The sequence below is a fragment of the Rhipicephalus sanguineus genome, chromosome 2 (assembly GCF_013339695.2).
Source record: "Rhipicephalus sanguineus isolate Rsan-2018 chromosome 2, BIME_Rsan_1.4, whole genome shotgun sequence".
Lineage (NCBI taxonomy): Eukaryota > Metazoa > Arthropoda > Arachnida > Ixodida > Ixodidae > Rhipicephalus > Rhipicephalus sanguineus.
Window position 1 is genome coordinate 146,166,227 of NC_051177.1, and position 71,901 is coordinate 146,238,127.

A 71,901-nucleotide genomic window follows, 5' to 3' on the forward strand; every position below is an offset into this window, starting at 1 on the left:
ACACGCAGCACAATCACAGCGAAAGCTGGAAGAGCGGCCTTTTTAGATTGGTTGGTTGGTTGGGTCACAGGGGAATGGCTCAACACTCTAGAGCCCGTTGTAGACTCTCTTGGGGTAACTAATACGAGTACACATGCAAGGTACCCACTACGCCATAGATCATCGTAATTGTTAGGAAGTAGGGGAACACCCACTATGCCATTATACGTCATTCTGCGGAGAAGCGTGGTACCCGCTACTCATCTGTAAGGCATTATGTGTCATTTTGTTTGTGCTGCGGCTGATGACGATGAAGTATGGCTGAGCTCTTTGTAATGGGTTGGAAGCATTCAACGACCCACTCGTTGTTCAAGTGGCACGGTGTGACGCCTGGTTGTTATTTTACTCTTCTACCACGCTACATTACACATGTTAACACGACTCCTTACCCGACATGACGCCCGTATATGGTGTTTTTGCAGAGGAGTTTCAAGCAACGGCGTGGCTCTGTGATAGAATGTTCGACTGCCACGCAAAGGGCGCGGTTTCAGACCCTATCCAATCCTAGAATTTTTTTTTTCATTTTTTTTTTCTCATTTCGCGCGATAGCGCTTACGGACACCAGCGGCGGTGGTGGACAACTACGACGCCAAAAACGGCTGGTGTTGTGATCTCATAACATCTTTCGCTGTAAAATTCTCGTGGCGTTAAATACAAACGCAATGATGCCAAATCAGTAGGAGTGAATACAGTGAACATTAACAATGAATTCAATGAACTTGAAGTTAATCAACGTACTTAAAAGGGAATCAAGTGAATTAAGTGTAAATCAAAAATGAATAAAGTCATTTAGGTATGAGTCAAGGGTGAATCAAGTGATTTATGCGTGAATCAAGTGTGAATCGTGTCACTGAGGTGTGAATAAACGCACACTAAAGTGAATCATCGTACTTTATAGTGAATCAAGTGATTTAAGCGTGAATATAGAATGAATCAAGAACGAATCGAAAGACGTAAGTGTGAATCGACGTAATATACCGTGGATCAAGAGAAATCAACGTACTTTGCAGTGAATCAACGTACATTGAAGTGAATCCAGGATGATTCAAGGGAAGCAAAATTGCAGCAGAATTGACACTAGGGCAAGTTAGAATTGGTTATGCATCTTTGAAATGGGCCGCGCTGTGCGGTGTGTTGTACTTTTCCTCGGGTCCTTGTTTTTGCGCTGCGCATTTCAAAGATGCATGAACTGAGATTGCCTCACGGAGCATACCGGCTCCATGCCGAGTTGCCGGGTCTCCTTAGATAAGCCTGATGAGTTCACAGGCGAAAGTCCGTGAAATCCTCGTGGTTGTCTGAAGGGACGCGGTGACATTTTTTGGCGCGTGTACCTACAAATGCCAAGTTCCAACGTATTTCAACAACTTCTGCCTGAACTGTGCCAACACTCATAGTAACCATGTAGGCGTCGATCTTCAGTGACTCTCGTGAGCTTTTGTCACATACGAAGCTGCAATGTTTACCCAGTTGCCACTGTCATATCGTCGAACTTAAACACCCCCTATCAGGTACACGTCGCCACAGAAAGGTCTTTACGTCCTTGGCGGGACAGAATAGCTTGAGCTACAGCTGCTCTATGCACGTTCCCGTTTCGTCGATACGATAAGAGAACGTTAATCTTAACGGGACCACTGAGCTGTGGCTTTGGTGCTCTAAGCTTTGTCTGAGGTGATGTCGTTTCGTTTTGCGTTTGAACGTCCTTATCGTTGCCGAGATACGTTGCCGGTGTTATCGCAATAGAAGCGGCCGCAAGTCGCTGAGAGGCAAACGTATCCTCTTCAGAAGTCGTCGCGAAATAAGCGAAGCTCATAACAATGCGGCCACGCAGTCCTGCTACGGCGCCTCTGGTGCTGCTGTTTCTGCTGCTTCGGTGTTGTGGTGAGTATACGTTTGTATCTCAAGTTGTGGGTTGACCGCGCGCTGTTTACGCTCTTAACAAACGCGTTTACTAACTTGATAAAGGCGCTATGCTTATTGGTCGTAGGCGATGTCAATGAAAGGAAAAGTGTTCGAACGACCCTCTCCTCCAATCAGTTTTTGCTGTTTGCAAGCATGCACAAGCATAAAAACACATGCCCGCGTACATATCGGTGGAAATAAAGACTTGACTGTGCGCATTTTATTGTTACATCACTTTTCAACAAGGATGTCTAGTTGAATTCAGAAACATTTTCTTTCAATACTGATTTTTGTCATTGCATGGCCGCCTTCTCTAACTTTGTATCCGCCAGAAGAATTGGATAATGTGTTTTTTTTTACAATCAATTACAGAATAACACTTTTTGATGAGAACGGTCCTTGAAACGTTGACGGTTTCGAGCTCTCCAACCACGTTCGTAGTCGAGCTCTCAAACAACTTTCGAGTGATCCTCCCGGGCCTCAGCATCCAACACACTTTGTTGGGCAAGCTGGGCAGCAGCGAGGAGTCTGCTGGGTATAGTATAAAGCATCCGTGGACCATGCTAGGAAGCAATGGGCAATATAGTTAGCAGACAGTGTGGATGATTATGGCTGAGGTTGTACTATTCTGGGAAGAAAGAACCAGGAAGTGGGTTGGAAAGATGGAGTGGCGCACGTAGCTGTGACGATGGGTTACACCGGGAAACAGCGGGCAACGTAGCGGGTATTAAGTATCGTGGCATATATCTGGAGAGCAGAGAGTCATTTTGGTGCACGAAGTTTTACAGTTCAAAATGGTTTTTTGAACGAAAAACGGTTTATGCAGGAAGCCCCAATAACGTTTGTCATGAGCCAAAGACTTGAAGCTTAACTTGGTTGTTGAGCGATCAGTAACCAATTGCAATTACTGCATGTTAATATATATTTACGCAGTCTATAGCCGTTTAACATTTTTACAGCGAAAGCTGATATGAGATCACAACAAGGGCCGTTTTTGGCGCCGTAGTTGTCCGCCGCCGCCGCCGCCGGTGTCCGTAACCACTATCGCTCGAAATAAGAAAAACAACGAAATAAGAAAGAAATTCCAGAATGGGGACGAGGTTCGAACCTGGGCCTTCTGCGTGGGAGCCCAGTATCCTACCTCAGAGCCATGCCGGTGCTTGAAACTGCTATGCAAAAAAGACTTTATACAGTTTTAATGTCGGGAAGGAACCACATTAACATATTGTTGCGAACACATTTATAACTTATTTACAGTGTAGGATGGTCCAGCAGTCAAGATGGCGGTTGTTACTTCCAGCACACCGACACGTCGTCTGCCTCTTCTTTGCACACCTCACCATAGTCATAGCTGCAACCCCGCTACATCGACCTCCGGCGGCGAAAGCGCCGACTCGGCGCCTGTTAGCAGGTGGTGGGCGAAAGGTACGGCTTCAGGCGAGCGACGTGGACGACGTTTGAAGACGTAGAGGGCGCCGTAGGGTCCAGAGGGGCGATGTCATAGGTAACCTCAGTCACCTGGCGTAGCACACGGTAGGGGCCGGAGTACTTGGTCAGAAGTGTTTCGGCCAGGCCAACATGCCGAGACGGAGACCACAGGAGAACGAGCTCACCCGGATTGAAGCGAACGTCCCGGTGGCAACTGTCGTATCTATGTTTCTGGCTGACTTGCGAGTCCGAAAGGCGTCTATGGGCGATCTGACGGGCCTTTTCGGCTGTGCTGATACTGATAGCGTGGCGAGCGTATTCGGTGGAGATTTGGTCAGGGATGGGTACGAGCGTGTCGAACGGCAAGGTCGGTTCTCTTCCATACAAAAGGTAAAAGGGAGAATATCCAGCAGTGTCGTGGTGCGAGCTGTTGTAAGCGAAAGTGACAAAGGGTAGAGCAATGTCCCAGTCGCGATGATCAGTCGAGACATACATGGCGAGCATGTCAGTGATCGCGCGATTCAAACGTTCTGTGAGTCCGTACGTTTGGGGATGATAGGCCGTTGTAAGCTTGTGCTTGGTTGCACAAGAGCGAAGTAGGTCTTCGATTACCTTGGATAAAAAGTAGCGACCTCGGTCTGTGATGAGTTGACGAGGAGCGCCGTGATGTAAGATGACGTCTTGTATCAAAAAGTCGGCGACGTCTGGAGCGCAGCTGCTCGGGAGAGGTCTCGTAATGGCAAAACGGGTAGAATAATCCATAGCGACGGCGACCCATCTGTTACCGTTGTGAGAAAGTGGGAAAGGTCCCAGAAGGTCGAGGTCGACACGAAAAAAAGGCTCAGCAGGTATGTCTATGGGTTGAAGGAGCCCGGCGGGGTGTGCAGCTGGCCTTTTCCGGCGTTGGCACGACTCGCAAGAAGCGACATAACGATATACGGAACGGTAGAGGCCGGGCCAGAAAAGGCGTCGGCGGACACGGTCGTACGTTCTGGCAACACCAAGGTGGCCGGCCGTTGGTACATCATGTAGTTGCTGAAGTACGGTCGAGCGGAGATGAGTGGGTACTACAACTAGTAGTTCCTGTCCCACTGGGCGCATGTTCCGGCGGTATAAGATGCCGTCTATGATGACGAACATGCGAAGCGAACTGTCCGTCGAGTCAGTATTCAGGCGGGTGATTAGATCTCGCAGGGACGCGTCACGCTGTTGCTCGTCACCGATGTTGCCGAAAGCAGAGAGCGAGGAGATACAGATGGACGTGTCATCCGTTACGTGGTCTGGATCGTCAACGGGGTACCGAGAAAGGCAGTCGGCGTCTTGATGTAGACGGCCGGACTTGTAGACCACTGTGTATGTGAATTCCTGGAGGCGCAGAGCCGAACGAGCTAAGCGCCCTGTTGGATCTTTGAGTGCTGAAAGCCAGCATAGAGCATGGTGGTCTGTGGTAATGGTGAAAGGTCGACCATATAAATAGGTGCGGAATTTACCAACTGCCCATACAAGCGCCAGGCACTCGCGCTCAGTAATAGAGTAATTGCGTTCGGCAGGGGTGAGGAGCCGGCTGGCATACGCAAGAGCTTAAGCAACCGCGCCGAGCGAGCGTCTACAAACTATCATGACCGGATTGACGCTGGGCTAACACAGCGCCAATGCCGTAACGACTAGCGTCTATGCGGACCTCGGTTTGAGCAGACGGGTCGAAGTGGGCGAGGATCGGCGGTGTGGTGAGCAGCGTAATGAGGCGGGAAAAAGCATTGGCTTGGTCAGGACCCCACCAAAATGGCATATCTTTCTTGAGAAGATCAGTGAGGGGGCGGGCAATATCTGCGAAGTTTCTGACGAATCGTCGGAAATATGAGCATAGGCCCACAAAACTTCGAACGTCTTTGGCACAAGTTGGTACGGGAAAATCGAGGACAGCGCGAACTTTGTCGGGATCGGGTCGGATGCCAGATGAGTCAACGAGATGCCCGAGAATAGCAACTTGGCGATGGCCAAAGTGGCATTTCGATGAATTAAGTTGTAGCCCAGCCGCACGAAACACTGAAAGAATGGACGAAAGTCGGTCGAGGTGAGACTCAAAGGTGGGGGCAAATACAATGACGTCGTCCAGGTAACACAGGCAGATAGACCATTTAAAGCTGCGCAAAAGCGTGTCCATCATCCGCTCGAACGTGGCCGGCGCATTGCACAAGCCGAACGGCATGACTCTGAATTGGTAGAGACCGTCAGGCGTTACAAAGGCAGTCTTCTCACGGTCGAGGTGTAATGTAGCGTGGTAGAAGAGTAAAATAACAACCAAATGTCACACAATGCGAATTCTGTAACCAGGCGTCACACAATGCGAATCAAGCAACGAGTCGGTTGTTGAATGCTTCCAACCCATTACAAAGGGCTCTGCCATAATTCTTCATCGTCATTAGCCACAGCATCAACAAATTGCACATAATGCCTTACAGGTGTTTAGCAGGTACCGCGGTTCTGCGCAGAATGACGAAAAACTGCGTAGTGGCTGCTTCCTTCCTTCACAAAAATTATGATTTACAGTGTAGTGGGTTCCTCGCAAGTGCACTTCTAGTGGTTGCCAAAGAAGCCCATAAGGCTCCCATGATCCATTTCCTCAGGGTCTCAATAAAGTTAATTCCCTGCCTCTATCTCTTTGTCACGTTAGCGTATGTTATAAAGCGTGGTGGGAGAATAAAATAACGAGCGGGCGTCACACAATGCAAATTACGTAACTAGTGGGTCATTTAAAGCTTCCAACCCATTACAAAAGACTCAGTCATAATTCTTCATCATCATCAGCCGTCGCATCAAGAAACTGCACATAATGATTTACAGATGCTACCTCGGTTCTCCGCAGAATGACGAGTAATGTCGTGGTGGGTGCTTCCAACTTCACAAAAATTATCGTTTGGCGTAGTGGGTACGTTGCTAGTGTAGTTATATTAGAAGCCACAAGAGAGTCTATAACGGGCTCTAGAAATGCCGCTCTTCGAGCTTTCGCTGTGACTGTGCTACGCTTTCCGCGCAGGCCTGGTAAGTTTTTTCTACGTCATAGCATGAGCGTGCAAATATTTGCGCCCATGAGGCTGTTATCAGACGTATTCACATTCCCACTATAGACGTGCAAACGTGAGTTCACGCATGTCCGCAAGCCATCCTGTGCTCAGGGTTTCTTACACATGGCAGCGCGAGATAATGGGTCTGACAGCGGCTGAGCTGTAGTCTCGTCTACCATTAGATTACACGTGATACCACGGGTTTCATGAAAGCGCATTTCTAAAGGCTTTTATTTTAGCTACCAGTCGACTGGTAGCTCAACGAACGGCTCAATTCACGGACCCCGAGCATGAGCGACGTTCAAGAGCACTGCACGGTAGAGAAAGACCCAGTAGATAGAGCTAGAGTGGAGGCCCCACTATAGGGTTACCCTTCGCTGCAATTACCTCCTATCTCGCATAAACGATCAAACTGACAGCCTACAAGGAGCTGAATTCTTTTTATATCTGTACTTGCGCTCAGGGTATTGGCAGTTGCTCATGGCAGAAATCGATCGGTCGAAAACAACATTCATCACGCCCGACGGCTTGAACAAATTTAACGTCATGCCTTTTGGTCTTTGTATTGGGTCCGCGACATTTGTGCGCGTGATGGGCACAGTTCTGCGGTGCTTGAAGTGGCGTACGTGTATCTTGACGACGTCGTTGTTTTCGCTCCCGACTTCGCCACGCACCTCGAACGACTCGACTCCGGCGTGTTTTGAAGTACTTATCAAACGCCGGCCTCCAACTAAATTGAAGGAAGTGCCCATTTTATGAAAGGTAAATCACGATAATTGGCTACCTCGTATCGAAGGATGGAATTCTCCCCGACGCTGCCAAACCTCGGGCCGTTGCGGAATTCCCTAATCCAACGTCTATCAAAGAGTTACTCAGTTTCATTGGACTGTTTGTGCTTCAGACGCTTCATTCGTCATTTCACCACCATACTTTCACCCCTGACGAGGCTCACCAACAGGCCCCTCACCTCATGGTCACCAGAGTGCTACGAGGCGTTAACGAATCGCCGTCGGTTGCTGACGTATCCCCCTATTTTGCGCCATTACGACCCGAGGGCCTCCACAGAGGTGCTCACAGATGCCAGCGGTGTTGGGCTCAGCGCTCTCCTTGCGCAGCGCAAAGCAGGGTTCGCTGTATATATCGTGGCTTATGCAAGTCGAACGCTTACCAAAGCAGAGAGCAATTACATCGTGACGGAAAGAGAATGTCTTGCGATCATCTGGGCTCTTACTAAATTTCAGCCGTATTTATATGGCCGACCATGTCGTAACGGACGAACACGCACTTTGTTGGCTGTCGTCGTTATTGGATCTCTCTGGCAGCCTTGCGCGTTGAGCACTTCGCCTGCAGGACTACAACGTCTGCGTGTTGTACCGCAGTGGACGACAACGTTCCGACGCCGACGCCCTCTCCCTTGGCTGACGACAATACCTGCAGCTCAGTATCTCAGCTTACTGTTTCTTGCACCGACCTTGACACCATCGTCTCCGGGCAGTGTAATGACCCTGTACTGCCTTGATAATAGGCGATGCGCAAAGCGCCGACGACGCCATCTGCCGCCATGGCTCGGAAGCGCTCGCGGGGCCCGGCGAGCAGTGTTCCCGCGAGCGTCTATACGCGAGTGCACGGATGGATGTGTTTTTCATCGTGATTTAACGATTCTGGCGGGCCTCAGCGATGTCGAAAAATACCTGCTGCGTTGTCGGCTGCTCAAACACACACAAAAAATCGCCAGGAACGCACATCTACAGGTTTCCGGTGCTATTTCATGAGCGAAAGCGACGGCGGCGGTGGATTGCGGCTGTACGACGTAGAAGCTAAGCAATCGCGCTTTGTTTACGGCAGTGTTAGAACGATTACCGTGTTTTTATTTCTTCTTTTTTGTCGCTACGTTTTCAGCGAACGCTACTACGTTTACACTTGGTCGCCTAGCCTGCATTGTAGACACTACAATTCACATGAGGTTGTTATTACTGATAAGACGCGATACCTTGGCTCACTTGATAAACGAATGGCGCGAAGCGCAATGCGAGAGAATGTAGGGCAGGTGACGGCTCCTTTAAAAAAGCGCACGTGGAATCACACGTGTGCTGTACGAAATCGGCTGCATTCTACCTATTGATGGCACTGGAATGCGATCATCGGTGGAGAATGTTCGCTGTGCGCTTCTGCACCGATGATGACAAGCTTATCGTTTATTTTTTCACAAGTTTATCGTGCTGGTTTCAAAGTTTTACCAACGCTGACCCTTCACGTGGCCGACCCTGTGAAATCTATACGCCGGTGCGACAATGTACCAACTGGCCCGCGAACAATCATTGTAGCGCTCCCTCAAAATCTACTATATCAGCACATGGCACGTAAACGAAGCTACTGTGTCGAGAAAAAACATTGGTTCACGCGTCAACGCATGCAGGCGTTAGTGATCGGGACGTTATAAAGAAAGCGGTGTACTTACGATGAGCTCCACTTCGTAGGAGAAGCTTGTTGTCGATTGTCTGTGACAAACACTTGTCGCGTATGGGGACATTGTCGTCCCACACAGCTGTGACATCGGACACATGTCCACTAGTGCGGCTTCTTTGCGCACACTGTTGCCGCAAAAGTAATTATCTGGGACGCGCACAACCGGCGAATCGCACGCGCGCAAATGAGGCGTCTACTACGCGACCCGCGAGCGGTTTCAACGGCCGCCGCTACGCGGCTTTCAGTGGCGCCCCTATAGGCGCTGCGCATCGCGGATACGCTTGCTCTCTTATCCATCTACACTACCAACCACTCGCGCGAAGCGCTGTCAAGCTCGACATTTCACCCTTCGCGACGACCTCCTCCACTGACACATTTACAGCTCCGACGGCCGCCAGTGGGGGTTGTAGCAGTGTTGCGGAGTGCCGCTCCGGAATTGGAATGACTCCGGAATAATTCCACACTTTCGCGACCCCGGAATGGAATGGGAATGGAATTAAGCGCCTTTTGCACACAATGGAATGGCAATAGAATTTAGTCTTTTTCCGAAAATGGAGCACGAGACAGCCAAGCGACATCGGCTGTCAAGCGCATCTTTGCGCAACACATAGTTAGGTACACAGCAAATGCTTTATATCACTTTTTTTTTCTTTTTTTAGAACCAACCGTTGAAGCAGCCGTCATTCACATTTCGGGTTTTAAAAACTAAACGGCGAAGCGCCCAGGTAGCTCATTACAGTTAGTTGCAACATTTCGATGAATAAAACCAAAATAAAGCTTCCTTTTCCACCTTGCACTGCTTGCGACCTTTATTGCAGTATTTAAAAATCACGAGGACACCTAAGCACTTTCTATGACGTTGTGATTGCCAAAGAACTAGTGACCATGGTCTACAAACAACAACAACAACACGTCTGTTTCTACAAACAACAGCAACACGTCCGGCAAGTGCATTTGCCGGACGTGTTGTTCTTGTTTGTAGAAACATTTGCTTGGGACGACAAAAATAAAATAAAGGCGGGTGACCTCGTCTAAGTTCAGAAAGTGCGAGCGACCGCTGTTGCTCTAGCCCGGGAGATAGGCGTTCCTGAGTCTCGAGCTGCGAGCTGGTCAGCCCGCACTCCCACTGCTTATAGGTGGGATGAATTATCCCTGCGCGTTGGTTCCCATTAATACCCCGGGCCCACACGAATGTGGAGAATACTCTATGCACAGCCTGATCTTTATCTCACGAGCAGTTTAGTACCTGACACACGTAAATAAGGAAGATCTAATAAGAACTTGTTGTTGGGCGAGTTGGTGAGTACTTAACATCGTGGTTTAGCGCTAAAGAAAGACAGACACATGTGAGAGACAGGACAGGCGCTACTAACTAACAACTGGTTTATTGCAAGGGTTGCAATGGAATAAATACCACACTGGTGCGCAGACGTGACGAACGCGTAACAAGACGTCACCACTTATCAGGCTACAGGCATGTGACATCAAAAAGCCTAATCTCATTTCTATACTAGCAGATAGATGTGTCGCTAACACAGTTAGTACTTTTTTCTTTATATGATACGCCTCCCAGAGTTCTAGGAAGAAGCTGGAACAAATCAGCCCGCGAACTCTGGGAGGCGTATCATATAAAGAAAAAAGGTACTAACTGTGTTAGCGACACATCTGCTTGTATAGAAATGAGATTAGGCTTTTTGATGTCACATGCCTGTAGCCTGATAAGTGGTGACGTCTTGTTACGCGTTCGTCACGTCTGCGCACCAGTGTGGTATTTATTCCATTGCAACCCTTGCAATAAACCAGTTGTTAGTTAGTAGCGCCTGTCCTGTCTCTCACATGTGTCTGTCTTCCTTTAGCGCTAAACCACGATGTTAAGGAAGATCTAGCTGCGCACAGGCGAACACAGAAAGTTCTCCTCACCCCATCCATGCTTGCGAGGCGCGCTTGACAAGCGTGAGCCCTGACGTGCAGTGTGTGCGGCCCAGTGTTCCGTATTCGATGTAAAGGCACAAGGTGACCGAGCGGTGCTCTGTTCTAACTAATATACCAGCAGATTAGAAGGTTTTGTTCTCCATTGACCAAATCTTAGTTTTGACCATATCACGACCGCCAGACGCCTGGCAAAACTGCTTAGTTTTCTTGAACACTGCTTTTGTCAGCGCAAAAATACGCTATGTCGTCATTTTAGCATTAACACATTTAACCTTAAACAATATTAAAAAATCACTATTCGTTCAAACATGCTGACCATGCAAATACTACAGGTAGCGGGACAACTGCCCCTATGGGAATTAGTAAGGTGGTTGTAATGCACGAGTAATGTCACCAAGCTACTATCCCTCGACCTTGGTAACGTGTTTTGCGTGCTTTTGCAGGTCTTAATGCATCTGATGACATCAGCTTTATGGGGCGTTCATTCTTAACTCGTTAAAGCTATCAAGATGCCTTCCCTACGCTGAGGAATTACGGGAATGGAATTGAGCTGCCCGGCCATTCCCGGAGTGGGAATGGGCTAAGTTTTTTTCATTCCGAGGATTTGAAAGCAATGGATTTGTGGCAAGTTTTAATTCCCCGGTATGAAAATGGAATGGAATGGAAGCGCCCATTCCGCAACACTGGTTAGTAGTACCTCGCGGCCTGACCTCGCGGCCAGCTCTTTCCACGCCGAAACACCGTGTGCCCACCCTAGAATTTTCAAGACTTACCAGAGCCTTCAATAGTGGAGGGGGAGGCACCGCTGCGTCGAGAAGTTCGCACTCTTTTGCCCCATTTGCCAGAGCCGCAAATCTTCAGCCCCACCCCCCTCTCGCCAGCTGGTCTGCACCCTTTACCTTGCCCTAACAGGTCTTTTGGGCTCGTAGCCATTTATTTTTAGGGGCCCCTTCCGATGACAACTGCTGGAAACCGCTGGGTCATCGTGGCAGTTGACCACCTTACACGATACGCCGAGACTGCTGCGCTTCCGGCAGCTACAGCGCGCGGCGTTGCCTCTTTCCTGCTTCATCGATTTATCGTACTTCACGGGCAACCCCAAGAGCTGCTCAGTCAGCGCGGCCGTGTCTTCCTCTCCGAAGTAGTCGAAGCTATTCGTTTAAAGTACCACGTTGTTCATCGCACGACTACGGCGTACCGCCTGCAAACCAATGGCCTTCCAGAGCGCCTCTGACTACGTCGCCTCTGACCACACAAATTGGGACGCCATTCTGCCCTTCGTCACCCACTCATACAAAGCCGCTACTCAGAGTACCACTGGCTTTTCACCATAATTCCTACTGCACGGTCGGCAAGGTCGCACTCCATCGACACAATTCTCCCGCACCGGTCGAATGTGTCTGTATATGCGCCCATATCTGACACGATGAGATATGCCGAAGAGTGCCGCGACCTCGCACGGGCCTTTATCTCGAAGAACCAAGAGCGCCAGGAAAGCACTTGCGGCAACACTGCGTCTACGCAACACTGCCGCAAGTATAGAGTATTGTCCCGAACAGAAGACGAAGAGGAGCGGTAGCGACAAGAGAAGACGAAGAAGATCGAATGTCGAGATTAAACAGTTAACAACAGCAACAGTTGATCAGTCTCGGATCCCTATTTTATATTTGGCGCAGCCCGACAGGATGTGGATAAAAGTAAGAGTTGGTACTACTGCTGCGGGACAACCGTACGTCACGTCCTACAAAGCTGAAGACGAGCAACAAGTCGAACTCCAGGAGTCAGCGACGTCACCAAGCCTGCTACAGTTCATCGCAAGCAAGGCGAATGTCAGCGAGGCGGACCTCATCAGCCGAGGTACGTGGAAAATCAATATCAAGATGTCCGACTATGAAAAGCACTTCAGGCAGCTAACTCGTGACGAGCCGTTTTCAACTGGCACAAACCATCACATCGCGGTGCTTATGGAGCAGATGTTGCAAGTGCAGGCATTACAAACTGAGCAACATGGACAATTACTGGCTGTGCTAACGGAGACACTACGAGCTAACACCGGTCCCAAAACTGATTTAGTCAAGACGGACATGTTCGATGGGCGTCCTCGTCAGCAACTACATGGCTAAAATTCTTCGGGTACGCTTGTGAGAAGAATAGGTGGACGACGTCACAAGACAAAGTGCAGAATATGAGGTTGTTCCTCATTCACAATGCCAAGAAGTGGTACGAGCTCCGAATATTAGACCATAAAGACGATTCCTGGGATCAGTGGACAGCAAGTTTCATCTCGGCTTTTTACCAAAACCCTGTCGACCGGCGGGACAGGGCTATATTTTTCAAGCAACGTTCAGGATCACTAATTAATTACTTCTATGAGAAGAGACGGCTATTGCAGTTAGCAGACCCTGGGCTGCCTGAATCATCTATTGTACCTTTAGTCATTCATGGTATGACGAAGGAATGTCAAAAGCAAGTGCAAATAAGGTCGCCCAAGACTGTTAAGAAGTATTGGGATGTCTTAAGGACGTTTGCCATGAGACGTCTGGGCATGCTGCACAGCATAACTGGACCAATTCAGTTAGAGTTCCCGCAGATAATGCAGCGCCAGCAGTGACAACAACAGCCCCAAGAAGTACCGCTTCATACTATCGGCCTAGCAACGGAGACCCCCAGGAGACAAAAAGCTAATAAACGTGGGTGTAAAAAACAGCCCCACCCGTGTAACGAAAATGAGGCTGTCTACTTGATTCAGTCAAATGTTTTACAAACTGCTCTGATTATAAATGGAAGAAAAGTAAATGCATTAGTTGACACAGGAGCTTCAGTAAGCCTGATCAATGAAATCATGGTGAAGCCAGAGGAGATGCGGCAAGGTAAAACAATTACAGTTAAGAGCTATGATGGATCATCTCGTAAACTGCATACCTGGACTAGAGCTAATGCACATTTGGCTGGGGAAGAGTTCACGATAGAAGCACTGGTCATGCGTGATGTCGCATTTTCGTTTATACTGTCAAGACCCGACATGAAGAAGCTAAGGATGAACATTTCTTGGAAAGATGAAGTCACTCTACATTCCATGGTTTCATCTATCCAGACACCGACGCAGATGAGAGCTGTCAAGTGCGCTCGTGATGTATGGACAGTTTTTCCGGAGCTTGTATGCTTGGACGCATATCCACCTGCAGCTTTCGTACTCGAAGTACCTTTAGAACTTCGTGACACGACTATTGTGCGAAAAAGAGCCTATAGGATATCCCATGAAAAGAAGACATGGCTGAAGCAAGAACTGTAACAAATACTAAACGCTGGAATCATAAGGCCATCGACGTCACCGTTTGCGTCGCCTATAACTATTGTCCCTAAAGAAGATGGTTCACTGCGACTCTGTACCGATTACCGGTAAATCAACGCCCAAACAGAGCTATATCCATACCCTATGCCCTTTGTTGACGACATCATTAACGACACCGGAGGCTGCAAATGGTTCTTCCGAATCGACTTGTGCAAAGGTTACTGGCAGGTACCTCACCAGGAAGAATCGAAGAAGTACACGGCATTTATAACGCCATTTGATGTATACGAATACAACCGCCTGCCATTCGGTTGGAAGAATTCAGGCGCTTGGTTTCAGCGCATGATGAACACTGTACTAGAGTTCATAGGAGACTTCTGCAATGTTTATGTCGATGATGTCATCATTTATTCTCGTACGGAGGAAGAGCATTGTTCCCACTTGTCTCAGGTAATAAAGGCACTGAGCAATTCACACCTGAAAATAAATAAGAAGAAAAGTGAATTCTTCCAGAGAAAAGTGGTGTTTCTCGGCTGAGTCCTCGACGGCTTCACAAAGACCACAAAGGAACAGTCCGTCCAACGCATCAAGGAGATGCAGAAACCCTGCGATCTCCACTCACTGCGCGTCTTCCTAGGGCTAGCCGGACATTTTAGGGCATTCATCAAAGATTTTGCGGCAATATCCAGGTGCCTTACAAGACTAACTCAAAAGGAAGTCCCTTTCGTATGGAGCGATGAGTGCGAACGTGCATATCAAGAACTGGTGCGTGCCATATCTTCAGACTCAATCTTCATATTACCCGATTTCACCAAACCATTCGAGCTCTGCACCGATGCGTCCAATTACGGAGCAGGAGCAGTGCTATACCAAAGATACATAACCCAAGACCGAAGCCACTAGTTGAAGCTCATCGGTTATTATTCCTACACCTTTTCACGAGCTGAAGTAAACTACACGACCACGGAAAAGGAGGCCTTAGCAGTGTTGCTGGCGTTGCGGTACTTCAGAAGTTATTTGGAAGGCCCTCAGTTTAAACTTTTCACAGACAATCAAGCATTGACGTACCTTCTGAGCCTTACACAACCGAAGGGCAGAGTAGCAAGGTGGACCAGTGAGATTCAGCAGTTCACGTTTGATGTCAGCCACAGACCCGGTGACAAACTACCTGACGCGGACGCCTTATCAAGATTGCACATAGCGGAAACGAGTGACTATCAAGAGGCGCACGTTGCAAGTGTATGGGAAGGCACCGAAGGTTTAGAACTGATGAACGGAAAGTTTGTTGTGCCTCAAAGCTGCATATCAAAAATATCGAGGCTCTATCACGACAGTGCACATTCAGGTGGTCATGACGGCTTTTGGCGGACGTACTAGAAAATTCGGAAACGTTTTGCTTGGAAGAACATGAAGGCCGATGCAGAAAATTACGTAAGAACCTGTCACCAATGCCAGACGATGAAAGCGAAGTTCCGCCCCAAAGGAAACCAGATGGTGATTCCTTCATATTCAGATGTGCCATTCGAAGTTTTCCACCTAGATTTTGCTGAGCTAAAAAAAGAGAGGGGAGGGTGTACGCCGAACTCAGTCCTTTCTATTGGCTGTTGACCAATGCACACGTATGGCTGCGACAAAACCCGGAAGAGAAGATGCGAACAGTGTCATATTTCATTATTGGAACGACAGGCATTTAGGCACACCAAGGTAATTGTATCTGATAATGGACCTGCATTCCGCAGTGAGAGGCTCCGACGGTGGGCAGAGGAAAAATTACAGCATCTCCCGCTAAAGGGGACCATGAGGCCATGCGAAGCCGGAGCACTTGCACGATCGCGTTCCGTTGGCGTTCATTGGGCATGCTACCGACCTCGCGTCGTGGAACGCGAAGAGGGACGCTACACGCGTCGTATCTTCCATCTAGCCTGGCCGTTAATTCTCACAGGGCGAGCGGGGAACGCGGTCGACAGGCGGGCGAGAGGGGTGCAGCGTAGGAGAGGAGGCAGGAGGGGAGGGGACGCGCATGCGCTCGAGCTCATCGCGGCGTTGCGCAGGAGATAATTTCGGCATGTCTAGCCCGCGTTTCAGAGTAAGAGTGGAAAGGGGGAGGGGAGAGGGGTATGGGAGAGGGGGAGGGTATGTGGAGAGGGGAAGGGGAGATGGTGAGTGGAGAGGAGGTGTGTGGAGAGGGTATGCGCATGCGCAGTAAGGGCGGTCACGCCGCACACCACCACCACCGGATTGAGCTCCGCCTTAAGATACTTCGCATCTAAAAGGTATCACCTTAAGATTCGCTGCACCGTACCACCCCGAAGGAAATGCTCTCGCGGAACACCTCATCCGTGACTTGAAGACTTTTATTTCCATATACGATGACTTCCGTGGAGGATGGAAGTGTGCCCTTGAGGCAGCGGTGAGGCATCACAATCAATCTCACACGGCTGGACTTGACTGTAGCTCTCAGTTTGCTGCCTTTCAGAAGACAACGTGGCTACCAGCAGATTACAAACTTGGCATAGTAGGGAAGATTCATATTCCTGAACCCAAGAAGACGATCGAGGAAACCAACAAATATAAAAGTTCAATGAAGAAGTACTACGACTTGCGCCATGACACTCGCATGCCCAATATACAACCCGGAGACATGGTACTCGTGCGGAAAGGTCTTGATCATTCGAAGATTGCTTTTACAGGTCCTTATATCGTCTTCAAAACGGTGAAACAACAAGGTATACTGAAGTCTGTGCACTTCGAAGGACCATCCGGCAAGACAGAAGCGACAACTGTGAGTAACCTAGTGCCATACCATCCGCGGAGGGATGGCGATAAGAGACCCGGAGGATGTATTGTCCCGAACAGAAGACGAAGAGGAGCGGTAGCGACAAGAGAAGACGAAGAAGATCGAATGTCGAGATTAAACAGTTAACAACAGCAACAGTTGATCAGTCTCGGATCTCTATTTTATATAGAGGTCCCTATCGAGCCGTGGAACACGCATCGCCCGTGAAGTATTTGACTGAACCCGTTGAACCATCTCCGGACATGCGCCGTTGTGGACGCGACGTTGTCATCATCGAGCGTCTGAAGTCGTACCAGAGTCCTTCAATACTTTTACTGGTCATGAAGCTTCCGCGAAAGTTTGATATAGGGACAGGAGCAGCCGCTAGGGGCGCCCTCGCCCGTGTGGGGGCATCGGTGCGGAGCCGGCGCCGCAGTTCTACGGCACGCATCGGAACTGAGAAACGTGATTAAATGTACCCGTGAACCTTATTTATATCTACAGAGAAATATCACCTTCAGGTACATTCGGGGAAGCTCTAATACGGTGCAATTTAGCGTCTAATGAGGCCTTGGAGCACGAAATTCGTTGGCGACAAACGCATGCTGCCTCCGCCATGCGATATACTACCGCTAAAAAAGCATGTTTCTTCCGGTTTCTTAAAGCATCTAGTGGAAATCTGCGGATGATCCATAGTCCTTCAAGGGCTCGGGCAGATCTTAATGCGTCACGGAAGTACAGTGGCTGCAACTCTTGAACGCGCATGTCAAATGTTTCAGTCTATACACCCGGTGTTTGTATACGAAGCTATCTTAAAGTCGCCTTGTATTTATCGAAGCAACAGTCAGTTTGAATGAATCAGTGCTTTGAATTTAGCAATTGAGGAGCACCAAGGAATACTTTATACGGCTTTTCCCTAGTTTCGTATTTTTTGCGTTGGTTCATCACTACGGCGCCGTGCCGCGTTTAAAGTTCGGTCGCTCATGCAATACCGTGTAGTTTTCGCAGCGCTTCTTTACTGTTGTTAAGGCGGAAGCCTTAGATGCCTCATCAGACGCGAAAATTGACCGGCGGTTCCCCGCGTCGGCGGCGTCAACACGAGTAATGCAAATAATCATCATAACGTGATGACGTCACCATATGACATCACAGATCGCCAAAATTTGTGATGTCATCATGACGTGAGGTAACATGGCGTCACGCGATGAAGTCATCACATGATATCGTTGCTTTGCATTACCTCCATGATCGTTGGACCGATCACGGAGGCAGTGCAAAAAACAGGCAAGGTGCAGAAACTTTGTAATGCCTCCTATCCTGGAGGCAGTGCGAAATCACCTTAGGTGCAGACAGCTTTCGGAGGGGGGCGGGGGAGGATCAATACATCGACTGAAGAAAAAGAAGATGGCCTTAACCATTCGAATAGTCTAAGGCGTATGCTTAAGCGACTCTGTGAGTTTATTCCGCTCTTCAGTTGCGACTTCCACTAAATTAGTTTTCTTTGTTTCCGGCATTCGTAAGCGTCGCGGTCTTCATCAGGTGTTGATTACATCTACTGTTAGCGTGTCAGAACCATGCTTGTTTTGCACGACAGTTAGGAATATTTTATTGCTTCACCAAATTCAAACCTTATGCTACCGGGATTCGGAACCAAATATTTTTATTTAGCTCAGATGTTTCCTCTGATACACATGCACAGCAGATACCTTGTGTGTATCTTTTACGTTTTTGTCGTGTAGGCGGGCGAGCTCTGGACGTTTTCGCGCTAGACAAATACGCTGGGCCGTCGAAAATCCTCGGCAAAGCGTCCGCAAAAGTTTCGGAACAACGCGCTGCGACGTCACAATACCACCTCCGACTAGCCATTGGTGTACGCGAACAATGTCACTCTCATCGAAGTGCTTTTTTACAGACACGCACATGCGGGTAGTCAAATGTGTAACCACCGGTTTCTAGTCGTGGTTTGGCGCGCTTGCACATTTCCCGCCGTTCGCTGTCTCTAGGCAGCCAGAGCACCGACACTTTTTCGTCATTTCCCTTGCATCCTGATCGAATCCAGGGTACGCAGCAGGTACGCGGCATCCTTTATGACCCTCAGGCACAACACACTGGGTACAATACAGGACATAAGGTGAAAACTGCGCGCTGACTCGCCAAGATATTTTGCTCTGACACCGGCAGCCGCCTTCGCTGCCGCCCGCCCGATGCAAACAGCCTGGACGCAGCGCCGTGCCGCGGCCGCCGCTTGTGGCGCACGAAGCTCCCCCATAGAGTTACGGCGAAGCTTCATGACCAGTAAAAGTATTGAAGGACTTTGGCCGTACTATTTTATAGGTCGCCGGACGGCTTCCTTTTCGTCCCTGGGGGTGATTGTAGCGAAGAGTAACGCTACAGTGGGACATCCTCTCAAGCGCTATCTAGTCTGTACCGTGAATTGCTCGTGAACGCCGCTCGTGCTCGGGGTCCGTGGATTGAGCTGTTGGTTAAGCTGCCGGCTGGCCCTTGCTCCAGCGTCCATTAAAAGCCTTTACACATGAAATGACGTTGTTCATGAGATGAGATACCGCTATCCTTGAGTTTGAGGCCTTCATGTGATTAAACACTACGGTGGTTGGAACCTACAATTTCAGTAGCTGTCACCCTGGAGTTTGACTACATTGGCGGGAAGATGTAAGATGGAGCTGCGTGTATACCGACGGGAAGCATCAGTCGTCAATATGGTTCATCCTCCGGTCTGTAGATATATTACGAAGGGTGAGCGTGCAAAGGGTGCATTTGAGCGGCAATATGCTGCGTAGTTCATCAAAGATTACAAGCACAATGTATTTCTATTTTCTGGTTATACACGCAGACTCATTAGTGGCTTACGTTGCGAGATTGTTTCAGCTGCGATAGAGCAAAGTCGCTTGCAAAAAGTGAATAGGTTTATCATTCTGCGACAACTTCCCTTTTATGCGAAAGAGAACAAGAACATACTGATGCCACGAGTGTCTAGAACCGATAGTAGCCTTCTTAGGAACATGCCTTAGTCGACGCAGCCGCCGTAATTGGAGCACTTGCGATAGCAGTATTCCGAGACAATGCAGGGGCGTTCGAATCTGGAAAGACCGACAGCGTACTCGCGTTCTACACTGCCATCAGCATACTGCGGCGTTATAGATATCTCCTACACAAAGCGAAAGTTCGACCAGATCAGGTTACAGTGATGGACATTTTTTTCTTCTTTCATAGTTGGAAATACCGTTGACATGAACATGAAACAATTAACATGAAAACTTACGAGCGCTCCTATAGTAATGAACCCGTTTGACAGATTTAGCATCATTAAACTGTAGATCTGGTTATGGGCGATGCCGCAGTGGGCATGCAGGCTCCAAGTGTGTTGCGGCAGGAATAAGTGGTCGATTTATTTGGCATAATATAATGCATGTGCAAAAAAGCGTGGAAAGCAAAGGAAATTATAATGTTGTCCGCAAGGTAACGCAAGTGTAAGATGCTGACACCTGAACGGAGGTCAGCAGTCGATGTCGGAGGAGTGGAGTACCATCTGGAGTTGTACTATCAGTCACAATGGAGCCACCGGAACTCCGGGTACAGCCAATGGACAGCAAAGTCACAGAACCGCTGCCGTCGTTCTTAGGTAGGTAGGTAGGTAGGTGTGTAGGTAGGTAGGTAGGTAGGTAGGCAGGCAGGCAGGCAGGCAGGCAGGCAGGCAGGTAGGGAGGTAGGTAGGTCGGCAGATAGATAGATAGATAGATAGATAGATAGATAGATAGATAGATAGATAGATAGATAGATAGATAGATAGATAGATAGATAGATAGATAGATAGATAGATAGATAGAATTTTTGGAAGGCAGAGAGGTCGGCCTGAGCTTTTTGAACATATGCAAGCTCCGGAAGTAATACGAATAAATAACGAGTTCAAGATCACCGCCATGCATCACTGAATGTATTTGAGCAAAAGACACTGTTGCTTAAAGGCGTCATGAAACACTTTTCCATGTAATGATCCAATGACCTCAGTATCGCAGTTTACTGCCTCCCGAATCAATTGCCGCAAAAATTTCTCGAATCCGTCAAGAATCAGCGGAGTTACGGGGGTTTGGCGCACGCTCCCAGCGCTTTCTCTCTTTTCTCGTGCTGACGAGCGCACTGGAAGCTAGGAATGGCACGGGGGAAAGAAGTTATGTCAGCGCGCGTCATGAAACGCGATCGCTCTCCCGCTGTGATTCGCTTGCGCGAGTGCGGCTACCGTGTACTGGGGAGTGCGGCGCCGGCAAGTGGCGGCACCCCGCGGCAAGAAGCGCATCTGATCCGAACGCCGCTCTCAATTTACGTCGGCTATCGGCCAATACGCATGCTATGTCTCTTGCGACGTAAAGTGGCTGATCCGCGACGTCAACGTGCAGACGCCCCGCCCACCGACGAGAGTGAGAACCGGCCTCTGTTTGAAAAGAGGGCGCCTGAGGAAACGGCAACTTCGCGCTCCGCTTGTGGCCTTTACGTGGCGCGCACGACTGTAATATTTTGCAGAGCAGTTCATAGCCGTGTCAGCTTTCCGCAGGATGTGTTTTTTCAACAAGCCCAAGGGGTGCATCATGACCCCTTTAAAGAGGCCCTGCAACACCTTTCTTAGTTATATTGGAATAGTTTCATTATTGACGTATGACTCTTCACGAGTCATATGCCGCAAAAATTTTTCGAATCCGTCAAGTCTAACTGGTGTTACCAAATTATAGAGATCACGTTCCGCAGCTTTCTCCCTCAACTCAACGCCGCGAGCGCGCGGAAAGCTAGGCAGCGAGTCGAGGGAGGGAGCGCAGAGAGGCGAGGCTCCGCCCAAGAGCGCCGGCGGAATTTTTTTCTTCATTTTTTTCTCTCTGACGTCTGGGCGCAACCACGTGGTCTGTGCCGCCACTTCCGGTCGGCTTGCGTCGTTCTCGTCGAGCGGAGCCGATCGCACTGTGTATCGCGCGTGCTTGAAAACTGCGCGTCGGTTTGGTAATGTTGGGTGTGCACCTCGAACGTCGTAGTGTTTTCATCGCTCTGCCAACCATGGAAGGAAACCTGCGCGCTCGTTTGGAACGAATGACAGCTGAGATCAGTTTCGGCCCATACTCCGATACACCGCCTCGTAAGACGGCACTGGCAGACGACCCCGAAGCGCCGCCATTACCGGACGCCAGCATTGCTATCGGAGACATGCTGCGCCCCTACTACCCCTGCCTCGGTCGGTCGTGAGAACGTGCCGACGATGCAGTTCCCAGCTGACGAGGCAACACTCGAACGGCTGCCACTCTCAACGGCAACCGGCGATGGTCAAAAGCACAGAAATATTCACGTTTTCGGCACTGCGCATGGCAAAGAAAACGCAACCACGCAACTACGAGCAGACGAGCTGTCGGTGAGACCGGAAGTGCTAATATTAATGTTTGTTCGGTGTTTTTAACGCGATAAGAGAATATAAACATACATATTATCTACTTATTGAACTCAAAATTAACAACGAAAGTAATAATGAGGGTGTTATCGTGATTATAACATCAGTCAATGGTGGAACTGCCGACAATCGCGTCATATTTTGCGGACTAATACATCATTTGTCGAGAGAAGAGGGAGCGATTTTCAGCTGACTTTAAAAATTTATTGTAAATTCCAGGCCGTGCGCATCGCTATAATATTTGGCTCGCGTGTTCTCGGGAGCCTCGACTACCGATCGGCAGCGCTTTTTGTCGCTACTGTCGTCGCTGCGCATCGTCGCCGTCGATCCCGCCGTCAATAAACGCCTTTACAATTGTTGAGTTTACCGCGGCAAAACGTTGGCGGGAAAACGCCATGCCGCGCACAAGACGCACGAAGAAGCGGGCGTAAGGCGGGGCTGCTCGTGAGCACGGGATAAAAGAAAAAGAAGTGTTCAACCAGGGAACGCCGGTGTCGGTCTCTTCTCTGTCTCTATAATAATAATCTGAATGCTTGTTTAGAAAAATGTGAGCATCGGTGAATTGAACTAATGATGACATACATGCATAGCTCGGCAAGCTCACTCAGACTGAGATTGAGCCGTGAGTCTGAGTCTGATTGAGTCCGAGTGAGTAATATTTTGGTGAGTTTGAGTCCGACTCAGTTCGTTTGCGAAAACTTTTAGTGAGTCTGAGTCCAAGTGAGTCCGGTTGAAGAAAGCTTTGCTGAGTGTGAGTCCGGGTGAGCCCTAAGGGCAAAATATATTTTATGAGCGAGTCTGAGTGAGTTCCACATTTTTTTTTGCCGACCTATGTATACATGTGAACACCCTCGTCGGCGAGAGGATCCGAGCTCCCGTTGTAACTGAGCTACGGCTGCAACGTGTGCCGCAGTGTCGAATTCATCCGCGGCAGGCCAACACAATCGGCCCAGCAACCGGGGACACCGCAACGTGACCTGCTTCCAGTGCAGCTGGCTGGCCGAGCATCCGGTGGACACAAATCGTAGCAAGGAGGTCATCAAGCGCTGGAAGACGGCGTACGCAGACTCCGAGAAAGTCATCGACAACCCGTTCAAGCCGCCTCTGCTGGGCATCGAGACATTCGCCGAGATGCCCACCAGGGAGAAACTGGCGGCGCACTGCAACAACTGCAGCAAGCTGGACGGCATGTGCGCACGCTGGACCTTCTACGGGAACACGGGTAAGTGCTCCGCGTGGTTACTAAAATGCATAGTACCCATAAGGTGTTGTTGATTTCAGGAAAACGGGGCGCGTTTTGACAGGTCGCTTATGCTCAAGAACTGCCGCATGCTTGAAGTTGGTTGGGTGCACGCTTAGCGACCCTAGGTGGTTTAACTCTACCCCGAGTCCCCGCTACGGCGTGCCTCATAACCAGTTCGAAGCCATTCATGCCGAACCTATAACCCTGACAACGGCCCTCATTTACCACACTGCGTAATATTCTACGACGATGTTAACGTATTCACTCATAAAAGATTTGTGATTTTTAATGGAGTGATGTATTGCCCCAACATGGCTATGGAACCTTTCTGGTGCACCTTTGTCTCTTTAGCAAACGTCACGAATAGGTAGGCCAGGTACATGTAATTTCTTTTGCATACCAGTTCACTCGTAACATTTTTCTTCCACTTATCCAGTATTCTCAATCCCAACTGCGGCGCTGTTTTCGCTGATATATAAAAAGCTTGATTTCCTTGTTCCAGTGCAGTTATGTGGCTTTCCTTTTCAACTTTAACGATTCACATCTTCCAGCATTTTGTAAACCAAGGCCACTGTATCCGCTATGTTTTATATATATGTTCATGATTTTTTGCGACCTTTCGCATTTGTTTCGCAATTATCTCAAAAAATTACCTGCTGCTACGGCTTCGGCACCTCTCTCAAAGAGTAAGGTTCTATACACTTGTGATTGCTACCAACGCTTTCCTCTGTTTTTTTAGCTACCATCATTTGGCTTAAGTATTCCGTGCTGTTTCTGACTCTAAGGCGTAGTTCATGCATGACCACCTGTTTTCGCATTGTCATGTGCACTGCCTTGGCAACTTATTATTCCTGTAAAGTGAGTTTGCTCGCTGCACAAATATAGCCCTGCAAAGAACATCTGTCCAAATGTCTAGATTCTCCACGTGTGCACTCATACCTCCAACTAGTATCACCTGGACCGACTTTCTGTGCTCATTGATATAGCTATCAAGTTCAATCAGTAGTTTGCCTTCTGCTATCAGTCTTGGGGTATGGACTGGTACCATCCAGACCATACCCTCCGTGTCCATACCAGTCCAAGGGTATGCTACTGCCAGCCAAAGCGACGGCTATTCTTCTCATGTAACGCTGATTTATGATTGCTTCTTCTTTGTTCTTCTTTGACTCCTTCTTACTTAATTCCTTGCCCATTAAACGTGGCTACACATATGCCGTTTTTCCACTCTTTCAACCATTCTTAAATAAATGGTCAATGGCAAGCGTTGTCACAGAGGCGCTCCAGTCAAGACGTACACGCCAATTTATTCGTCGTTGAGCTGCATTTTTATTTCCAGGCGTTCATCCTGCTTAGAATAACCCTACCGATTCAGCTACGTGCACTCCTAAATTCATGCCGTCACGCACAGAAGCACCGGCGTCTTCAGCCCGGCCCTCTTCCCTGTTAAAGTTAATTACTGCAAAATTTATGTTTTTTTTACAGCGGAGCTGTTTAAGCTCGCCGTTTATCCGTGATGGGTGAACAAACATAATCGTCATCATGAAACAGCCCGCGCTCTCTTCAAATTCAACTTCCTTTTCTTCATCTTGTGCTTCGCTACCAGAACACGTGCGCCGATTTGCCGGCGTAGGATGGAATAATTCTGACGGCTGACCGAACGAGTACAGGTAGAGAAAGAAAGAGAAGAGACAGACAGAAAAAAAAGAGATAGAAAGAAAGAGGAACACAGAAATGGAAATTCTTGGCGAGGCGGGATCCGAACCCGCCTACCCACGATCCGAAAGCGAGCATCGTAACCACTCGGCTATCCAGGCACGTTAGCAGAGCCTATAGCATAGCCTTGTATATATTGTCACGGTAATCGCGAATTCACGGGGGAGACAGGAGGGGGTATATTAGAATATTTACAAGTAGCTGCACCGAATGGCCGCCAGCATCTCGCACCGCATTCCAGCTTCTTTGTCTCGTTCTTCTTTGTCTTTGTTCTATCGCTCGAAAGACTGGGAACGGCGGTAGCTATCGGTGTACGGCTCGGGAGGCTGGAAATGGCGGTAGCTGTCGCCGCGTCTAGCAGTGGCGTACCGGGTTCTTAAAGGAGAAGACCAACGGTTGTTACAATGTCGTGCGACGTGACCTTTACGGCGGCAGTTGAAGCAGATCAGCCGATCATTCGCGGTCCGCCATTTAGCCGGATTACGAGAGCACGGATAGAACCGTTGTTCCTGGGGCGGCGACCTGGGGCGCGGTGGCGACCTTGAGCGGAAGTCAGTTGTCTAAGTCTGAGCAACGGCGCAGACAGCGAAGCCCAAATTCCCGAGTTCGTTCCGCACATTTGACTGGACTAGAGAAACTGAGGGCCTGTGCGAATCAACGTGGCCTTCGGTCGAAAGAGCAGCTGTAATTGCCTCTATTTCCCGATGGACGATTCGTGTAATTTCGGACGCCGGTGACGACTGCAGACGAGAGCTAAGTCAGCCATCTTCGCATGAGGACGACGCAGCGGTGTTTGGCAACCGAGTGAATGACTCTGCAATACGCCGGCTTTTGGCCTGTTCAAAACGCCGGCATTCCTCAATAATTTCGTCGACGGTCGCACAATTCCGGCAAAGTAATAGGTTGAACGCGTCGTCTGCTATTCCCTTGAACACGTGGCCAACTTTGACCGACTTCGACATGTCCTTGTCGACTTGACGACAAAGAGCCAGCACGTCCTGAATGCACGATATGTATGGTTCAGTTTACGCCTGAGCACGGATGACTAGCTCTTTCTTTGCGGCTGCCTTTCAACCCATGGGCTTCCCAAATAAGTCGCAAAGTTTTTTGCTTAAAATGGTCCCAGCTTCCGATCTCCTCCTCATGGTTCTCGTACCATACCTTCGCCGTACCTTTTGGTCGAAGTGGACGAATTGGCCAACATAAGAGTCGGGTCATATCGAATGATCGCACTGGTACGTTCATAGTCAGCGATCCAATCTTCGACTCCGACTTCATCCGTACCACAGAACGTCCCAGGTTCTTCGGGTGCGTCAGCACGCACGTTGGTGGTGTTGTGGCCGGTGCAAGCGTTGCCGTGGCCGGTGCAGGCACTGTCGTGGCCGGTGCAGGAGTGGTCGCGGCGTTGGTCTCGTCTTCTGTGATGGAAACTCTGAGTCGACGACCACTGCGGAGCGCCGTTGTTCAGCGCTTCTGCTGCCCCGAACCTCTACCAAATTGTCTCGGGAATCACGAAAACACGGGAGGGACAGAAACGGGTATATTACAGTATTTACAAGTAGCTGCACTGAATGGCCGTAAGCATCTTGCGGCGCATTCCAGCTTCTTCTCCCTGGTTCGCCCTGGTTCCGCACTCGCCAAGTCACTTAGATGGCGAACCGGAGGTGCGATCGATCTAAGGACCTCCATTACTCACACCCGTGTTTCAATAAGCACATCTCAGTGCATAACAGAAACGCGCGAGCTGCGCAATAAATCCCGCCAGCAGCTTGTAGCCAGCCAGACTCCGAAAACGGACCGTACGGTTAAGTTATTTCTAGAACTTCGGGCTAACACTGCGTATGAACAGAAAGTTGGCTGGTGGTGTTGCCTTCTGGATGGAGGCTGCTCGTTTATTCCCACGTCTGTTTGATAAGGCAGTGGACATGCTGCTGCCATTGGCAACAGCATATGCTTGTGAGCAGGCATTCTCGATACTAGCCTATCTGAAAAATCAGCATAGGAATCGGCTGAATCCAGCAACCAACATGCTGCTGGCCCTTAGTGTGACTGAGCTACGCATCGATTTGTTGGTGCAAGGAAAGTGAGCTCAGTTGCATATCAGTGATTAAATTTTTGTATACCCTTGTTTTTGAATTTATTGCACGTGAATTTAGTGTGAACCAAATTAAAAAACGCCAGGCCTGCGCTGAAACCGCAGCACAGTCACAGCGAAAGCAGAAAGAGCGGCGTTTCTAGAGCCCGCTGTAAGCTCTCTTGGGGCTACAATACAAGTACACTAGAAAGGTACCCACTACGCCATAAATCACAATTTTTGTGAAGATGGGAAGCACCTTCAAAGCCATTATTCGTCATTCTGCGGAGAAGCGAGGCACCAGCTACACGTCTGTAAGGCATTATGTGCACTTTGTTGAAGCGACGACTGATGACAATGAAGAATTATGGCTCAGCCCTTTGTAATGGGTTGGAAGCTTTAAACGGCCCACCAGTTATGTAATTTGCATTGGGTGACGCCCGGTCGCTATTTCCGTCTCCCGTCATGCTGTATAACATATGTTGACGTGGAAGAAAGACGGGGGGGGGGGGGCGAAGAACTTTACTGAGACCCCGACGAAATGGATCATGCGCTTATGGGCTTCCTTGGCAACCAATACAAGTGCACTTGCGAGGAACCCACTACGCTATAAATTATTGTATTTTTGAGAAGTAGGGCAGCAGGCACTGTGCCGTTTTTCGTCATTCTACGGAGAACCGTGGTACCTGCTAAACGCATGTAAGGCATTATGCGCACTTTGTTGATGCTGTGCCTGATGACGATGAAGAATTATGACAGAGCCCTTTGTAATGGGTTGGAAGCAACCAACAACCTACTCGTTGCGCAATTCGCATTGTGTGACGCCTGGTTACAGAACTCGCGTTGTGCGACGCTTGGTGCTTATTTTACTCTTCTACCACGCTATATTGCATATGCTTATGTGGTTCCTTCCCGACATGAAGCCTGTATAGACCAGAACACAGCGAATTCCATGCGCATCGCCATATTTGCGTCGCGCGTCGCGCCATCTATCGCACACGCGACGAAACAACATGTGCGGGCTGCCACGCCAGCAGACGCTACACAGAGCAAACGTGAAACTTCCGAAACTCAGCCCGTCGGAGAGCGTGTTTCGCGTCTTTTCTAGCCTGTACATTTTCGCTGATTTTATTGGAACATCAACAACATCTTCCTCATGCAAGTCCACAATGTATACAGTACGTGCTGAGTGGGCTGCGGAAGCAACCTCGTCAGATATGTACGCTCTTACATTCGTAAAAAAACGTTCTCGCTGTAGTACGCGTCAATCGTGATTGCAGTGCAGCTCGCGAAAGAGTGAAACGATGTTTTGTTGCCCCATATTACAAGTTGTGCACAGATCTTTGTGAAAGCTCATCATTTCAGCATGCATCGCGTAATAATTAGAGTACGCTTTACGGGTAGTTTCGCGGAACGTAATTTTTGTTTCACGGGCGCTCTTACTATAATGCGTCTTGCTCACAAAAGCGTGCTATCAGAGAGTATAACCTGAAGTATCGTTCAGCGATCCCTTTTGGAAGCTACCTGAGCCATTTTATTCTTGTAACGATGGTGCTTTACAAGCGAAACTGTGCTACTCTTAGTTAAGCCGGTTAGCTACGCCTGCGACGTAAAGGACGCTGGCGCGAGTACTGTTTACTTACGTGCCAATATATGTATTATGTGCAGCTGGATGCCTCGTGTCCAAATAAATTTGAGGACATGAAACACTGAAATGAAATCACGAAATTCTGGCCAGCTGTTCTGGCCAGCTGGCCAGAAAAGCTGGCCAGAAATTATGGCCAGCTTTTGAAGACGAAATCTCGAAGGTGTGGATGCCATCAAAAGCACTAAAGCTTAATACTACGTTGAAAGTGGCAAAGCATGCTGATTGCTTGTGCTTGAAAGCACTACCTTGCACTAGATTTTCGTCAAAGGAAACGCTCAAAGGTGTGAAGTGCACCCCCACACAAAAGCTCGCGCCTGCCTTCGACCCAGCTGCGTGTCACGCAAATTAGGTTCGCAAAATGAAATAGGTGGGCATCACACTGCAGAATACACGCTGTTAGTGTACTTACTCGCGCATTTTCACTCGGCTCCTAGTTTTTTGCTTGAATCACGGTTATCCACTCGCGGCGAAGCTGAAAACACCGCACCGGCACTATTTCCATGGCTCGTCGTAATCGTCGCAGACAACGCTAATATCCTCTTGTTGCGCTGCTTGTTTTGGCATCCAAAGATAATAATAATAATATCTCGGGTTTAACGTCCCAAAACCACGATATGATTATGAGAGACGCCGTAGTGGAGGGCTCCGGAAATTTCGACCACCTGGGGTTCTTTAACGTGCACCTAAATCTAAGTACACGGGCCTCAGACATTTTCGCCTCCATCGAAAATGCAGCCGCCGCGGCCGGGATTCGATCCCGCGACCTTCGGGTCAGCAGTCGAGCGCCATAACCACTAGACCACCGTGGCGGGGCGGCATCCAAAGACGACGCAGTAGTGCCCAGACGAGCTCTTATACGCTGAAGCGGCGTGAACGGGTACTTTTTCGCACTTTAAAGCCCCAGGACTGCAGCTTGCCCTATCTACTTGCTGCAGCCCGCGCGCGCCATGGCAGCCCCGGTCAGCCCGGCGTCTGGATGCGAGAGTATCCGCTCGGCTCGCCAGCAGCCTGGGTGCGAGACAGGCGTGCTCTGGTGTATAGGACCTTCTTGCAAAGCAGTTTCAAGCACCGGCATGGCTTGAAAATGCTTTGCAAAAAGTTCCTATACAGGCTGCAGTTTCAAGCACCGGTATGGCTCAGATTTCTCCCAATAGATGACGATCATGGATTGCCGTTAGACCTAATAATGTTAACAGGCCTTCACTGTTTATGGCTGGCTCGTATGGCGGGATTTTATTGCGATCCAGATGCACGGCCCGCACGGATGTATTTTCGTGAGTGTATGACCACGTTTGTGGAACTCCAGAAAGCTCAGGAGTTTGTACCTGAGTGGTTGTCGAGGGTAGAACCCTTGACAGCGCTCAAGGAATTTTAAACTTGTGTCTGTCCAGCAGGACGGACACAACTTTTGTCTTTCTTTCATGTCTTTATTGTCTGATGTACATGTCTAATAACAGGCAATAAAGGAAAAAAAACGGCATGGCTCAGAGGTTGAATACTGGGCGCCCACGCAGAGGGCCATGGTTCGAACCTCGTTCCATCCTTTAATTTTTTTCTTATTTCGTTTTTTTTTTCTTATTTCGAGCGATACTGGTTACGGACACCGGTGGCGGCGGCGGACAGCTACGGCGCCAAAAACGGCCGGTGAAATGATCTCATAACAGCTTTCGCTGTAAAAAAAAATTGTTGTTCCGAAGGTGGCGTTTGAACTCCAGGCCCCTAGAGCCCGAGGCTCCAACCACTACCCCACAGGCGCTTATTTATCTTTGTACTGCTCCAAAGGCGCATGCCTCATTGGCTAGTGTGGAACATCTTCATCGAGGTCCCGCGTGGAAGCGAGCGTGTTCAGACGCTTGACACGCTTTCCACAGCGTTGGCTGTTTCTTCCCACGTGCACGCGAGCGCGTTGAGACGACTGCCGCTCCCGCTAGTCGTCTCAGGGGGGCATGAAGTCGGCTCCATACCTTTACTCAGTCGGACTTGTCCCGTCATTGTTTGAAGTGCGTGGTTATGGCAAGGCAGGGTTCTGGTGATAATGATGGCCGAGGACCCCTGATGTTGCAATCCAAGAGCTGTTAACTTCCCAGCTTTATCTCAGGAAAGCCGGGGACCAGAAAGGCAATTGGGAGAAGCACTCCATCGCTTCATTTTCATTTTCGCCTCCATTACGAAGCTCATTTTCTCTCGGACTCGAAACTTTGCTCCCCCTCGCGGAGAACAATGAGCGCACCTATGCGAACACCGTCGAGGTGCGAGGCCTGCTGGGGCCGTATTCGGAGACGATCACTTTAGGAGTCATCACTTTCTAGCGTGCGCTGATTGGCTAGTTGAGGAAAGGCGGACAGGCAATTCACTTCAGTCATTGCACACGCGAGATTCTGCGCCACGCAGAGGAGGCACAATGTCGCCGAAAGTGATCGTCTCGAGATACGGTCTCTGCGCCAAGACTGGCGGTGCTGTTGACAGTTACTCGAGCCCGCCGGTGTCACCCATCGACGCAACTCTAGCGCAATTTTGTCGCATTTACTGCTAAATCGACACTGACCTCATAGCTTCTGAATGCTCTGGAATATTTTCACTTATGAATGTCCACTCCTAACGTCTGCCTGAAACACCAAGAGCCATATTTGAGTATACATTAAAAGGTATAAGTAGCAATAAAATTACTGAGTATGTTCATGCACTACATCGAGGACCATGTGTGAAATGTAAGTCTTCTACCGCAGTATTAGAATATGAAAAGCTAAACCGCGTCTTTCTTTTGCTTCTATAGAGAAATTGAGATTGCCAAAAGTCGTAACTCTTTCATTACTCTTTTTTTTCTTTTGTTCGCGACCTCAGGCAAGCCAGCGAACGTAACGTGGATGTGCGTCAACGGCAAGCAGACGGGCTGCTTCACGGAGCATGTGTCCAGCCACTTCGTGAAGGAGGTGTGCTTATGCGCCGATAGGCACCACTGCAACGCTGCCACTGCGGGAAACGCCGTGTCTCTACTTGCCGTGCTTCTGTGGACGACACTGACCGTGGCGTCTTGTACGGGACTCTCTTGAGATCGCGCACGAAGGGGGATCCATACGCGCATTTCGTTTAATTCAGCATGGAATCAGGAGAAACAACTGAACAGAAATACCTTATGCGAATACTGTTTATCCAATACCCAGAATTTCGAGGCATACAGTTACAGATTCTTCTTGGATCTCATTTTTGGAGTCTCCGGCAAATTTTCATGCAAGTCGCGTGGCGAAATCCATGACAACAGAATATCGTCGAATGGATGGCGATGTGCAAATACTCAAATTACAAATTCTCCTCAAAATAATTTTCGGAAGGTGAATTCTCAAAATGATGAGTTTCTTTAGTTTCTTGACGTGCGGTCGAAGCTTAATGCGTGCAGGGACCAGTGTTCAGAATAAGCCACGCAACGAGTCCGTAGGCTGCAGGAGAAGCGGCCTATTGTTTGTTTGAGGACAGGGAGACGACGGAATAAGTTAGAAGGCGCTCTGCAAATATTTGGATATTTGAATTTTGTATACACAGACTTATGCTTCGCTTAGTCAGCCCCTTCTCTATATTTCCAGCTCATATATGGAGCGGACATAGCCGCTTCTTCCTCTAACACATGCAAATAATTCGCGGAATCTTCATCTTTGATGATGTACCACTCGCTCGTACCGTAGCTTATCAATCACAGACGGATGTCTAAAAACAGTTTTGCAATCTTTAAAGACTGACACTTGCTACATGAATGCATCCGTACTCTTCTATTTCAGGATCTCTTTGATTACGTTATTGATCTGTCATTTTTTTGTCAAAAAATACATAACGATGCCTAGGTGATACCTAGATACCATGGTTGTGCTTTCATTACCTTAGTTTTGCAAATGAGCTCTCTGGAATCCCGCAAGGTGGCGGCATTATGAAAGCACAAAGCTACGCGGAAAGCTTTGTGCCACAAAAGGTTTGTTATCAATTTTCTTTTTATGCGCATGCCTTAATGACAAACGTGAATGACATGCCACGACACGAACAGCCTAATCGACATGATGCACACGTCGTGAAACCATCATCGTCAGTTCATTAACGTGGCATATACCAGGGTGTCGGAACGAAATGTTTTTCGTTTCGGTTTTACTTTCGTTCCCCCGCAAAAAGTTCCGTTCCGTTTCTGTTCCAGAACGAAAAAAAAAATGTTCCGTAACGCTTCTTAACGGTTTTTTTATGGAAAAATTTGAAGTTAAGGTAATCAAAACCAACATTGGATTTGTGATGTAGATACTTGCCCTCCTCTTAGGAATGTGGGACAAAGGTAAAATACGTTCTTCAGAGGAGCGGAAGTAGCTGTACCACGAATTTCTACCAACTAGCACAAACCAGTATTAATTTCAAAGTCATAGTATTTATTTTCTCAAAAGACAAATACGAATTTTTTTTAGTGGGCTCAATGCTTTGTGTCAAGGGAGTGAGCACGATCTCAGAAGCAGTACGTCATTGGGTGTACTCTCTGATGTGCGAGACCGCTGTTCTGATAAAGAGGTCGCCAGGCCTGCGCGACACACGCAGCACAGTCACAACGAAAGCTGGAAGAGCGGACTTTGTAGAGCCCGCTGGACAGTCTCTTGGGGCAATAATACAAGTGCACATGCAAGGTACCCACTACGCCATAAATCATCCCAATTCTTCTGAAGTAGAGAAGTTCCCACTATGCCATTTTTCGTCATTCTTCGGAGTCTCGTGGTACACGCTCCACACATGTAAGGCATTATGTGACCTTTGCGCTGTGAGTGATGATGATAAAGAATTATGGCTGAGCACTTTGCAGTGGGTGGGAAGCAGTTTGGCGGAATGGGCGCCTCTATTGCATTTTAATTCCGTTGCGGGGAAGTAGAACTTGCCGCAATTCCATTCTTTTCAATTCCTCGGAAAGAAAAAACTTAGCCCATTCGCACTCCGGTAATGGCCGGGCACTTCAATTCCATCAGTGTAATTCCTCCACGTAAGAAAGGCATCTTGATAGCTTTATTGAGTTAAGAATGAACGCCCCATAAAGCTGATGTCATCAGATGAATTAAGAACTGCAATAGTGCGCAAAACAGGTTACCAAGGTCGAGGGATAGTAGCTTAATTACATATCTCGGGCAGTAAAACCACCCTACTAATTCCCATAAGGGCAGTTCTCCCGCTACTTATAGTATTTGCATGGTCAGCATGTTTGAACGAATGGCGGTGTTTTAATAATGTTTATGCTTAAATGTGTTAATGCTAAAATGACGACGTAGCGTATTTTTATGCTGACAAAAGTAGTATTCAAGAAGACTAAGCAATTTTGCCACGCGTCTGGAGCGGTTGTGAATATGGAGAAAAATAAGATTTGGTTAATGGGCAATAACGTATTAGTTGGAACAGTGCACCGCTCGGGCACCTTGTGCGTTTGTATCGAATACGGAACACTGGGCCGCACTGCTCGTCAGCACTCACGCTTGACAAGCGCTCCTCGCAAGCATAGATGGGGTGAGGAGAACTTTCTGTGTTCGCCTGTGCGCAGGTATGCAATGTCTCAAAGGGTATTTACGTGTGTCAGGTACGAAACTGCTCGTGAGATAAAGATCAGGCTGTGCATAGAGTATTCGCCACTTTGGTATGGGGGTATCAATGGGAACCAACGCGCTGGGGTAACTTGCTTCTCCCTTCGGTATCTGCTGGAATAATGCATTTTTTTGCACACTAGCTTATGCCTCGGCTTCTAGGAGGCGCGTTGCTTATAAATATACCGTGCTTGTAATCAGCGAAGCCATTCTAAAAATACTGCTTTATTGTCAATTTTCAGGCTCTGACTTGATAATGTTAGAAGATTGAAAAACAGCAACGTGCTCTATATTAGGAAACAGACCTAATTCCATTCCCATTTCATTCCGTGCAAAAGGCGCTTAATTCCATTCTCATTCCATTCCTCCAAGCATTGCCCCCATTCCATTCCGTGGTCACGACAATGTGGAATGATTCCGGAGTCATTCCATTTCTGGTGGGGCAACTCCGCAACACTGGTGGGAAGCTCTAAACAACACACTCTTAGCGCTATTGGCATTGTGTGATGACTGGTTGTTATTTTACTCTTCTGCCACGCTACATTGCATATATTAACACGATTCCTTGCCCGACATGACGCCTGTATAGAGTATTTTTGCGAAGGAGTTACAAGCACTAGCGTGACACTGTGGTGGAAGACCCGACTGCCACGCAGAGGGCGCGGGTTGAAATGCCATCCGATCCTAGAAATTTGTTTCTCATTTATTTTTTTTATATCACGCGATAGCGGTCATGGATACCGGCGGCGGTGGACAACTATGGCGCCAAAATCAGCTGTTGTGATCTCATAACAGCTTTCGCTGTAACAAACTTCAGCGCCGACAATGCCCTCTCTTTGCTGGCCTGGGTGACAGGCGCGCAAAAGTTCACCTGCGTTAATATAAACATCTGTGGTTTGCCACTGTTTTCGTTTTTCGCACAATTTCAACATATCTTTGCTTTAGAATTCCTGCCTGAGGTACGCGCTAATACCGTACCCTAAGATATGCTCACATTGCACGAGCTCAGTTGCTCCGGATTTCGAAGTTTTCTCGTGAACCGAAAAACGATTGAAAAAATTTCGTTTTCACTCCGGAACGAAATATTAGATAAAGTTTCGGTTACGTTTTCGTTCCGGTCCGAAATATCGTTTTTTGCGTTTTTCGTTTTCGGTTTTCGTTCCATTCCGACACCCTGGCATATACTAACAGAATGTGCGTCATGACAAAACATGCAGTAATGAATGACATGCCATGACACGAACGGTAGGATATGCATGTCATGTATGCCATGACATAAATAGCATAAATGAAAAGATATCATTGTAATTAAAGAAAGGAGGGAAATTGATCAAGGATTAGTTTTCTTCGTTAAACGCCAACTAATGAAGCAAACAGGCAATAAAGCCAAGGAAGCCAGAGGGAACACCATTTGTAGTCTTCAACTGTAGTGTAGTAATTATGACATAATTATAAAGAAATTAACGTGGACGAAAACACAACTTGCCGCTGGTAAGCACCGAACCTACAACCTTCGGATAACGCGTCCGCCGCTCTCTGAAATAGACGTGCACGCTCGAACGCGAGCGCCGGCAGTATGTCGGAGTATAAACTGCTTTGAGGCGTCACAGCGAAGTGCACATGCCTTGCAAGCTCGCGCGACACACACAACTTGATTTGCGCAATCACGCCGAATCGCCGATCATCGCAGTGACGCCGAGAACAGACAATAAATATGGTGACATGCTAATCGTCACTCGCTCTGCTGTCTGTACATGCCCACACCGACACATCCTTAGTGGCCCAAGTAGTCTACTTGGCAAAACATCAGACGCAACGTGGGTGGGAGGAACCCCGAAATTTTTCAATTTTGCTTGCGTATATATGCACGCACACATACAAACACACGCACGAACATACATAAAGTATGGTTGAACCCCCCCCCCCCGAAAAAAATTTCTGGCTACGCCCCTGGGCCACGGTCTCTTTTTGGGTATCGGTTTTGTTAGAATTACTAGTCACCAGATAGACAGACAGGCACAGAACTTTATTTGGGTCTTGATAAAAGCTAGTCTTTTAGAGCAACGCTGCGAGCTGCTCCACGCGAGGACGGGGAGGCCTAGTCTTACCGCCGCATGATGGGCTCTCTGGACAGCCCGCAGTTGTAGTAGAAACTCTGGACTTCGTAAGGTAGAGTCCCAATCCTGTTCTGTGAGCCGACTCGGGCCCCGTAACGAGGGGCACCTCCAGAATACATATTCAAGGTTACTAACCTTCCCGCAGTCAGGGCAGGTAGACTCGAAAGCCTCCGAAGACATGATACTGCGGAAAGATAGACTAGTGTCACAGGGTCGTGAGTCGACGAAGGCAGCAGTGAGCGTGTTAGACTAAACGCTTTATTTTGCCGAACTTGGGGCCGGGAAACGGAAGGTCAGACTACAGCAATACACACTGTACACTGATAACGGCCAACAGAGCGTCGGCCTTCGATGAACTGATCATCACTGGAATGCGCCGGCTTTTATACATCGTGCATCGAACTTCCCAGCGTTATCGCTGGCGCTTGTAGAAGTTCTGGAGTAATCTTGGCTATTCGCGTTCTGTGCGTAATCTTAAAGGAATGATCTCAAACAGACACGAAGCTTGTGAAGCATTGTGGCGTGGTCTGCGCCGAGCGTCGGTAACAGTCCTTGCGGGCGACATTCGAACACATCAAGATAAAGTTAATGAACGCGTGTGGCAATGCCTATGCATGCAGTACGAAAGCGCAGCAACATGAGCAAAATTTAGAATCCTCAAGTTCGGGTTAAGGTGCACCACATGCACGACCTCGAGTCGCGCCCGGCACCTCAGAGCTCGTGATGCCGTCGGGGCAACCTCATAGTCGAGTTCGCCGAGACGTCGAGGTACCCTGTACAGTCCGAAGTATCGTCGAAGAAGCTTCTCGCTAAGTCTTCGTCGGTGTACTGGCGTCCAGACCCACACACGGTCGGCAGGTTGGTATTCCATGTGGCGTCGTCGTAGATTGTAGTGGCGGCTATCGTTTTTTTGCTGGTTCTTGATGAGCAGACGGGCGAGTTGTCTGGCTTCTTCGGTGTGCTGAAGGCAGACAGTGACGTCGACATTTTCTTCGTCGGTGATGTTGGGTAGCACGGCATCGAGTGTCGTAACCATAGTTACTTCCATACACCAGCTTGTAAGGCGTCATCTGCATAGTTTCTTGCACGGTCATGTCGTATGCGAAGGTCACGTACGGAAGGATGGCATTCCAGGTCTTGCGTTCGACATCGACGTACCTGGCCAGCATGTCGGCGATGGCCTTGTTTAGACGCTCAGTGAGATCATTTGCCTGTGGGTGGTAGGCAGTGGTCTGGCGGTGACTTGCCTGGCTGTATCTCAGAATAGCCTGAGTTAGGTCCGCAGTAAACGCGGTACCTCTGTCCGTGATGAGGACCTCTGGGGCGCCCTGATGCAGGACGAGGTTCTCAACGAAGAACTTAGCTACCTCGGCGGCACTGTCTTTGGGCAGGCCCGTGTTTCGGCGTAGCTGATGAGGTAGTCGGTAGCTACGACGATCTACTTATTTCCGCAAGTCGACGTTGAGAACGGCCCCAGGAGGTCCATCCTGATCTGCTGGAACGGTCATCGAGGTGGCTCGATCGGCCGAAGAAAGCCTGCTGGTCTTGTTCGCGGTGTCTTGCTTCGCTGACAGGCTTTACATGTCCTTACGTAGCTAGTGACGTTGGCGGCAAGTCGCGGCCAGTACTACTTTTCCTGTATCCTTGCCAGCGTTCGGGAAACACCGAGGTGTCCTGCGTTCGCTCGTCTCGCAGGACCTGAAGGACTTCTGGTCGCAATGCTGAAGGCATCACGAGAAGGTGTTTCGTTCGAAATGGTGAGAAGTTCTTGTCGAGAATGCCGTTGCGTAAGAAAAACGACTTCAGTGCTCGCTTGAATACCTTCGGAACAACGGCGGTCTTGCCCTCGAGGTATTCTATAGACGATTTTCCGCAGCGGCGCACGGGCGCTGCCATGTTTGATCACGTGATCGTAACTGGCCTTCCCCCAGCCATTTGCCCCAGCCAACGCATTGGGCCAGCGAAGCGGCCGTGGCCGTACCGTGGCCGTACCACACAAGCTGGTTGCAGCAGAGTGTAAGCAAGTCACATGCTTGCACAGCAAAACAGTTCTAAATGTAATCGCCTCAAAGTTGAAAACGTTCAGACATTGGCGTTTGTTTGGTATGTACCACGCCAAAACGATAAGCGATATGTTTAATCTACCTCGTATTTATGGTGTATGCCTTTAATTGTTGTATTAGCAAGCGCCAGTAGCTGGGGTTACATGGCAGCACCCATGCAGACGCGACAGCCCGCTTCGATCCGAACTCGCGCTTGCTACTCGCCCACTGTCCTCACAGCAATAAATAAATGGCAAAATCGGCCATCGCTTTGTGTCAGCTCACGCTGGAGAAAAAGCGTCAGGTATGCTTTGTCTTTATTATTGCGATCAGCTGTGTTTATTTAGCCGTGCCTGCTAAGCCTTGTCTCCGACAATATGAGAATGAATCTTGGAAACATTGCAAAATACCGACGAGTGCATTGCTCTCGAAGCTTCAGGACGCGAATATAAAGCAAATAAATGCGTAGGTTTTGAACTTACGGGCCACACAGCGCAGGACGGCGACGTGATAAATTCGTTGCAGAAGGAAACTGCATCCACAGGTGCCGCCATGTTTACTTTTCCGGTGCTGCCGTCTGCTCGTTTTTACTCGCGTGCGCGCAGACGCTATGGGAACGCCGAGCAGACGACGCGACGTGGATGGAGACATATTGAGCAGTGCTGCCAGGCCACGGAATGGGGATGGCCATGGAGTGGCCATGGAGACGGCCAGGGTAGGGGGACGGCCACGGTGCGGGGACGCCATCGGAAAATCGTCTATAAGGCCCCTGACTTCGGAATCTTCACGCTGTCTTTCAGCGAAATCGTCGGCACCTATGCTTTCCAAGAAAGACTCATCATCCTGGCCGTCTTGCGGCGGTGGGTCGACGGGGGCACGAGACAGGCAGTCAGACTCTGAGTGTTTATTTCTGGACTTGTAAAGGACACTAATGTCGAATTCTTGAAGTCTCAAACTCCACCGTGCGAGAAGACCTGAAGGGTCCTTTAGGTTAGCTAGCCAACACAGCCCGTGGTGGTCGCTCACAACCTTGAAGGGCCTGCCGTAGAGGTAGGGGGCGAAACTTTGACGTAGCCCAGATGATGAGAAGGCAGTCATTTTCTGTTGTGGAATATTTAATAATAATAGCTGGGGCTTAACGTCCCAAAACCACGATATGATTAAGAGAGACGCCGTAGTGGAGGGCTCCGGAAATTTCGACTACCTGCGGTTCTTTAACGGGTTGTGGAATAGTTCGCTTCCGCTTTTGATAGCGACCAGCTAGTATAACTGATGACCCTTTCCATTCCGTTAGTCCTCTGCACAAGGAAGGCGCCGAGTCCTACACTGCTTGTGACGGTGTGTACCTCTGTTTCGGCGTATTCGTCGAAATGCGCAAGTATCGGAGGCGTCTGCAGGCGTCGTTTCAGTTCATGAAATGCTTCGACTTGCGCCTTTTCCCACTTGAATTCCACGTCAGCTTTCGTGAGTTGAGTTAGCGGCTCGGCGATCCGTGAAAATTCTTTGGCGAAGCGCTTGTAATAGGCGCACAAGCCAAGAAATCGGTGTACGGCCTTCTTGTCGGTGGGCGGCGGGAAGGCAGTGACGGCAACTGTTTTCCGCGGGTCAGGGCGAACTCCAGACTTGCTAATGACGTGGCCCAAGAACAAGAGTTCCTCGTGCGCGTAGCGGCACTTTTCCGGCTTCAGGGTGAGTCCGGAAGTCTTGATAGCCTGAAGTACAGCTGCAAGGCGCCGTAGGTGTTTGTCGAAGTTTGAGGCAAAGACATGTGCACAAGGCACGTCTGCCCCTTCAATCCAGCCAGGACGGTATCCATAACGGGCTTTAACGTCGCAGGCGCCGACCTTTATCTTGAAGAGGCCGTCTGGTGCTGCAAATGCAGTCTTGTGTCGGTTACTTCGATTTGGCAATAGCCCGTTTTGAGGTCCATCGAGCAAAAGTACCTCGCGTTATAGAGTCGATCCAGGGTGTCGTCTATTAGGAGAAGGGGGTACACATCCTTCTTCGTGACTTTGTTCAGGTGATGATAATCGACGCAAAAACGTAGAGTCCCATCCTTCTTCTTCGACGGCTGGATGATGTCGTCGGGTAGCATTTCGTCGACTTGTTTCTTTATGGCCTAGCGTTCTCGCGTCAAAACTCTGTATGGGCTCTGGCGGAGTGGCCTGGCAGTTTTCTCTTTAATATGCGATGTTTTGCGACTGGGGTCTGCCGAATTCTCGACGACGACGAAAAGCAGTCCTTGTATTGCAAGAGCAGGGTTTTGAGCTGTTTTTAGGGGCATAGCTCCTATTAGTCTAACCTTGTCCCATGTCAGGCGTAACCGGCAGTATCTCCCGAACAGTATAATAGATGGCGCTGTCTCATAGAAGTACATACAAACTGCAGTTGAGTGATGATATTCTAAATGGCACTGTACACAATCTGTGTAGTCATCACCATTTCTCGTCTCACTTCCTAGATGGCGTTGGTCCAGTAGAAGCAGGGCTGGGCAAAGATACTTTGAAATTGTATCGCGATACGATACAAGATACTCAGGCTAGAAGTATTTGAGATACAGATACAAGATACTACAACACTGATTGTATCCGATACGATACATTCCAATTGTATCTTAACATACTTCGATACATTCGCAAATTTCTTATTATATATCTATATAATGTAGCACTAAGTGCCTCTGCACGAAAATGTTCGCTTGAAAATGTATTAACTGCGACCAATTTTGTTTCATTTGAATGAATGTGCGTGAGTATCTCAAAAGTTTTTTTACTTCTTGCTCAAGGTATTTATTTTCATTCCGAAGCAATTTAATGGAATTGCTTTAGCTGCTTAACTTCACATCTCTTTACACACATCGCTGAAAGCGGTTTTTGCTTGTCGCTTTTGTAATTGATGGGACTCGCTGCTTTGCTTGCCGACCAGCTAGCGGGTTGCCATGTAATCATAAGGATTTCAATATGAAGCCGGCGCACAATGCTGCAAATACCACTGTGGAGTTCTACCTTGCCCGAAACGTATTACGGTTTTCGCAATAACGGATCACCGGACATGTACGTCACCAAGAACATGTGCCGCCTAGAAACGATTCTGACGTATTGTACAGTGGCACAAAGCGCCACAGGGCACCACCGCTATTCAGACTAATGCGACTTATAGCTCCGATTACCTGGTGATTAGTAACAGTAAAAAAATTTACGGAAGCCTAAACAATGAAAACAAAGATACCTAAGTAAAATAGAAAAGCGGTTGCGTATCAGCCACAGCGAATAAGCATAGAAACACGGTACAGGCAGCAGCCCCAAGAGGTAGTGATAATTGTTGCGTTTGACATCGCAAAACCACAATATGATTATGAAGGATGCTGTAATGGAGGGCTCCAGAAATTTTTACCACCTGGGGTTCTAAAACCTAAATATAAGCACACGGTCCTCTAGCATTTTCCCTCCATCGTAATGCGGCCGCCGCGAGCTTCGGATCAGCAGTCAAGCACCATAACCACTAGACCACGGTGGCGGGTAACCCCTATTAGTATGAGAATTAAATTCAGTGCCTATGGAAAATAGCCTAAAACGGCTCGTTCAGACGCTCATGAGAAAGAAGGAGGATTTGGTAGAACAATACTTCGCGAATACATTTGCTAGCATACTTAAAATAGATCCTAATAATTTGTGTTATTATAACGGAAACTCAATTTCACGTTTTTACTTAGTAGTAAGCAGAATTTTTGTTACTGTGCACTCCAGGCGCGCCCGGATTATAATATATTTGCTCCCGACATCGCCTTTACATAAGAGTAAATTCAAGTGGACTAGGAGTATGTAAACAGTAGCAGAAATGACGCAGACAGTTAAAAGCAAGAATAAATCAGAGAGCTTACCTTGGCAGCGCGTTAAAGGCATATTGCAGTAAGGAGACCGGAAATAAACTATATAGAAAAAAATCGTATGTAATGTACGGATTGTAAAAGAAGGACAGCTAAGAAATAACTTCTGCTAATAATCAAATTATGATTTTAAAACTCTTTGAATAAAAGAAAGAGAGACGTACGCCAAGGTAGCCGTTATGTGAATGCTTGTTCTGTTAGATCCACCAATGGTACCGGTGGTGCTATAGCTGTTGGAATATTATTTGCATATAAATTAATCTTAGTGCATGTAAGTCAAACTTACATCGACGAGATCCTTCAAATCTCCGACGTGTGAAAGCCACTAGACGCAAAGCAATCCCCCATGCTTGCATTCTTCAGCCTTCGTAACGAAGCACCACACAAGAGGAACTTCGATAATGGCACGGAAGCATCAGATTGTGTGCGAGAGACGCCGTGCGCGTTGGGGTACGCGGCCCTGGACAGTTGCTCAGTGCGAAGTGTCACGTTACTGACACAACTAAAAAGAAAAAGCGATAAAACAACAGGTCGGGTGGGCGTACGTTCGCGCGCTTGTCTATCGAGACGACGCGAGCGCCACCGCGTGAATCTGCTCCGCCAATAGGGACGCTCAGAGCTGATCCTCTATTCTCGCGGCAAAACTATGATGGAAAGATGAAATAATGTGACTGCCTTTAGTTTTATTCTGGTGATTCTAGCGGCAGCCGTATCAGCTTGAGAAGCGTCGTTCAGCCAACGTTTGTTGTGTCGCACGGTGATGGTGCGATCGCAGTACCTTGTATCTTAAGATACACGATACATTCTTCAATGTATCAGAAATACAGATACTGATACACCTCTTGCGAGACATATCGCGATACAGATACAACATACCCAAGGAGTATCTAAGATAGTATCTAAGATACATGTATCTTCGATACTGCCCAGCACTGAGTAGAAGTCTGTGCAATAGTGCGCTTGTGTGAATCGCCACTAGACGGCGGTGGTCTCGTGGATCGTCGCCGTACGTGTCGCATCGTTGGTGGGCGAAGCGAGCGCCGCGGCGAAGCGAGCGCGGCGCCTGGCGAATTTTCGAGAATGTGCGCGCCAATGACCCCGCGGCGCAACGTGCACTCCGAGCAGCGGACCCTGAAAGGCGAGCCCGAGAAGCGGCGGCGAAGCGAGCGCGGCGTCTGGCAGCCCTTGATGGCGCTCGTGCGCGGGAAGCGGCGACGAAGCGGCGCCAGCGGTCTCACATTCAAGGAGCCGACGCGCGGTTCGAGCGGGAATTTCTCGCCCATTCGTTTGGCCACAGTTGCGACGTGTGTGATCGACTTTGGTTCGATAATAACCTCACCACGGTTTCTGGCATCAGGAACGAGATCTTCACCGTACCTCACGTGTTTGCATGATGATTTTATCGGGCGAACTTCTGGGAGGATTAACGGTATCACCCCTAACCTCCGGAGCTTCGCCCACCTCACCATCATTCACCTCGTGGATATGCTGTGATTTGTTGCTTATGTATCGGCAGGCTAGGATTGACTTCGAAAGCTAGTTGAGGAGCATGGTTTGTCGGAATAGATTCGGTAGAATCGGTAAGGGTGAAAGCACTGGTGGCTTGAACAATTTCTTCGATGTAGGCGACCTTCGTGTCTTTGTTCACGTGCTTGTACTCGTTGCTGAAATTCGTGAGCCCCTCCGCGGAGCTCGGCTATTCCTCTTGCGACGCAAATCACGCGGTTGTTCAACACGTGCTGGTCTCCTTTTACGATGCCTTCCAGGTTTGCTGATTCCAGGTTTGCTGAGGGGGGATGGTGACATGGGGGATGGTGACATTCAAGGTGTGCTTTCCTGGCGGCGTGTGTGGTGGTAGCGCTATTTCTGCGGATGGTGTTATCGCCTCGGATATGAAGTCAGTCACTGCACCATGTAGGCTTAAGAAGTCCATACCAAGGATGATGTCTCTCGAGCAAAGCTGTAGCACTACGAAGCTCGCGGGATAAATCTGGTTGTTAATGGTGACTCTCGCTGTGCAGATTTCCGCCGGTGTTACTAGGTGTCCTACAGCGGTCCCGATTTCGGGGTCTTCCCAGGCGGTATTGAGTTTTTTCAACTTTGCGGCTAATGGCCCACTGATGATAAAGTAGTCGGCTTCAGTGTCGAAAACAGCTGTGACGCTGTGACCGTCGTTAAGAACATCGAGGTCGCTAGTTCATCGCCTTGCGTTGCGGTTAGGTCGTGGCGTCGGATCACGGCTACGTTGGTTTGTTCCGCTGCTTCCGCGTTCCGTGTTAAGGTCTTCCTCGCGCCACGAAGTTTCGACGTCAGGGCTTCTTTCGGCTTGCGACGTGTTTTGTCGCAGCGTCGTCGTCGGCGGCGGCGGAGGATCTTCGGTATTTCGTCGTACAGCAACCGCACCTCCATCGGCAGCTGCCCTTAGTTTACCGGATATGGGCTTTCGGAACTGCCCCGAGTAGGGCCCGTGTACTGGTGGCGCTGCGGTGACATGTAGCGGCCTGGCGATGGTGATCGGAGAGTTGTCGGGGAGTCCACTGCGCTCCTGCGATGTCGTGAGGTTGTTTACCCCACTGGTGGGTGGTATGGCGTTGGTTGTGGCGGCGGCGGTGTCTGGCGGTGGACCTGCAGTGGCGGTGCGGCGCCTTGACGTTGGCGCGGAGCAGCATAGCTCATGGCTTGCAGCTGCGACTCTGGCGATTCAAGGGTATTACCCAGTGACTAGTGGATTTTCTCTCGAACAAGATCTGCGATCGAGGAAACTTGAGGTAGGGAGGACGGGAACATTCGACGAAGCTCCTCACGTACTACGGCCCTGATGGTCTCGCGCAGGTCGTCGGAGCAGAGTGAGTGAATGTCTGCGTAGCCTGGCGTCGAGCGGCGATTGAAATGCTGGGTGCGCATTTCCAGTGTCTTTTCTATTGTTGTTGCCTCCGAGAGAAATTTCTGTACGGTGTTCGGTGGGTTCCTTATAAATCGAAGAGCTCCTGCTTGACTCCTAGCATGAGGAAACCAGCTTTCTTCTCTTCAGGCACGCCGGGGTCAGCGTGGCGGAACAGCCAGGTCATTTCTTCCGCAAATATGGTCACGGTTTCGCGCGGGAGTTGCACCCGCGTTTCCAGTAAGGCCGCGGCTTTTTTGTAGCGTTAGCTACACTTGCCTAGCCGGAGCCGATTTCGCGTGGATCGTCATGAGCCGTGCTGCGCATGCGCGAGGATCAGTGCGGAGCCGGCATCTCACGCGCTCTCCGCCACCACCGCGCGCGGCTCACCGCTGCTGGTGGCGGAGAGCGAGAGAAGTGGCGTCGTAGCCGGCCAGATAGACTGGCGCCGGCACGCGCGACTCGCCGCTGCTGCTCTGCGCATTCGAGAGGGGTGACGTCGTAGACATGGCGCTCGCAGCTATTCGCCTTCACTGGGCAGTCGCCGTCTGACAATGCGCTGGTGCCGCTTGATAGCGCCTCTGACTGGCGTTTGCAGGTGGGTAACGCCATGGTGAAGGAGAGCGCAAATTCTGCTCAACGGCGCAGAATAGCCAAGAAGCTTATGTCATCGGATCCCGAAGTAGTTGCCTGGCAATTAGCGGTTCAGCGCACGAAGAATGAAGAAGCAACCTGACGCCACATAATACGTATACCGTGTGTGTGTGTCATCGGAGCAGCAGTAAGCATGACAATCAAGCTAATCCTAGGCAATCTGGAAAGCTCAGAATAATCAGCTGAACCTTTGCTAACGCTACGTATATCCTGCATTGCCGAGCTAAGCCATTGCACATTCTCTTTTCGGACGACGCTCGTGAACGTCTCCAAGAAAGCACTGCGAAACAGGTCCCAGGTTCGAAGTGTGGACTCCCGGTTCTCAAGCCATGTTCTTGCTTCTTCCTCCAGGTAGAAGTACACGTGACGCAGCTTGTCCTCCGAGTTCCAGTTGGTAAATGTTGCGCCCCTTTCAAACGTCTCCAGCCAGGCTGCGTGGTTTTCACTTGGCGAACCACGGAATGTCGGCGGCTCCCTTGGCGGCTGCATCACTATCGCTGAATGGGGCGCTGCGGCCGTCATCGTGCCTGTTGTCTTCGTCGCCGTGGCTTTTGGCTTGTCCGGTAGGGGTCCGCATCGTGAGAGTAGTCCTTTCAGTAGCACTACGAAGAAGACACCGACACCATCAGCGACACTATCGCTGATGGTGTCGGTGTCTTCTTCGTGACGTGGGCTGTGTGCACGGCTTGACGGGGGCGTACAGAACATGAACGAACAGCACCAGCACCAGATGTTACGGGGTCGTGACGTAGACGAAGGCAGCAGTAGGCGTGTTAGACTAAACTCTTTATTTGGCCAAACTCGTGCATGACTTGGAAAGGGAAAGTCAAACTACAGCAATACACACTGTACACTGATAGAGGCGAACAGAGCGTGGGCCGTCAATGAACTGATCATCACTGGAACGCGCCGGCTTTTGTACATCATGCATCGAACTTTCCAACGTTATTGCTGGCGCTTGTACAAGCTCTGGAATAATTTTGGTTATTCGCGTTCTGCGCGTAATCTTAACGGAATGATCTCAAGCAGACGCGAAGCTTTTGGAGCATTGTGGCGTAGTCTGCGCCGAGCGTTGGTAACAGTCCTTGTGGACGACATCCGAACACCTCAAGATCAAGTTAATAAACGTGTGTGGCACTAGGATAATACCTAGTCTGTAGCATTCTTAACATGATGGTCGGAGGTCTAGATAACTAGCTGTGCGGCGGAGCAAAAGACCGCCTCCTCAAGTGGTAGTGTTCAGTGATTTCATTGAGAGTAATCGTCCCTAAACAGCAGGCGTTTGGTGTGTAGCGACACCACGGACCCGAGCTAACGGGGGGGTTTCGACCCCCTCCCACGCCTCGCCGTGCGTGGCTTAGCCGTGTCCGGGGAAAAGGGGATCCTGGGGGTTGAGCCGACGCCGGGTGATTGGACCTTTAAGGCCCCCCGGCAGAGGCAACACACCCCTTTGGCCCCGGCTTCACGTAGACGGCACCCCTGGGCTGACCCACCCAGGGGAAATCGGCAGTCGCCTTTTCCTATCTCTCTCCCCCTAATCTTCGTCTTTATCTCTCACTTTTTATCTGTCCTGTCATCTTCTCTCTTCCGTTTACTTCCAAATTTCTTGGCGGCGAGGGTTAACCTGGTGTAGCTATCCAACCTAGGGTAATTATAACAGGTTATAGCGGCGATGTATGGCTGACGTCTCCAAGTGTTTGCTTTCAACCTTGTAGCGTCCCCTTGTTGGGCTCGGTGGTGGGTGGCCACCATCGCCGCCGAATTTTACAGTATTTTTATGGCAAAAGCTTTCCCCCCCCTTCCTGATCGCTCCCTGAAAAGGGGGCGCACCGAAGACACTTTCCTGCTTAACACACCAAAGCCGACATTCCCAAAGTACCATGTTATCCACAGCCAGAACGAAAAGAAGACAGTCCGAGCGATTTCACCCTTCCTCGTGTCGAAAACTCTCACAGAAGCAATAGGCCCAGGTTATAAAGTGACAAAGATGGGAAGTGGCGATCTTCTTCTGGAGGTTCGTGACAAAGCTCAGTATGAGAAGCTGTCTAAACTTGTAGCGTTTGGGGAAACCCCTGTTTCGGTGGGCCCACACAGGTCAATGAATACTGTCCGTGGCGTAATTTCCGATGATGATCTTACTGAACTCTCTGAAAGTGAACTGCTCGAAGGTTGGCAGGACCAGAACGTGGTCAAAGTCCAACGAATAATAATAAGGCGCAACAACAAACAGACCCCTACAAAACACGTAATAATTACCTTCGGAACCAGTGACCTACCAGAATCAATCGAAACCGGCTATTGTAAGCTCCGTGTAAGACCATACATCCCCAACCCTCGTCGATGTTTCAAGTGTCAACGTTTCGGTCATGGATCGCAGAGTTGCAGAGGGCGTGCCACTTGCGCAAAGTGTGCATCCATTCAACACATATCCGACGACTGCACCTCAGAAACAACTCATTGTTCGAACTGTGGAGGAGATCACGCTGCCTACTCACGATCATGCCCCACATGGAAAAAAGAGAAACAAATAGTAGAACTTAAGGTCAAATTCAATTGTCATTCCAAGAAGCACGTCAACGTTTCGCACTACACAACCCATCCTATCCCTCCTTCGCAGATGTGACGCGCCGGGGCGCCGCGCCACATGTTTCTGCACCCGCGAATGTCACACAGAGTGTGGCCGCGGTCGTGCCACCAGCGCCCCCGGCTGGAGCAGCCTGTACTGCTCCGCCACCTGACAAACAGGGTCGGCAGACCCCCGTGTCTGCTGAACCTCGGACCACTGCAAGCGCAGCTAGGTCCGAAAGTTCTGTGACCGTGCCTGCCGAGCAGGCACCATCCGCCACCTCACAAGAGGTGATGGATACAAGTCCCACTCCTCCGGCGCCTGAGACGCCGAAGGAGAGGCGCAGCTCCTTGGAGCGCACTAAAAAAGAAAGACTGCGCATTACAGGGCCCCCTAAGGACCCTGTAATCTAAGGCAACACTTTTTTGTACACACAGCACCTGCACAACCTAAAAATGACACAAATATTACAGTGGAACGTCAGAGGACTGCTGAAAAACCTCGACGACATTCAAGAACTTTTACACAAACATACACCAAAAGTGCTGTGTGTACAAGAGACACACTTGAAACCGAAACACACAAACTTTCTACGCCATTACGTTACGTTTCGAAAGGATCGGAGCGATGCAGTCGCATCATCCGGTGGTGTTGCCATTGTTGTGAATCCAGGAACTGCTTGTACACATTTACCACTTCAGACGTCTCTTGAGGCAGTAGCCGTCCGAGCCGTTATCCTGAACAAACTGGTCACAATTTGCTCTATTTATATACCTCCTCAGCACCAACTTAGTAAACGAGAATTCCAGGCATTAATTGATGAACTTCCAGAACCGTATCTTCTCCTTGGAGATTTTAACGCACATAGCAGTCTGTGGGGTGACTCGCGCTGCGATGCGCGTGGTCGTCTGATTGAACAGTTTCTTTTCTCCTCTGGTGCATGTCTTCTCAATAGGAAAGAGGCAACATATTATAGCCTCGCTAACAATACCTATTCGTCAATCGACCTAAGCATTGTATCTCCATCGCTCCTTCCCCTACTCCACTGGAAAGTCATCAATAATCCTTTTGGAAGTGACCACTATCCTGTAGTTCTGAGCTCAGCAGTACAAAATGAATGCCCGCCACAAGTTCCCAAATGGCTGATAGAAAAAGCCGATTGGGACCAGTTTTACAAGGCTGCTAGCTTAAGTTGGACTGACATATGCGGTTCTAGCTTAGATGCAACTGTACAATACTTTACTGCTTTTCTTATTGAAGCTGCAGCTAAGTGCATTCCGCAAACATCTGGACTAGGCGGAAAACGACGAGTCCCCTGGTGGAACAGTGAGTGCCGCAATGCTCGCAAACAACAAAACAAAGCATGGAGACAGCTTCGAGACTCACCGACCGCTGAAAATCTTGTCAATTTTAAAAACATCAAGTCCCAAGCCAGGAGAACGCGTCGACAGGCCAGGAGGGAGAGCTGACAGAGGTTTTTGTCTGGAATCAACTCATATACACATGAGGCAAGAGTCTGGAGCATGGTCGGTAGGGTAGTGGGACGAGAACCACATCCTCTTCCTCTAGTAAATATACAAGGCAACGGTTTGGAAGACCAAGCGAACTCCCTCGGTGCACACTTCGAACAGGTCTCCAGCTCATCCCATTACAGTCCAGCGTTCCAACGATACAAAGCAAGAATAGAAAGACAGAAAATAGAACGCAAATCCACAAACAATGAGGCATACAATGAACCTTTCGTCTTAGCTGAGTTACAAGCATCGTTAAACTGCTGTAACAGAACCGCCCCAGGCTCCGACCGTATATTATACGAAATGCTCAAACGTCTGCCTCCCGAAACCCAAAAAGCTCTCCTCTCTTTGTATAATGCCGTTTGGTTTTCCGGTGAGATCCCTTCCACCTGGAAAGAAGCAGTCATTATTCCGATTCTTAAACAGGGCAAGGACCCATCTTCAGCATCAAGCTACAGGCCCATAGCATTGACGAGTTGCCTTTGCAAGGTTTTTGAAAAAATGGTAAACAGACGACTGATGCATTTCCTTGAAACAAATAGCCTGCTTGACCCATGCCAGTGCGGGTTTCGAGAGGGTAAGTCCACTACTGACCACCTTGTCCGTATCGAGGCGCAAATTCGTGATGCTTTCATTCATAAACAATTCTTTCTGTCGGTGTTCCTCGATATGGAGAAGGCCTATGACACTACGTGGCGCTTTGGCATACTCCGAGACCTGTCACACCTAGGTGTGCGGGGCAGAACGTTGGCAATAATCGAAAGCTACCTCTCTAATCGGACATTCCGTGTTCGAGTGGGCACTGTGTTGTCCCGTACATTTGTTCAAGAAACAGGAGTGCCGCAAGGAGGGGTATTGAGTTGTACACTTTTTATAGTAAAAATGAATTCCTTGCGCCTCGTTATCCCACAAAATATGCTTTACTGTACATATGTTGACGACGTGCAGGTCGGTTTTAAGTCCTGTAACCTCTCAGTGTGTGAACGTCAGGTTCAACTAGGTTTGAACAAGGTCTCTCAATGGGCAGATGAGAATGGTTTTAAACTCAACGCGCAAAAGAGCACTTGCGTCTTGTTTTGCCGAAAGAGGGGCCTCCATCCTGACCCCGACATTGACCTGCATGGTCAACGCCTTTCTGTGAAAACCGAGCACAAGTTTCTTGGACTAATACTAGACACAAAACTGACCTTCATACCATATATCAAGTATCTAAAGAACAGGTGCTTAAAAACCATGAATATTTTGAAAGTGTTGTCAGGCACTACGTGGGGTAGTGACAGGAAATGTCTGATGAATTTATATAAAAGCCTAGTACGCACGCGCCTAGATTACGGTGCTATAATCTATCAGTCTGCGACACCATCAGCTATAAAGATTCTCGACCCTGTCCACCATCTAGGCATTCGCCTCTCTACGGGTGCTTTTCGAACTAGCCCCGTAGAGAGTCTGTACGTAGAATCAAATGAATGGTCGCCCATCTGCAGAGATGTTACCTGTCTTTTACATACTATCTCAAGGTTAACGCTGACGAGGAACATCCCGCTCACACCATAATTAATGATGTGTCCAATGCTGCCTTGTTCAACAACCGTCCTTCACTGAGACAGCCCTACTCCCTCCGTTTGAGGAGCCTCGCTGAGGAAACTGGCGTGCCACTTCTAGAGCACCGGTTGATGGCTCCCGCAGCATATCCACCGCCGTGCCAGTGGCAGATCATTGACTGCGACGTATCCTTCGTGGAGGTTACTAAACACGCACCTACTGCACACATTCGCACACACTTCCTCGAACTTCAACATAAATATACTTGCCCGGAATTCTTTACAGATGCGTCAAAGTCTCGTACTGGTGTGTCCTATGCAGCTGTTGGCCCATCCTTTTCAAAATCCGGTATTCTGCACCCGCAAACAAGCATCTTCACTGCAGAAGCCCATGCGATATCTGTGGCTATCAAGCATATCAAGGAATTACAACTGCAGCGTGCGGTTGTATACACAGATTCGCTGAGCGTCGTAACAGCTTTGAAAACGCTGAAAAAAACGTAAAAATCCTGTCCTGATATCACTTTACTCTCTTTTATGCACGATCTACGCCCTTAAACGACAGGTTGTTGTGTGCTGGGTGCCAGGGCACCGCGAGATCGCTGGAAACGTAGTGGCGGACCAGCTGGCTGGGTGTGCGCACAACCACGCACCCGCCAATACATCCCTGGCCGTCCCTGCAGTTGACATGAAACCCTTCCTACGACGGCAGCTCAGGGCGTGCTGGCAGCTCCTGTGGGATAGGCAAACGGATAACAAATTGCATGTTATCAAACCGAGACTTGAAAATTGGCCAACAGTATCCAGATCCCGCTACACACAAGTCACACTTACAAGGCTACAAATAGGACACACTCACTCAACACATTCACACCTTTTGTCTGGTGGCGATCCGCCATTGTGTGAGAGATGTGGAGAACCACTTACGGTTCTCCACATCCTCGTACAGTGCGATGAGTTAGATGCTCTGAGAAAAAAGCACTTTTTACTACCCTACCGACAGCAGCTCCCACTACACCCTGGGATGCTCATCGGTAGGGATCCGATTTTTAAACCTCAATCACTGTTTACGTTTTTAAATGATGTACATAGTTTTCACTGCATATTTCGAGCTGATCCGTAGCACGACCTATTTACCGAGGTCGCGGCTGCGGTGACTACATCCCCGCCATGGTTTTATGATCATGACCTTTCGCCATCCACTTTCACTGGACATACTTCACGTCACTGTCATGATTTTAAATACTTCTATGTTTTTACCCGCGTTAGCGCGAGGAATTTTAAGGCACCTATACAGCCACGCACCATGTCATTGTTCACATCTCTAGTCTACTGAAATGGCGCTCTTTGGCCATCAAGTGGCCCTTGCGCCATAAAATACCACACATCATCATCAATCGTCCCTAAACACCCCGAAGCCAACCTGCGGACCTACGTCTACTCCAGCGCGGAGGATTACTGCGCGCGCCGGGGAGTGAGCAGTGTTGATGTTTGTGAGGGAGTCCAGTCGGGGTTCGAGATGTGCAGGATACCATGTAATGGTATGTGGTGAGAGTGTCCTATTTTCAAGTATTTTGAATGCTTCGGCAGACAAGGAACCAGAGGCAAAAGCCTTGAATGCTGACCTGGAGTCTGTGAAGATTTGCGACCTACTTTCATCCAAAAGGGCAAGGGCTATAGCCACCTCATCGCCTTTCGAGGGAGCAGAGTCCCTAAGCGACGCAGTATTGATGGTAGAACCCACGTGATTGACGAAGACAACGGAAAACCTAGCCGAGCGACCGTACTGAGCGCCGTCGACAAAACACACCGAACTAGGATCGTTCCTGATGCTTTTAAGAAGCGTTACGGCCCTAGCCCTGCGTCTGCCTACGTTGCGCTGTGGATAGACGTTCCGTGGGAAGGGAGAGACCTGGATGGCAGAACGTTGATCATCTAAGGCCAAGGCAGACTAGACGCTTCCGGCGCCCGACAAGTAGGCACAGCTGCGCATGGTAACTTTTAGGTACTATTTACATCGACGCCGTATTTTCCCACGTATAACCCGCCCCTGCATATAATCCTGCATCCCCCTCTTCAAACCGCGGAAAAATACAAATTATGAAAAAAGGAGCCCGCGAAGGCATCTTCCTTACATGATCATTAGGCAGTGCCAAGAAGTCAACTTTCACACCGAAATTTGCTCTAAATTCATTTTCATGTATTTCTAGTTAACTAACGTTACTAATCGCACTACCAAGGTAGTGAGTGTTATGGCAGTAAATCTGCACTGTATTACTACCCTCTTGTGGATAGTAACTGCAGTGCAGAAAGCGTCATGGTAGTAAATTTACTAACGTAGCAGTTACTACCTAGAGTTAAAACACAGGTAGTAAATGCGACTGCGACAAGTACTTACTGCATCAAAGACAATAAGTATGACTACCGTTGAGAGAGTAGCGCTTCAAACAGAAAAACAGGGAGAGAGTAGCGCTTCAAACAGAAAAACAGGATCTATCTGGCGACGAGAAGTTGCGAGGAAACTTGACCTAAAGAAAAGAGACCGCGGCCCATCGGCGGGTAGCTTACTTATTCCGATAAGTTATAGCGTGGTGCATATCCATGCAGACACGGCGGCAGTCGCGGACGAGGATTCAGGACGAACTGCCACGGCACCTCACTACACGCTAGACGGATGAACGCTCCCGAACCTTCAGCACCAGCGTATTCCATCTAGCGCTCGTGCAGGGCTCGCCAGTAAACACGGTGTAAACCGTATCTTATTCATACTTTAGGGATTCTTTTTTAATAACACCACTTTGGCGACACAATCTCCCGATGTAGCGGGTGCGTAACCTGTGACATCATCGTGCCGTATAGGCGGCGCGCCATCAGTGTATGCTTCCACTGACCTTCCACCGTTGGACCGAGTATTTTAATGAATCGATCACAGCTCTGGTTGAAGGTCATGGATCTTAGGAAGCATAATTTGCTTACAGACCTTCAGCGGTAATGTCGAGGCGACTCGCGGTTACTGAATTGTGCTCGCGGTGTTGCTGCAGTGGCTATGGTTCAGGCGTAGCAGTAGAAGAGGTCAGTGCGAGATGTTTTTAGAGGAGCACTGACATCAAATTTACGCATGTCAAGATTTTTGCATCCACGAGTAGTTATCGACCCCCTAGTAGCGATTTGCGACTCAAAATGCCACTGAGGGACAAATAACTATCTGTGTTACTGATTTAGATCACCGGTATCTAGCACGATTGAAAACGGCTGGCAAGCCCGCCATTTTTTAGCGGCGGCAGCGCCACCTCCAGGCCGCGCCCCAGCTGACCACTTGTCTACAGAAAGGAGTGACGTGAGGCTCAGCTGCTCAGCTAACATTTTGTCTGCTAGGCGCACACGTTCAGTCATGCCTTGTGGTCACCAGCATCGCCGTCAAGAATGTCGACTAGTGCTGAAGACGACATTCTGAAACTTCACATTCTGAGCGTGCACGGCATTCCTGTATACGTAATGGGGTCTATGGATTATCGGTATAGCGAATGCACACCAGCGGAGAAATAGAATACGTTAGGTTTCTACAATAGCAATTCTGTGCTTGAAGAGTTCTTCTTCGCGCCGCCAGATGGCCCCATCTGTCCGGCCTCTCATGGTTACGGCCGCAGTAACCCGGTATTACGCTAGCGCAACGAAGTCTACGGACCAACTAAAGTTCACTATTAACGCTACCTGCGTGCTACTTGATAGCGATGATATTTATCTATACACTATAGTCCACTTTGAAAGCTTGTCGTCGTGTCGGCGTGTACCTCACGTGTAATGAAACGACACACACATTCCACTTTTTCCGCGCTTCCAACAACACGATTCTCTGACACGCTAACTGACGAACACACGTGGAATCATGTTCTTTCCTTTCGCCTGTCTTTTCTTGATGGTTTGCGTCTTGTAATTTCATGAAATCATTCAAAGCGGCGCAACGAAGGTCAGGCATGAAGTGTGAGAGCGTTTGTAGGCGTCGGCGCCACGATAAAAACACTCGAATCGCCCCACACTTTTTCCAGGAGTGTGGGGCAGATGGTCTCTGTTCTTGCCTATTTGAAGCTCCGCAGTCGCGTAGTGAATTTACTAACGTTGGGGTAGTAGGTTTACTACACGTGTGTTAACTGCAGATTGTAACTGCTAAGTTAATAGCATTACTACCCTCAGCACATCAGAGTTTCCATCTACAAGGAAGCAGTAATACAAATTAACTGTACTACCATAACGCTCACTACCTTGAACAAAACAAACACAATGTTACGGCTCTTTTTTCTTAGACAAAACTTTTAATGCGAACCGACAGACAATCCAACCAAGGAAATTGTAGGCGTCGATATTTGTAGTAATTATGATATAAAGGTGAAGGAATTAAAGTGGAAGAAAAGATAACTTGCCGCCAGCAGGAACTGAATCGGGTATATTGCCGCATGGTTTTGTGAGCACCAACGGGTAGAAGAGGACAAAGAAGTTCGCACTGAGCCGCTTCTTGGCCTAACTAGCCCAACGCGCAGAACAACACAAGGTTCTCGTCATAAGTATGACAAGATTGGTGGAGGAGCTGGGTACGACGTCTCACGACTCACCCCATGCACAAGACCCCGCCCGGTAGCCGGAACACAAGCCCTGTGCCCGTGAACACTCCAGTTCACAGAGCAAGCCGCCGCCAACGAGGCTTACCACCGGAGGCACCGGAACAGCCTACTGACACCGTGACTATGACTTCACCTCAAGTCGCCATGGAAGTTCCTACGTCTTCTACTCCGATCTACTGCACCGTTCAGAATCCGCTGATGCCTAGTCCCTTTCACGGAGAGCTGTTTGAAGATGTGGATGACTGGCTGAGTGAGTTTGAACGTGTCGCAGCAATCAATTACTGGGATGACGCCGCAAAGCTCCGCAACGTCTATTCCTGCCTAAAGGACGGCGCCCGAACATGGTTCTTGAACAGAGATGATGTCTTGACATCCTGGCGCGAGTTCCAGCGTCGCCTCTTGGAGACCTACAGGAGCCCCGACCGCCGCGAACGTGCTGAACGTGCACTGCAAGCACGCATTCAGATGCCAAACGAGACCGTCACGATGTACGTGGAGGACATGACACGGCTTTTCAAGCGAGCGGATCCTGTAATGCCAGAAGAAAAAAAGCTGCGCTATCTTATGCGAGGTGTGAAGGAGCAGCTTTTTGCTGCTCTGGTGCGGAGTCCTCCAAAGAGTGTAGCCGAGTTTCTGACTGAAGCCGCAATGATGGAGAAAGTACTTCATCAGCGGTCCGCCCTATTCTACCGGCAAGTGAATACCGCATCGTCTCCCGAATTCAGCGCCACGCTTGGGAGCAACAGCATCGAATGGATTCGCGAAATCGGTCGCTCTGTCGTCCGCGAAGAAATTCAGAAGCTGTACGGGCCGAGACAACCAGAGGTAGGCTCCATCGCCAGTGTTATCCGGGACAAGGTCCAGCAGGTGCTGCACAACCGGCACTATCAAACGATGCCTACCAATGTGGAACCTGCTCCTGTGTCCACTGATATTCGGAGCCGTACGTATGCCGAAGCCTTGCGCATGCCGGTCTCTTCCTTGCCGGTCGCTAATCCCGCAGTCCCGATCCAGATGATGCCGCCACTTGCGATTCAATCAGCACACGCTGGTTTGGACATCGACGGTCGCCGTGCACCTACGCGGAAGTCTGATCTCTGGCGTACGTCGGACAGAAGACCTCTCTGCTACCATTGCGGTGAGGCCGGTCACATCTACCGCGAATGCCCGTACCGACAGCTGGGACTGCGCGGTTTCGCCATTAATTCGCCTCGTCCCCAAGTTGGTCAGAGGCCAAGGGAAATTGAAGAATACCTCGCCCAGCAACGTGTACCATTCGCACGACGTCAATCGCGGTCACCATCTCCACGGCGACCCGCAGCCATTGGGCCACGTTTCGGGGCGATGGCACGGGGACGCTCCCCAAGCCTTCGTCGGGAAAACTGAAGGCGGCGACCTTCGGGGGCGAGGTCGCTGGGACTCAAAGTGCGGAAGACCTCCCATCGACGCTTGCGCGAAACGCCGAGGACACTAAATCCCCGTTTGAGTGCAGTGCCAGAGAAACGCCGGAATCTACAGCTGAACACAGTGACCGAGTCTCGCTCGACATTCCTGTGCTGATAGACGGTCGTCAGGTCAGCGCATTGGTGGATACGGGTGCAGACTATTCAATTATTAGCGGAAAATTGGCCACTAGTCTTAAGAAAGTGATGACGCCTTGGACTGGAACACGTATTCGCACAGCTGGAGGACATGTTGTCACACCATTGGGTCGCTGTACCGCAAGAGTGAAAATCCGTGCGTCAACATTTGTGGTGACCTGCCTCGTCCTCCGCGACTGTTCCCGTCAGCTCATCCTCGGCATGGACTTCCTTCGCGAGAACGGCGCGATTATCAATCTCCGCGAACGAATGGTGACCTTCTCGACGCAACGCGCAACAGATCGAGACGCCGATAGCTGTTGTAGATCTGCGCTGCGTGTTGCTGACGAAAGCGTGAAGCTGCCACCACGAGCGACTGCTTTCATAGAGGTCACTTGTGAAGATCTCCGAGACGGTGACGCGGTCGCCGAGAGCAACCTATCACTCTTGCTGCTTCAAGGTGTGCAGCCCAAGTCTTGTGCGTGTTCGTGACGGACGGTCACAGACACTTGTGACGAATTTCAACTTCGAGCACCGGCATCTTTTCCGCGGCACCACCGTGGCCTATGGAGACCCTGTAGCTGACGTCACGGAGTGTTTCGCGTCCGAGGAAATGAATGATGGTGACAGGTTTCTGAACACATCGACGTCAATTCGAAGCTTTCGGACGAGAGGAAGGCCGCACTTCACAACCTTTTGAAGGAATTTCAATCTTGCTTCGCCTCCTCGTCTCGAGTCGGTCAAACGCCCCTCACGAAGCACCGAATTATTACCGACGATGACGTTCGCCCAATCAGACAGCAACCTTACCGTGTTTCTGCTAAAGAACGCGAAGCTATACAGACACAGGTAAAGGAGATGCTCGACGATGGTGTTATTCAGCCGTCCAGCAGCCCGTGGTCCTCGCCAGTCGTTTTAGTTAAGAAGAAAGACGGAACGCTCCGATACTGCATTGATTACAGGAAACTCAATAGCGTCACAAAGAACGACGTTTACCCGCTTCCACGGGTCGACGACTCCCTCGACAGGTTGCGACACGCCAAGTATTTTTCATCGATCGATTTAAAGAGCGGCTATTGGCAGATAGAGGTTGATGAGCGAGACCGAGAAAAGACAGCGTTTGTAACTCCAGATGGGCTTTATGAATTCAGAGTTCTTCCTTTCGGCCTCTGTTCTGCTCCAGCCACTTTCCAGCGGATGATGGATTCCGTTGTCGCTGGCTTGAAGTGGCAAAGCTGCCTTGTATACCTCGACGATGTGGTCATCTTCTCTGAGAGCTTCGCAGAACATCTCAAGCGCCTAAGAATGGTTCTGGAAGCCATTCGTTCTGCTGAACTCACGCTAAAACCCCAGAAGTGCCATTTCGGGTATGAAGAGCTGAAATTCCTGGGACATGTCGTGAGTGCGGATGGAGTTCGGCCCGATCCAGAGAAAACTGCAGCCGTCGCCGCCTTCCCTGTTCCGTCAGACAAGAAAGCAGTGCGACGTTTCCTTGGCTTGTGCGCGTATTATCGTCGGTTCATTGCCAACTTCTCGAAGATAGCCGAACCGCTCACGCGACTCACCCGAGATGATGTACCCTTTGCCTGGACTACAGAACAAGAGGCAGCTTTCGCAGAGTTACGGCAGCGAATGCAAACAGCACCTGTTCTAGCCCAATTTGACGAGGACGCTGCTACTGAAGTACACACAGATGGCAGCAACGTCGGACTTGGCGCCGTCCTTGTACAACGACACGGCGGCGCTGAGTATGTCATCGCTTACGCCAGTCGTACACTCTCCCGAGCCGAGGCCAACTACTCTACTTCAGAAAAGGAATGCCTCGCAGTCGTGTGGGCGACGGCAAAGTTCCGACCTTACCTTTACGGCCGTCCCTTCAAAGTGGTGACTGATCACCACTCGCTGTGCTGGCTGGCCAACCTCAGAGATCCGTCTGGCCGTCTCGCTCGATGGAGCTTGCGCTTGCAGGAGTTCGACATCACGATTGTGCACAGGCGCAAACACGAAGATGCTGACGCGCTTTCTCGAGCACCTGTGGGGCATCCCGATATGGACTTAGAGGAGGCCGATGCTTTTCACGGAGCAGTCAGTGATTCTGACTTCATGTCAAGACAGCGAGCAGATCAAGAATTGCGCCCTGTTATCGATTCCTTAGAAGGCCGAAACTCCCACGTTCCTCGACACATTGCGCGCGGGCTGTCATCATTTTGTCTTAGAAGGGGCATCCTTTACAAGAAAAACGCGCGAGGTAGCGACAAAGCCTTTCTCCTCATTGTCCCAGCCGACATGCGTGATGACGTCCTCCTTGCGTGCCACGACGAGCCCACGTCAGGACACTTGGGCTACTCGCGGACTCTCGCCAGGGTGCGCCAGCAGTACTACTGGCCACGACTATCGGCTCGTGTACACCGCTACGTGCAAGGCTGCCGCGAGTGCCAGCGTCGCAAGAAGCCCCCTGTGAAACCCGCGGGCCTTCTCCACCCGATTACACCACCGCGGACTCCATTCGACCTTGTGGGAATGGACCTTCTAGGACCCTTCCCTTTGTCGTTCACAGGAAACAAATAGATTATAGTGGCGACTGATTACTTGACCCGTTATGCCGAGACAAAGGCGTTACCCCGCGCACGGCGTCTGAAGTCGCGAAGTTCTTCGTGCACCACATCATCCTGCGGCATGGCGCGCCGTCATGTGTGATTACGGACAGAGGGACGTCATTTACGGCACAAATGATGGAAGACATTTTTAAACTGAGCTGCACAAGTCACCGAAAAACAACAGCTTACCATCCACAAACAAATGGACTGACGGAAAGACTTAACAAGACCATAGCAGACATGCTCTCAATGTACGTGGACGTACACCACAAAACCTGGGACGAGATTTTGCCATACATCACGTTTGCGTATAATACGGCAACGCAGGAAACAACGCGATTTTCACCTTTCCGCCTTGTTTACGGACGCAACGTGCAAACCATGCTCAATGCTATGCTTCCGTGCGATAACAGCGATGAACTTGCCCCAGACGCCGAGCAATACACCCAGTACGCCGAAGAAGCTCGTCAAGTGGCTCGCGTAAACATCAGTCACCAGCAAGACGCAGATGCGCGACGTTACAACCTTCGCCGTCGAAACGTCGCGTACTACCCTGGCGACCGAGTGTGGGTGTGGACACCTGTCCGACGACCAGGCTTGTCTGAAAAACTTCTGAGCCGCTATTTCGGACCATACAAGGTTCTCCGACGTGTCAGTGACCTCACCTCACCTCAACTAGCAAGGACGACGATACAGCATGATGGCCCGAACAAGAAGAACGATCGGTTTATTCAGTCACTGATTATATAGGCGCACGATAGCGCGCCGAGAGTATCTGCGCATGTCCAATGCGCAGTCGTGACGCAGTAGCCTTGCCGGATACATCCTTTCCGTTAACAAAGAAATTACACACCCACCGAAACAGTGGTAAGTACATGGCACTTCAAAAAATGGTATCAGACACTTGGTTAAAGTCCTTGTCATAATGAAGACGCTGTGGTGGCTTCACGGTTAGAGTCGACCTTCTCAAAGCTGGCGTCGGTAGTGAAGTTGACTGACGCACAACAGGTGCCGAAGGGTCGCCCGACGTCGGAACTTCGCGACGTCGGCCGTTGGCTGGCGAGGTTGAAGTTGCCACTGTCGGATGGCCACCAACGTTGTTGTCCGCTGGGCTGGAATCAATGTCGTCGTCGCTTTCCTCGATGAACCGTTCGCCAGTTTGAAGTAGGTGACGACGGTTGCGCCTTAACAGCTTCTGGTCCTCCGTTTTGACAAGGTAGGACCTTGGATATGGCGAACCCACCACTTGAGCTTTTCGGGACCATGCAGCGTCTCTGAGCCTCACGACGACACCCTTCTGCAGAGGAGGCAAAGGTCTTCCCCCTTGGGCCTGGCTGTGCTTCTTGACGTCGGTTGCGGTCACCGCACTGAAGTCCGGGAGGTTGGCGCGAAGGCGCCTTCCTTGCAGTAGTTCACCAGGGGATCGCCCGTCCTCCAGTGGGGTAGAGCGGTAGGCCAGCAGGCCCAGCCAGAAGTCGTCGCCCGAATCTGCAGTTTTTTTCAAGATGCGCTTCACAACCTGCACACCTTTTTCCGCAAGCCCGTTTGACTGCGGATAATGAGGGCTTGAAGTGACGTGCGTGAAGTCGTACCTCCTTGAAAACAAAAGAAATTCATGGCTGGAAAATTGTGGGCCGTTATCAGTACATACTTCGACGGGCACGCCAAATCTGGCAAAAATAGCGCTCAGTGCTGCAATGGTTGATTGCGCCGACATGTCAGATAGTTTCTGAACTTCCGGAAAGTTTGATAAGGCGTCAAAGACAACGATGTACGAGTCCCCCGCAAACGAAAAAATGTCCGCTCCAACTCTATGCCATGCACAACCTGGCACGGGCCGCATTTGAAGCGGTTCCTTGGGCTGTTTGTAAGCGTACTTGCGGCATGTAGGACAAAGTTGCACCATGGAAGCAATCTCAGCGTTAAGCCCCGGCCAAAACACGAGGCGTCTGGCCCTCTCTTGGCATGCAAGGTGACCTGCATGGATTTTTTCAAGCATAGTTTGTCGCATGCTTTTCGGAATAACAACCTTCGACGCCTTTAAAAGTATTCCGTTGACAAATGAGAGTTCTTGCTCAAAAGGCTTTAGTTCACCTTGTACTGGAAGCCCCACCGACAAACTTGCGATCACCGACTGTAGGTAGCGGTCACGAGCCGTTGCCGCTTGCAGTTCTTTCTGCGTTGCTTCTGTGACACGGTAACCTAGAAGCTGGATTGCGTGAACTTCCACGTCGGTAGTAGCACCAGCCTCGTCTTGGTTGTCAGCAGTTGACCGGGACAACATGTCAGCAAGAACAAGGTGCTTCCCAGGAATATACTGCAAAGCAAAATCATACTTGAACAACCTCAAAAAGAACCGTTGAAAGCGAGGTGGCATGTCACTAATTTCCTTTTGAGCAATTGACAAAAGTGGCTTGTGGTCCGTTTCAATTGTGACTTTCTGGCCGTAGACGAACTGGTGAAATTTTTCGCATCCAAAGCAAATTCCTAGGGCTTCCTTTTCTATCTGTGCGTACAGTTTTTCTGCCTTAGCCAGTACTCGAGATGCGTAAGCTACGGGCCGCCACTCGTTATTGTGACGTTGCAGAAGAGCGGCGCCGACGCCGTCCTTCGATGCATCGCAAGACAACTTTGTTTCCCGTCGTGGGTCAAATATTGCGAGCACGGGAGCGGTGGTAAGAATTTGCGTGACGCTTTTCCACTCTTTGGCGTGGTTTTCTGTCCACTCAAACTCAGAGCTGGCCTTGATAAGAGTTCTTAACAGGGCCGTTCTTTCAGATAGCTACGGCACGAACTTTCCAAAGTAGTTCAACACACCAAGCATACGTTGAACATCGGCCTTGCATGTTGGCACTGGCATTTGAACCAAACTTTTTACGAGCCCAGGATTTGGGGATATGCCGTTCGCACTTATGATATCACCCAGAAACCGTAGCTCTTTTACGCCAAACTTGCACTTGTGCGGATTAAACGTTAACCCAGCTGTTTCAGCAGTTTTCAGGACTGCTACCAGGCGCTCATCATGCTCTTCCTTCGTTGAGCCCCAGACCAGGATATCATCTATATAGACGTCAGACTCTGGAGTTTCCAAGACGTGTGGCGCCACCTGTCGGAGAAGTATTGAGTAGTGCATAGACTGACTCTCTCGCACAGTTTGCTATGGGACGAGGTGCAACTAGCGAGTGCGAAACAACGATTGAGCTTAATATCGCGTGTGTTTGCGCATTTAGCACTCAGAACGAGAGCTGTGAATTGCTCTCCGCTTGTCGGACGCGCCACCGAACCGTCGTGAAGTGCTTGCTGGATCACTCGCCTAACGACGGCGAAAACAGCAGCAGACGATACCCCTCCGTACGCTACGAAGAAACTCCCCAAAAGACGCACTGTTGCGTTGTGAATTGCCACGGACGTAAAAAACTGAATAACAACGTTCAGTTTTACCGATTTCCATAGTTGTTGTACGAAGAAGAAAGACGAGAGCGCTGGATATGGGATGCTGCGAGCGTGTTGGGTAAGCGAAGTACCCGCGTTCTCCACAGCCGGTGGCATGAATGTGTGGCTCTGCTCTTGTTTTGCGTAGCCCTGATGCAAAACCGTGGTAACCTTGACTATGAAGCTCAGTAGAGGCTCTGACCGCGGTGCTTGTCGTGTAACACGAAGTGAGCAGCTAGAGGCAGACTGGAGACGCGTGATACGTACACCGCGACGAGTTGGTCGTCACGACACAGCATCGCGGACGTACGTTTTGAAGGCTCAGAGTTCTGGTTCTAACTAGCTAACAGCACCACGTGCGTCATACAAGTAAATCGCAGAATGTTGGTCGCGACCCCCTTCAGGTTTGTTTCGCCCGTGTCCTCCGCGGTTGCCGTAGCTATCTCGGAGGCCTCGGTTTTGCCTTTGGTTGTACCCCGCGAAAGTGGACACGCACGTATCCCCATTTGCAGTACATACAAACGGAAGACGACCATGAAGAGACCATTTGAGGATGCGTAATAAAACACTCCAATTGCACAGAAAGCGAGAGAGGAATAAGGGAGAATGTAACTGAAAAGGCGAAAATCGCCGGAGCCATTCGTCTCTGATGAACCGAGTTTTGTACCACTGATCGTAAGATGCATAGCTAAGTAAATTGATCGTGTATGTAGGTACTTTATCGCTGTGGCATACGTATATACCCGATTTTAACGCATTTAGGCTCTAGAGAATGCATGTCGGAGGGCTTGCCTCGAACTCGGTGTCGTGTGATGCTCGCTTGTACTTGCGAGTTGCAGCGTGCGGTAATACCTAAAACTAATTTTGCATTGTACTCGCAGTTCGCTTTGATCAGCTTCCTTTGTTTCTGATGCGTGGATTGGCGGAAGAAGCTTTCCAAGTCCTTGATTTTCAGGAAACCGCGTCTCGACACCAACGAAAGAGGAGGGTTACATTGCGGCCTATGCACATTCGCTTGCGGACGGCTCTCTTTGCACTACCCAGTTAGTGCCAGGGCTACGATGAGGGCGCTGGTGGCGGTGTTTTTCGCAGCGCCGCCTGGGCAGAGTCTGACGTCTATATATGAGCACGCCTGGCAGACCGTCAAATATCTGACAAAGTGCCTGCTGAAACACCTCAGGTGCAGATGAGATGCCAAAAGGTAGCCTTAGAAAACGGTATCTGCTGAAAGGCGACGAGAACGTACAGATCTTTGATGTTTTCTCGTCCAAGGGCACCTTATGAAAGCCGGCGTTTGCATCCAAACAGCTAAAATAAGTAGCTCCGGTTAGCCGTGCTTCCAAGTCCTCGCGTCTGGGTAAAGGGAAATGCTGCCTTTTGATATACTTCTTCACTCTTCTGGGATCCATGCAAACCCTTAGAGCACCGTCTTTTTTTTTTCACCAGTACCAGAGGGCTTACCCAGTCGGTTGGCTCATTTTCTTTGACATGATGCCCTCCCGGGTCATTCGCTGTAGTTCTTTCTTCAGAGGTTCCTGAAGTGCAAGTGGAACCCGGCGAGCAGGCTGAACGACCGGAACCGCGTCTGGATCCAGGACCATTCTGTAGTGAGTTTTCAAGCAGCCGAGCCCTGGAACAGGTGCCTGAAATCTTTCAAAAGTTCATACTCAGACGAGGCATTGACAGCGTCCACCGTACGTCGAACCAACCCAAGCGCTTCACTGGCATCGAGCCCAAGGATGGCTTGGCGCCCATTCTTTACGATGAAGAATTTCACGCTTATCTCGGTGTTTCCGACAGACACTTTCTGTGACGTTGTTCCATAACTTAAAATAACGCCCCCGTTGTAGGTGCGCAACACTGACCCGGTTGGTTGCAACGCTTCTTTGGATCCAAGCTTACGGTACGTTGTAAATGGAAGTAAGCTTGCTTGCGAACCGGTGTCCACTTTGAACGTCACTTCTCTGCCATTTACTCGAGCCTTGATTGTCCAGTCTTTCTTGCGACAATTTTCGGCGCCGATTTCGAGAATCTCAAAGTCATTCTCATCGAGATTAGCTACTTCGCTAACAACGGTAGACTTCTGGCAACAACTTGCAAAATGGTTGTATTTGCGGCAAGAATGACATAATTTACCATACGCGGGGCATTGCTTAGGTTTATGTTTGCGGTTGCACTTCCTGCAGCAAATATCTTGATTATCGCGACTCTGCTTTTTTTTTTCCGCTGCTGCTGTTTTTTCGTCGCCGTTTCGCCACTTGAAACCGCGTCAATGCTGTCTTCCGTCTTATTCCAAACTAGGCTCCTTAGTGCCGCTGCTTCTGCCGCTTTACACATTTCCTCGGCTTTTAGTAGCGTCAGGCCTTTCTCGGCAAGCATTCTTTCACGCAGCTTTGGGTTGTTCGTACCAAACACAATTTGGTCTCTTATCAGTGAATCGTGCTGATCCCCAAAGTTGCACTGTGTCGCCTGCTTCTTTAAGTACCGCACAAACTTCTCAAAAGGTTCTTTCTCCGCCTGGCTTCGTGTACGAAAAACATATCTTTCGTGAATTTCATTGCTCACCTCGGAGAAGTAGGCGTCGAACTTCTGCACGACCGTGTCGTAACATTCCTTGCTTTCTTCGGGGCCGTACTGAAAGTTGTTGAAGATGTCGAGCACTTCGTCTCCCGCGAAGCTCAGCAAGAGTGCCACTTTCGAGGAGTCACTTCTCGGGGCCTTCTCGACTGCCGTTGCTTGCAGAAAAAGCTCGAACCTTTGCTTGAAGCGCTTCCAGTTTTCAGACAAGTTGCCCGATAGGCGCAATGGCTCCGGCGGCTTCAGTAGGTCCATGGCGATTCCGCGCCGTTGCTGCCGTGCTTCGGTCCGCGGCGGCCACTTCTGACACCATGTAACTAGCAAGGACGACCATACAGCATGATGGCCAGAACAAGAAGAACGATCGGTTTATTCAGTCACTGATTATATAGGCGCACGAGAGCGCGCCGAGAGTATCTGCGCATGTCCGATGCGCAGTCGTGATGCAGTAGCCTTGCCGGATACACCTATGAAGTATTTCCGGACGGCGCAGTGTCTTCACGTCGACAACTTCGGCCCGAAACCGTGCACGTCGTACGACTCAAGCCGTACTACACACAGTAGCGCTTGTGCGTTCGCGCTACTTCTGTTACCATGTGACTCCTGTGGTTGTTTTCTTTGTATTTTCCTGTTTGCACATGGCGCAAGTGTCGGTGCGTCATCTTATTTTCCCTGCGGTTACCGGTACTCAGGATCTGGTTCTCTGCGTCTGCGCGTGTTGTAGTTATTCTTTTTCTTTTACAAGCATCGAGTCGATGCTTTTCAAAGGGGGGACTAATGCCGCATGGTTTTGTGAGCACCAACGGGCAGAAGAGGACAAAGAAGTTCGCACTGAGCCGCTTCTTGGCCTAACCAGCCCAACGCGCAGAACAACACAAGGTTCTCGTCATAAGTGTGACAATATCCTTGCTGACAATCTTGGTGGCACGGCTACTAACGATAGTGAACTACAGTTTTCCAACAACAGATTTACAGCTGTCCGGTTTATGTGTGTAGTTGTAGCCAACGAACGAATTACGTTTCTGGAGTACGCTTTCTCGCGAGGCTAGGTTGCTAAGTGGCGCAGCATCGCGTGGCGAAGCGAAGCTAGCGATGTAAGGAGCAGAACGCTGGCGTTAAAAGAGCAACTTTTCAGGCACGGACCCTTTCAGCATCAGCAATGCCGCTAAACTATATTTCATCTGAAGCTTTGCCTGAACCTAAACAAATTTCAATTAAATGTTACTAAAACGAAGCAAAAAATATTTAAACCGATAAATAAGGTAATGCCCTTTAATATTACGCATTTATTTCAAGCAAAGAAGATAGAACAAATAAGAAAGCGGATGTTTTGGGGGCTATGGTTTCAGGAAAACCTCTCGTGGAACAATCATATCGATACACTAATCAGTGACCTTTGTAAAGTAACAGGATCTATGTATAAATGTAGTAGTCTGATACCATTACCACAAATAAAAGCGATGTACTACGCTCTTTTACTCATAACTTAGTTATTGCGCATTAATCTGGGGAACAACGACTGCAAAATACTACAACAGATTAATAAGCTTACAAAAAGGGTAATACGAAATTTCGAAAACTACCGCGGTAGACTGTGGCATTTACACACATACAATCCACACATACACATACATTGATCCGAGCAAATCAAGTTTACTATTATAGATTACTTTCGCACATAAAAAAGCACGGACTCCATGTAGTCAGCCTGCCAACTTCTCGCCTCGATACCGATTACGCAATCAAACCAGCCTACCACCACTCACCCGTACTAACTACGGGCGTCGAGACCTAGAGTAGTGGTTCTCAGCCATGGATGCTTCGGGGACCGCTTGTGGACCGGTGGAAGTGATGAGGGACCCCTTGCAGTGAGAGCAAAAGAAGAAAAGGGGGGGGGGGGGGGGAGGGACGGGTCATAAATTAACACAACATGCAGCGCGAAATAGGCGCCTTTTATTTCTCCGTGGCAAAGAATGGTCAAACTACAGTGCCTACGCCAATTCGATTTCAATAACTTGTGAATAATTTGTGAGGTCTGCAGCCACATTCAACCCGGTTCTAGCTATGTTTGCTCTTCAAATATTCAATTCTAGAAAACGTGTGCTCGCAAGCATATGTTTAGAAAACTGCAACAAAAGCTTTACAGCCATATCATGCAGACGGGGAAACATAAGTGAGCGCCGCCGCAATGCAAAAGTGTTATAGGGCGAAGCATACCAAAAATCAAAATGGGCCGTACTCCCCGTCGACCAATACCTCCATAATTTAGATGCGCGGCTTCCCCCTCGGGAGTACTCACTTTCTTACGACCCATGATTCTCTGGACACGATAGGGCGCAGCCAGGCTATGCACTATACAGCGGAGGTTGCGTGCGATGTCTCCGTCGGTGGGCGTGGCTTACCTACCGCGCATGCGCGGCTTGGCCAGGTGGAGCAGTACCTGGTCGCTAGACAGCACGATGCTTACTTCCTTACTTCCTCCTTCTTTCTATCTTTTGTCTCTACTTCTATCTCTTTCGTTGTTCTCTCTGTCTCTATTTCTTTTTCTTTCTTAATTTCTTTCTCTCTATTTCTCTCTTTCTCATTCTTTCTGTGCTACGTTTTACTCTTCCCCTCCTTTCCGTCCTCATCACCATCACATATCTCCTCCTCAAGATCACTTCCCTTTCCCACCCCCTTGCTACACTATACTATGCAAGGCTATGCTATGCTCTGCTAGGGAGTGGTTAGGACGCTCGCCTTCGAATCGAGGGTACGCGGGTTCGAATGCTGCCTCTTGAAGAATTCCTTGCGCCAGTAATTATTCTCTTCCTCTTTTTTGTATCTTTCTTTCCGTCTCTTTGTTTGTCTTTCTTTATTTTTTTCTATCTATCTCTCTACTCGCTCTCAGGATTATTACAGGTCACGCCGTAGCGGTGAGTAGTGCGACTTCCCCAAATTCTTTGGCACATACGCGTTCATGATCAGGATAGTTTTCGGGCATGGCCGCACACTTTACGCGGATGCGCCGAGCTAGGCCAACTTCGCTGTTAAAAAACGATAACTTTCGCTATTTGCCGAGTGAAGGCAATAGCAGTTCGGTAACGCGAGATTATCGCATGATGAGTACTGGGGGTGGGGGAATGAAACTGCCGTCGCGAGTGTTTAGCATGTACGCGCTTATCATCATGAGTGCCATGAGTGATTGCTGCTCTGTGAAACTAGGAACAGTTTGGTCTTGTAGCAAACAGGGAAACGTGCCAAGTGGATGCTCGCCGCGTCTTCAGCGTGCAAAGTTGCTCCATGTCAAATAACTTCTGGACCAGGAGACTTCGATAGAAAGAGAACGAAACTATGACTGACAACTGAGCGAGTTGGTACAGATTCATTATTATGGAAATGGCCCGACGGAAGGAAATGAAAACACTGCTGTTTGTTTTCAATCTTTCAGAGCGAAAGTAGTAACAAACATTTGGCCAAATGCGAAGCTGATCGAAAGTACGCAGCATGTTTATCGGCCAGTAAAAATGGGTCCCTGTATTTCTAGCGCCAATCATGCAACGCTCATTGCAAATGTGGAAAATTAGAAATTGACCACCACCTCGCAAGCCACAAGCACAGGAGAGGTTCTACAGACTCGCTGTCGACCTGAACGATCACATCCATGCCTTCAATGAGTGGACAAAGTGAGCTTGACAAATGTGTCTGTCCCCGTAGCGACAACGACCACAAAGCGGCCACAAAGCGATTATCCCTACCATTACTGCAAGGTAATAATAAAACATACACCCCCTCTCCCCCCGCCCCTATCAGCATGTGTGGTGCTTGATATAGCTTCGCTGGACACTCACGTTCGCAGGGCGGTATGGTGGCCAATTGTTTTCGCGTCTTTCTTGCATATTTCTTTCTTTCTTTTGGCCTTTGTCTTTTCTTTTCTTCCTTACCTTTCTATCCCCCTTGCCCCTTCCCGCAGTGCAGGGTAGCAAACCGAAAAACTTCTGGTTAACCTCCCTGCCTTTCACTTAACCTTTCTCTCTGTCTCTCTCTTGGCTGAATACGTGCGTGGTACGTTACTAAATTAACACTTGGTCTTTAAAGGAGCACTAACACAAAAATTTTGCATCCATTTTTTTCGGTTGGAATAGGTATCTAAAGACCCACTTATCACGGCTGGAAAGCTCATTTGCTCGAGCGCCCGATGGTTAATTATTTGTAGACGGTTTTATAGGTCTCAGCCGCAGTTTCAGTTTCAAAGAGCGCCGAGAGAGGCAGGACCCAGAGTGGTTTTCGTGCAAACATAGCTGGCTACGTGAGCACAGAAAACCGCGTGCACATGCGCACCGCGTTGACAACTCTTTTCAACGTAGGCTTCCTGGGTCTGGGTGCTGCAATAGCCTCTCTGAGACGTTGTATATGCATGACCCCCCGAAAATGCGCTGCCGAGGCAAGGACATCAGCCTTTGTACTCACGAACAAGTCTCCCCCCACTCCGTTGAAAAGGTCTGCTAGGAGAGAGCGCTCGCAAGGATCGTGGCAGCCAACACAAACTCGTGACGCAGCTGGTGGTTGGTGGTTTACACGAAAACAAAAAGCGCGTTTCTCGCGCAGTGGCGCGACGAGCACTTTAAAACGGATTTGAAGTATGTTCTAGGCTATATTATTCGTTGATATTTCTTAGATGATGCGTGTGTGTCCACACAAATTTATACCACAAGTTATCTCGCCTGCTAAATTTTGTGTCAGTATTCCTTTAAATGCAAGCACTGTGGTTTCTTCTCTGGAATTTACCGGTCTCAGTGTTTTTAATGCACTCTAACGCTATAAACATGTCGGCCAATGAGAATAGCGTTATCTGAGATCCGTAATTTTATTAGGTGGAGACAGTCGCTGCTGAAACAACCGGACGTCTCTGCTTGCTCGCTTAGCAATTCAGCGAGTCGCACCGAGTTGCAGTAATTTATCCCGTAGGCCTTCCAAGGCTATACGCTCAACTGTGAGATGCGCGTGGCTAAGTGCGGGCCCAAAGGGGTGATTATTTTTTCTGTGGCTTATGTGTAAGCGAGCTCGGCTATTGGCAAGAAACACTACACACGAGCATATCACGCCTTTGATTACCGGCTCGAGGCACATAAGCGATGCCATTAACCGAAAGCGAAGTAGCAGGTACGGCTTACTTGTTATTCGACATCCACTTTTCTTATTTTGTTGATAGGGAACGGTTTCTTAAATATAGATTAAGGTAAATGGAACAATTGTCGTCATTTGCCGGCGACGGCTACGCCAACATAAGACTTCTAAAGGTAAATAAGACTTCTTGCA

The 71,901-nt window shown here is 49.4% G+C and overlaps 2 protein-coding genes across 3 annotated transcripts; one reads left to right on the top strand and one right to left on the bottom strand.

The window, feature by feature from the left end:
- The first annotated feature begins 1,797 nt into the window (after nt 1-1,797).
- On the top strand, nt 1,798-32,849 carry LOC119383771 (uncharacterized). Its single transcript, XM_037652070.1, has 3 exons — nt 1,798-1,917; nt 23,254-23,562; nt 31,860-32,849. The coding sequence occupies exons 1-3, from the start codon at nt 1,854-1,856 to the stop codon at nt 32,066-32,068; spliced, it is 582 nt and encodes a 193-aa protein (XP_037507998.1). The 5' UTR covers nt 1,798-1,853; the 3' UTR covers nt 32,069-32,849.
- Nucleotides 32,850-61,462: 28,613 nt separating this feature from the next.
- On the bottom strand, nt 61,463-67,056 carry LOC119383772 (uncharacterized protein K02A2.6-like). 2 transcript variants are annotated; one of them, XM_049412672.1, is made up of 3 exons: nt 66,592-67,056; nt 62,689-62,911; nt 61,463-62,082 (listed from the first exon to the last, which is right to left on the bottom strand). In XM_049412672.1, the coding sequence occupies exons 1-3, from the start codon at nt 66,856-66,858 to the stop codon at nt 61,478-61,480; spliced, it is 1,095 nt and encodes a 364-aa protein (XP_049268629.1). In that variant the 5' UTR covers nt 66,859-67,056; the 3' UTR covers nt 61,463-61,477. The 2 variants fall into 2 exon arrangements, with proteins under 2 accessions (XP_049268629.1, XP_049268628.1); XM_049412671.1 differs by having other exon boundaries at nt 61,463-62,911; nt 66,592-67,051.
- Between the last annotated feature and the right edge of the window lie 4,845 nt (nt 67,057-71,901).

Bases quoted from the DNA above. Each gene is read 5' to 3' on its own strand.
- LOC119383772 (XM_049412671.1), bottom strand. From the start codon at position 66,858: ATGGACCTACTGAAGCCGCCGGAGCCATTGCGCCTATCGGGCAACTTG. The intron at 62,912-66,591 runs GTGAGCAATGAA...TTTGCTTTGCAG, and splicing joins TCGACGCCTACTTCTCCGAG to TATATTCCTGGGAAGCACCT.
- LOC119383771 (XM_037652070.1), top strand. From the start codon at position 1,854: ATGCGGCCACGCAGTCCTGCTACGGCGCCTCTGGTGCTGCTGTTTCTG. The intron at 1,918-23,253 runs GTGAGTATACGT...CGTGTGCCGCAG, and splicing joins TCTGCTGCTTCGGTGTTGTG to TGTCGAATTCATCCGCGGCA. The intron at 23,563-31,859 runs GTAAGTGCTCCG...TCGCGACCTCAG, and splicing joins GACCTTCTACGGGAACACGG to GCAAGCCAGCGAACGTAACG.